General features: G+C 46.9%; 1 protein-coding gene across 2 annotated transcripts; it reads left to right on the top strand.

Annotated features, from left to right (window-relative positions):
• Positions 1-13,379: 13,379 nt before the first annotated feature.
• Positions 13,380-58,292, top strand: LONRF1 (LON peptidase N-terminal domain and ring finger 1). Of its 2 annotated transcripts, none has more exons than XM_063920870.1 (12): positions 13,380-13,952; positions 16,544-16,662; positions 19,534-19,656; positions 33,774-33,929; positions 39,998-40,238; positions 46,005-46,098; positions 46,383-46,497; positions 52,375-52,496; positions 54,460-54,618; positions 55,189-55,351; positions 55,686-55,835; positions 57,847-58,292. In XM_063920870.1, the coding sequence occupies exons 1-12, from the start codon at positions 13,517-13,519 to the stop codon at positions 58,003-58,005; spliced, it is 2,037 nt and encodes a 678-aa protein (XP_063776940.1). In that variant the 5' UTR covers positions 13,380-13,516; the 3' UTR covers positions 58,006-58,292. The 2 variants fall into 2 exon arrangements, with proteins under 2 accessions (XP_063776940.1, XP_063776941.1); XM_063920871.1 differs by having other exon boundaries at positions 46,008-46,098.
• Positions 58,293-72,089: the final 13,797 nt, after the last annotated feature.

Here is a 72,089-nt window from a genome sequence, read left to right on the forward strand (position 1 = left end):
AGACAGGGCACAAAAATAAAGCTTTAGGATCAGGTGGTGTGCACTGGCTCCTCCCCCTATGACCCTCCTCCAAGCCTCAGTTAGGATACTGTGCCCGGACGAGCGTACACAATAAGGAAGGATTTTGAATCCCGGGTAAGACTCATACCAGCCACACCAATCACACCGTACAACTTGTGATCTGAACCCAGTTAACAGTATGACAAAAGTAGGAGCCTCTGAACAGACGGCTCACAATAATAACAACCCGATTTTTTTGTAACAATAACTATGTACAAGTATTGCAGACAATCCGCACTTGGGATGGGCGCCCAGCATCCACTACGGACTACGAGAAATAGATTTATCGGTAAGTAAAATCTTATTTTCTCTGACGTCCTAGTGGATGCTGGGGACTCCGTCAAGACCATGGGGATTATACCAAAGCTCCCAAACGGGCGGGAGAGTGCGGATGACTCTGCAGCACCGAATGAGAGAACTCCAGGTCCTCTTTAGCCAGGGTATCAAATTTGTAGAATTTTACAAACGTGTTCTCCCCCGACCACGTAGCTGCTCGGCAGAGTTGTAATGCCGAGACCCCTCGGGCAGCCGCCCAGGATGAGCCCACCTTCCTTGTGGAATGGGCCTTGACAGATTTAGGCTGTGGCAGGCCTGCCACAGAATGTGCAAGTTGAATTGTGCTACAAATCCAACGAGCAATTGTCTGCTTAGAAGCAGGAGCACCCAGCTTGTTGGGTGCATACAGTATAAACAGCGAGTCAGATTTTCTGACTCCAGCCGTCCTTGAAATATATATTTTCAATGCCCTGACAACGTCCAGCAACTTGGAATCCTCCAAATCGCTAGTAGCCGCAGGCACCACAATAGGCTGGTTCAGGTGAAACGCTGACACCACCTTAGGCAGAAACTGAGGACGCGTCCGCAGTTCTGCCCTGTCCGAATGGAAAATCAGATATGGGCTTTTATACGATAAAGCCGCCAATTCTGACACTCTCCTGGCTGAAGCCAGGGCCAGTAGCATGGTTACTTTCCATGTAAGATATTTCAAATCCACCGATTTGAGTGGCTCAAACCAATGGGATTTGAGAAAATCCAAAACTACATTAAGGTCCCACGGAGCCACTGGGGGCACAACCGGGGGCTGTATATGTAGTACTCCTTTTACAAAAGTCTGGACTTCAGGAACTGAAGCCAATTCTTTCTGGAAGAAAATCGACAGGGCCGAAATTTGAACCTTAATGGACCCCAATTTGAGGCCCATAGACAATCCTGTTTGCAGGAAATGTAGGAATCGACCCAATTGAAATTCCTCCGTGGGGGCCTTCCTGGCCTCACACCACGCAACATATTTTCTCCAAATGCGGTGATAATGTTGTGCAGTCACCTCCTTCCTGGCTTTTACCAGTGTAGGAATGACCTCTTCCGGAATGCCTTTTTCCCTTAGAATTCGGCGTTCAACCGCCATGCCGTCAAACGCAGCCGCGGTAAGTCTTGGAATAGACACGGTCCCTGCTGAAGCAGGTCCCGTCTTAGAGGTAGAGGCCACGGATCTTCCGTGAGCATCTCCTGAAGTTCCGGGTACCAAGTTCTTCTTGGCCAATCCGGAGCCACGAGTATCGTTCTTACTCCCCTTTGCCGTATAATTCTCAGTACTTTTGGTATGAGAGGCAGAGGAGGAAACACATACACTGACTGGAACACCCACGGTGTTACCAGAGCGTCCACAGCTATTGCCTGAGGGTCTCTTGACCTGGCGCAATACCTGTCCAGTTTTTTGTTGAGGCGAGACGCCATCATATCCACCTTTGGTTTTTCCCAACGGTTCACAATCATGTGGAAGACTTCTGGATGAAGTCCCCACTCTCCCGGGTGTAGATCGTGTCTGCTGAGGAAGTCTGCTTCCCAGTTGTCCACTCCCGGAATGAACACTGCTGACAGTGCTATCACATGATCTTCCGCCCAGCGAAGAATCCTTGCAGCTTCTGCCATTGCTCTCCTGCTTCTTGTGCCGCCCTGTCTGTTTACGTGGGCGACTGCCGTGATGTTGTCCGACTGGATCAACACCGGCTGACCCTGAAGCAGGGGTTTTGCCAGGCTTAGAGCATTGTAAATCGCTCTTAGCTCCAGTATATTTATGTGAAGAGACATCTCCAGGCTTGACCATACTCCCTGGAAGTTTCTTCCCTGTGTGACCGCTCCCCAGCCTCTCAGACTGGCATCCGTGGTCACCAGGACCCAGTCCTGTATGCCGAATCTGCGGCCCTCTAACAGATGAGCACTCTGCAACCACCACAGAAGAGACACCCTTGTCCGTGGCGATAAGGTTATCCGCTGATGCATCTGCAGATGCGATCCGGACCATTTGTCCAGCAGATCCCACTGAAAAGTTCGTGCGTGGAATCTGCCGAATGGAATCGCTTCGTAAGAAGCCACCATCTTTCCCAGGACTCTTGTGCATTGATGCACAGACACTTTCCCTGGTTTTAGGAGGTTCCTGACAAGTTCGGATAACTCCCTGGCTTTCTCCTCCGGAAGAAACACCTTTTTCTGAACCGTGTCCAGAATCTTTCCCAGGAACAGCAGACGTGTCGTCGGGGTCAATTGAGATTTTGGAAAATTCAGAATCCACCCGTGCTGTTGCAGCACTACTTGGGTTAGTGCTACTACGTCCCCCAGCTGTTCCCTGGACCTTGCCCTTATCAGGAGATCGTCCAAGTAAGGGATAATTAATACGCCTTTTCTTCGCAGAAGAAACATCATTTCGGCCATTACCTTGGTAAAGACCCGAGGTGCCGTGGACAATCCAAACGGCAGCGTCTGAAACTGATGACAGTTTTGCACCACGAACCTGAGGTACCCTTGATGTGAAGGGCAAATTGGGACGTGCAGGTAAGCATCCTTGATGTCCAGGGACACCATAAAGTCCCCTTCTTCCAGATTCGCTATCACTGCTCTGAGTGACTCCATCTTGAACTTGAATTTTTGTATGTACAGGTTCAAAGATTTCAGATTTAGAATAGGTCTTACCGAGCCGTCCGGCTTCGGTACCACAAATAGTGTGGAATAATACCCCTTTCCCTGTTGTAGGAGGGGTACCTTGACTATCACCTGCTGAGAATACAGCTTGTGAATGGCTTCCAATACCGTCGCCCTGTCTGAGGGAGACGTTGGCAGAGCAGACTTTAGGAACCGGCGAGGGGGAGACTTCTCGAATTCCAACCTGTAACCCTGAGATACTATCTGCAGGATCCAGGGGTCCACCTGTGAGTGAGCCCACTGTGCGCTGAAACTCTTGAGTCGACCCCCCACCGCCCCTGAGTCCGCTTGTAAAGCCCCAACGTCATGCTGAGGGCTTTGCAGAAGCCGGGGAGGGCTTCTGCTCCTGGGAAGAAGCTGCTTGGTGCACTTTCTTACCCTTTCCTTTGCCTCGGGGCAAATATGACTGTTTGACGCTTGTTCCTATAGGAACGAAAGGACTGCGGCTGAAAAGACGGTGTCTTTTTCTGTTGGGAGGGGACCTGAGGTAAAAAGGTGGATTTCCCGGCTGTTGCCGTGGCCACCAAATCCGATAGACCGACCCCAAATAATTCCTCCCCCTTGTACGGCAATACTTCCATATGCCGTTTGGAATCCGCATCACCTGACCATTGTCGCGTCCATAAACTTCTTCTGGCAGATATGGACATCGCACTTACTCTCGATGCCAGAGTGCAAATATCCCTCTGAGCATCTCGCATATAAAGAAAAGCATCCTTTAATTGCTCTAAAGTCAATAAAATACTGTCCCTATCTAGGGTATCAATATTTTCAGTCAGGGAATCCGACCAAAACACCCCAGCACTGCACATCCATGCAGAGGCGATGGCTGGTCGCAGTATAACACCAGTATGAGTGTATATACTTTTCAGGGTAGTTTCCAGCCTCCTATCCGCTGGATCCTTGAGGGCGGCCGTTTCAGGAGACGGTAACGCCACTTGTTTTGATAAGCGTGTGAGCGCCTTATCCACCCTAGGGGGTGTTTCCCAGCGCGCCCTAACCTCTGGCGGGAAAGGATATAATGCCAATAACTTCTTTGAAATTAGCAGTTTTCTATCGGGGTTAACCCACGCTTCATCACACACTTCATTCAATTCGTCTGATTCAGGAAAAACTACAGGTAGTTTTTTCAGACCCCACATAATACCCCTTTTTGTGGTACTTGCAGTATCAGAGATATGCAAAGCCTCCTTCATTGCCGTGATCATATAACGTGTGGCCCTACTGGAAAATACGTTTGTTTCTTCACCGTCGACACTAGATTCGGTGTCCGTGTCTGGGTCTGTGTCGACCGACTGAGGTAAAGGGCGTTTTACAGCCCCTGACGGTGTCTGAGACGCCTGTACAGGTACTAACTGGTTTGCCGGCCGTCTCATGTCGTCAACTGATTTTTGTAATGTGCTGACATTATCACGTAATTCCATAAACAAAGCCATCCATTCCGGTGTCGACTCCCTAGGGGGTGACATCACCATTACCGGCAATTGCTCCGCCTCCACACCAACATCGTCCTCATACATGTCGACACACACGTACCGACACACAGCAGACACACAGGGAATGCTCTTATCGAAGACAGGACCCCACTAGCCCTTTGGGGAGACAGAGGGAGAGTTTGCCAGCACACACCCAAGCGCTATAAATATATAGGAACAACCCTATAGAAGTGTTGTCTCCCTTATAGCAGCTTAATATATCAAAAAACGCCAAAAAAGTGCCCCCCCCTCTCTGTTTTACCCTGTTTCTGTAGTGCAGTGCAGGGGAGAGTCCTGGGAGCCTTCCTCGCAGCGGAGCTGAGCAGGAAAATGGCGCTGTGTGCTGAGGAGATAGGCCCCGCCCCCTATTTCGGCGGGCTCTTCTCCGGTGTTTGTGAGACCTGGCAGGGGTGAAATACATCCATATAGCCCCAGGGGCTATATGTGATGTATTTTTTTAGCCAGAACAAGGTATTCTCATTGCTGCCCAGGGCGCCCCCCGCAGCGCCCTGCACCCTCCGTGACCGCTGGTGTGAAGTGTGTGACAACAATGGCGCACAGCTGCAGTGCTGTGCGCTACCTCATGAAGACTGAAAAGTCTTCTGCCGCCGGTTTCTGGACCTCTTCACTTTTCGGCATCTGCAAGGGGGTCGGCGGCGCGGCTCCGGGACCGGACTCCATGGCTGGGCCTGTGTTCGATCCCTCTGGAGCTAATGGTGTCCAGTAGCCTAAGAAGCCAATCCATCCTGCACGCAGGTGAGTTCACTTCTTCTCCCCTAAGTCCCTCGTTGCAGTGAGCCTGTTGCCAGCAGGACTCACTGTAAAATAAAAAACCTAAAAACTTTTTCTAAGCAGCTCTTTAGGAGAGCCACCTAGATTGCACCCTGCTCGGACGGGCACAAAAACCTAACTGAGGCTTGGAGGAGGGTCATAGGGGGAGGAGCCAGTGCACACCACCTGATCCTAAAGCTTTATTTTTGTGCCCTGTCTCCTGCGGAGCCGCTAATCCCCATGGTCCTGACGGAGTCCCCAGCATCCACTAGGACGTCAGAGAAATATGGGGAAAAAATTGACAGGGGTTCCCCCATATTTAAGCAACCAGCACCGGGCTCTGCGCCTGGTCCTGGTTCCAAAAATACGGGGGACAAAAAGCGTAGGGGTCCCCCGTATTTTTGAAACCAGCACCGGGCTCCACTAGCTGGACAGATAATGCCACAGCCGGGGGTCACTTTTATACAGTGCCTTGCGGCCGTGGCATCAAATATCCAACTAGTCACCCCTGGCCGGGGTACCCTGGGGGAGTGGGGACCCCTTCAATCAAGGGGTCCCCCCCCCCAGCCACCCAAGGGCCAGGGGTGAAGCCCGAGGCTGTCCCCCCCATCCAATGGGCTGCGGATGGGGGGCTGATAGCCTTTGTTGAAAGTAATGAATATTGTTTTTTCCCATATTTTTGCAACCAGGGCCGGCTCAAAGAGCCCGAGGCTGGTTTGGCTTAGGAGGGGGGACCCCACGCAAAAATTTTTTTAAGTTTAAACATTTTTTTTTTTTTTTACAAGGTGCACAATGAAGCCCTGCACGGATCTCTCAGATCCGTCCGAGATTCATTGTATTAAAGTCGGCAGTGTTTTACAAGTCACTCACGTAAAACACTGCCTAAAAAAACGAATGACATCGACATCGGAAAAACCGAAAATGCAGAATACAGCAGCTTAGTAAATTAGTCGTAATCAATTCAAAAAGTTGCATATTTACACTTTCGATGTCATTCGTGATTGAACTTTGACCTCAAACGGGAAAATACGATTCTTAGTAAATTTACCCCACTGTGTGAAGTAAACTGCATTGCAGATGACATACTATGTGAGGTAAAGTGCATGGCACACTGTGTGAAGTATAGTGCATTGCAGATAGCACACTGGGGGTCATTCCGAGTTGTTCGCTTGTTGCCGATTTTCGCAAACGGAGCGATTAAGGCAAAAATGCGCATGCGCATGGTACGCAGTGCGCATGCGCTAAGTAATTTAGCACAAAACTTAGTAGATTTACTCACGTCCGAACGAAGAATTTTCATAGTTGAAGTGATCGGAGTGTGATTGACAGGAAGTGGGTGTTTCTGGGCGGAAAAATAAGATTTTACTTACCGATAAATCTATTTCTCGTAGTCCGTAGTGGATGCTGGGGACTCCGTCAGGACCATGGGGATTAGCGGCTCCGCAGGAGACAGGGCACAAAAATAAAGCTTTAGGATCAGGTGGTGTGCACTGGCTCCTCCCCCTATGACCCTCCTCCAAGCCTCAGTTAGGATACTGTGCCCGGACGAGCGTACACAATAAGGAAGGATTTTGAATCCCGGGTAAGACTCATACCAGCCACACCAATCACACCGTACAACTTGTGATCTGAACCCAGTTAACAGTATGACAAACGTAGGAGCCTCTGAACAGACGGCTCACAACAATAACAACCCGATTTTTTTGTAACAATAACTATGTACAAGTATTGCAGACAATCCGCACTTGGGATGGGCGCCCAGCATCCACTACGGACTACGAGAAATAGATTTATCGGTAAGTAAAATCTTATTTTCTCTGACGTCCTAGTGGATGCTGGGGACTCCGTCAGGACCATGGGGATTATACCAAAGCTCCCAAACGGGCGGGAGAGTGCGGATGACTCTGCAGCACCGAATGAGAGAACTCCAGGTCCTCTTTAGCCAGGGTATCAAATTTGTAGAATTTTACAAACGTGTTCTCCCCCGACCACGTAGCTGCTCGGCAGAGTTGTAATGCCGAGACCCCTCGGGCAGCCGCCCAGGATGAGCCCACCTTCCTTGTGGAATGGGCCTTGACAGATTTAGGCTGTGGCAGGCCTGCCACAGAATGTGCAAGTTGAATTGTGCTACAAATCCAACGAGCAATCGTCTGCTTAGAAGCAGGAGCACCCAGCTTGTTGGGTGCATACAGTATAAACAGCGAGTCAGATTTTCTGACTCCAGCCGTCCTTGAAATATATATTTTCAATGCCCTGACAACGTCCAGCAACTTGGAATCCTCCAAATCGCTAGTAGCCGCAGGCACCACAATAGGCTGGTTCAGGTGAAACGCTGACACCACCTTAGGCAGAAACTGAGGACGCGTCCGCAGTTCTGCCCTGTCCGAATGGAAAATCAGATATGGGCTTTTATACGATAAAGCCGCCAATTCTGACACTCTCCTGGCTGAAGCCAGGGCCAGTAGCATGGTTACTTTCCATGTAAGATATTTCAAATCCACCGATTTGAGTGGCTCAAACCAATGGGATTTGAGAAAATCCAAAACTACATTAAGGTCCCACGGAGCCACTGGGGGCACAACCGGGGGCTGTATATGTAGTACTCCTTTTACAAAAGTCTGGACTTCAGGAACTGAAGCCAATTCTTTCTGGAAGAAAATTGACAGGGCCGAAATTTGAACCTTAATGGACCCCAATTTGAGGCCCATAGACTCTCCTGTTTGCAGGAAATGCAGGAATCGACCGAGTTGAAATTTCTTCGTGGGGCCTTCCTGGCCTCACACCACGCAACATATTTTCGCCACATGTGGTGATAATGTTGTGCGGTCACCTCCTTCCTGGCTTTGACCAGGGTAGGAATGACCTCTTCCGGAATGCCTTTTTCCCTTAGGATCCGGCGTTCCACCGCCATGCCGTCAAACGCAGCCGCGGTAAGTCTTGGAACAGACCTGGTACTTGCTGAAGCAAGTCCCTTCTTAGCGGCAGAGGCCATGAGTCCTCTGTGAGCATCTCTTGAAGTTCCGGGTACCAAGTCCTTCTTGGCCAATCCGGAGCCACGAGTATAGTTCTTACTCCTCTACACGTCTTATAATTCTCAGTACCTTAGGTATGAGAAGCAGAGGAGGGAACACATACACCGACTGGTACACCCACGGTGTTACCAGAACGTCCACAGCTATTGCCTGAGGGTCTCTTGACCTGGCGCAATACCTGTCCAGTTTTTTGTTCAGGCGGGATGCCATCATGTCCACCTTTGGTCTTTCCCAACGGTTCACAATCATGTGGAAGACTTCCCGATGAAGTCCCCACTCTCCCGGGTGGAGGTCGTGCTGAGGAAGTCTGCTTCCCAGTTGTCCACTCCCGGAATGAACACTGCTGACAGTGCTATCACATGATTTTCCGCCCAGCGAAGAATCCTTGCAGTTTCTGCCATTGCCCTCCTGCTTCTTGTGCCGCCCTGTCTGTTTACGTGGGCGACTGCCGTGATGTTGTCCCACTGGATCAATACCGGCTGACCTTGAAGCAGAGGTCTTGCTAAGCTTAGAGCATTGTAAATTGCTCTTAGCTCCAGTATATTTATGTGGAGAGAAGTCTCCAGACTTGATCACACTCCCTGGAATTTTTTTCCTTGTGTGACTGCTCCCCAGCCTTTCAGGCTGGCATCCGTGGTCACCAGGACCCAGTCCTGAATGCCGAATCTGTGGCGCTTTAGTAGATGAGCACTCTGCAGCCACCACAGAAGAGACACCCTTGTCCTTGGAGACAGGGTTATCCGCTGATGCATCTGAAGATGCGATCCGGACCATTTTTCCAGCAGATCCCACTGAAAAGTTCTTGCGTGAAATCTGCCGAATGGAATCGCTTCGTAAGAAGCCACCAATTTTCCCAGAACCCTTGTGCAATGATGCACTGACACTTTTCCTGGTTTTAGGAGGTTCCTGACTAGCTCGGATAACTCCCTGGCTTTCTCCTCCGGGAGAAACACCTTTTTCTGGACTGTGTCCAGAATCATCCCTAGGAACAGCAGACGTGTCGTCGGAGACAGCTGCGATTTTGGAATATTTAGAATCCACCCGTGCTGTCGTAGAACTACTTGAGATAGTGCTACTCCGACCTTCAACTGTTCTCTGGACCTTGCCCTTATCAGGAGATCGTCCAAGTAAGGGATAATTAAGACGCCTTTTCTTTGAAGAAGAATCATCATTTCGGCCATTACCTTGGTAAAGACCCGGGGTGCCGTGGACAATCCAAACGGCAGCGTCTGAAACTGATAGTGACAGTTTTGTACCACGAACCTGAAGTACCCTTGGTGAGAAGGGCAAATTGGGACATGGAGGTAAGCATCCTTGATGTTCCGGGACACCATATAGTCCCCTTCTTCCTGGTTCGCTATCACTGCTCTGAGTGACTCCATCTTGATTTGAACCTTTGTATGTAAGTGTTCAAATATTTCAGATTTAGAATAGGTCTCACCGAGCCGTCTGGCTTCAGTACCACAATATAGTGTGGAATAATACCCCTTTCCTTGTTGTAGGAGGGGTACTTTGATTATCACCTGCTGGGAATACAGCTTGTGAATTGTTTCCAATACTGCCTCCCTGTCGGAGGAAGACGTTGGTAAAGCAGACTTCAGGAACCTGCGAGGGGGAGACGTCTCGAATTTCCAATCTGTACCCCTGGGATACTACTTGTAGGATCCAGGGGTCCACTTGCGAGTGAGCCCACTGCGCGCTGAAACTCTTGAGATGACCCCCCACCGCACCTGAGTCCACTTGTACGGCCCCAGCGTCATGCTGAGGACTTGGCAAAAGCGGTGGAGGGCTTTTGTTCCTGGGAATGGGCTGCCTGTTGCAGTCTTCTTCCCTTTCCTCTATCCCTGGGCAGATATGACTGGCCTTTTGCCTGCTTGCCATTATGGGGACGAAAGGACTGAGGCTGAAAAGACGGTGTCTTTTTCTGCTGAGATGTGACTTGGGGTAAAAAAGGTGGATTTTCCAGCTGTTGCCGTGGCCACCAGGTCCGATGGACCGACCCCAAATAACTTTATACGGCAATACTTCCATGTGCCGATTGGAATCTGCATCACCTGACCACTGTCGTGTCCATAAACAACTTCTGGCAGATATGGACATCGCACTTACTCTTGATGCCAGAGTGCAAATATCCCTCTGTGCATCTCGCATATATAGAAATGCATCCTTTAAATGCTCTATAGTCAATAAAATACTGTCCCTGTCAAGGGTATCAATATTTTCAGTCAGGGAATCCGACCAAGCCACCCCAGCGCTGCACATCCAGGCTGAGGCGATCGCTGGTCGCAGTATAACACCAGTATGTGTGTATATACTTTTTAGGATATTTTTCAGCCTCCTATCAGCTGGCTCCTTGAGGGCGGCCCTATCTGGAGACGGTACCGCCACTTGTTTTGATAAGCGTGTGAGCGCCTTATCCACCCTAAGGGGTGTTTCCCAACGCGCTCTAACTTCTGGCGGGAAAGGGTATACCGCCAATAATTTTCTATCGGGGGAAACCCACGCATAATCACACACTTCATTTAATTTATCTGATTCAGGAAAAACTACAGGTAGTTTTTTCACACTCCACATAATACCCTTTTTTGTGGTACTTGTAGTATCAGAAATATGTAACACCTCCTTCATTGCCCTTAACAAGTAACGTGTGGCCCTAAAGGAAAATACGTTTGTTTCTTCACCGTCGACACTGGAGTCAGTGTCCGTGTCTGTGTCGACCGACTGAGGTAAAAGGACGTTTTAACGCCCCTGACGGTGTTTGAGACGCCTGGACAGGTACTAATTGGTTTGCCGGCCGTCTCATGTCGTCAACCGACCTTGCAGCGTGTTGACATTATCACGTAATTCCTTAAATAAGCCATCCATTCCGGTGTCGACTCCCTAGAGAGTGACATCAAAATTACAGGCAATTGCTCCGCCTCCTCACCAACATCGTCCTCATACATGTCGACACACACGTACCGACACACAGCACACACACAGGGAATGCTCTGATAGAGGACAGGACCCCACCAGCCCTTTGGAGAGACAGAGGGAGAGTTTGCCAGCACACACCAAAACGCTATAATTATACAGGGACAACCTTTATATAAGTGTTTTTCCCTTATAGCATCTTAATATATATAATCATATCGCCAAATAAGTGCCCCCCCTCTCTGTTTTAACCCTGTTTCTGTAGTGCAGTGCAGGGGAGAGCCTGGGAGCCTTCCCACCAGCATTTCTGTGAGGGAAAATGGCGCTGTGTGCTGAGGAGAATAGGCCCCGCCCCCTTTTCGGCGGGCTTCTTCTCCCGTTTTTCTGAGACCTGGCAGGGGTTAAATACATCCATATAGCCCCAGGGGCTATATGTGATGTATTTTTTAGCCATAACAAGGTATTCTCATTGCTGCCCAGGGCGCCCCCCGCAGCGCCCTGCACCCTCCGTGACCGCTGGTGTGAAGTGTGTGACAACAATGGCGCACAGCTGCAGTGCTGTGCGCTACCTCATGAAGACTGAAAAGTCTTCTGCCGCCGGTTTCTGGACCTCTTCACTTTTCGGCATCTGCAAGGGGGTCGGCGGCGCGGCTCCGGGACCGGACTCCATGGCTGGGCCTGTGTTCGATCCCTCTGGAGCTAATGGTGTCCAGTAGCCTAAGAAGCCAATCCATCCTGCACGCAGGTGAGTTCACTTCTTCTCCCCTAAGTCCCTCGTTGCAGTGAGCCTGTTGCCAACAGGACTCACTGTAAAATAAAAAACCTAAAAACTTTTTCTAAGCAGCTCTTTAGGAGAGCCACCTAGATTGCACCCTGCTCGGACGGGCACAAAAACCTAACTGGGGCTTGGAGGAGGGTCATAGGGGGAGGAGCCAGTGCACACCACCTGATCCTAAAGCTTTATTTTTGTGCCCTGTCTTCTGCGGAGCCACTAATCCCCATGGTCCTGACGGAGTCCCCAGCATCCACTAGGACGTCAGAGAAATTACCGTTTTCTGGGAGTGTGCGGAAAAACGCAGGCGTGCCAGGATAAAACGCAGGAGTGGCTGGAGAAACGGGGGAGTGTCTTGGCGAACCCAGGGCGTGTTTGTGACGTCAAACCAGGAACGAAACGGGCTGAGCTGATCGCAGTCTAGGAGTAGGTCTGGAGCTACTCAGAAACTGCTAAGAAATTTCTATTAGCAATTGTGCTAATCTTTCGTTTGCAATTCTGCTAAGCGAAGATACACTCCCAGAGGGCGGCGGCCTAGCGTGTGCAATGCTGCTAAAATCTGCTAGCGAGCGAACAACTCTGAATGACCCCCACTGTGTGAGGTAAAGTGCATGGCACACTGTGTGAAGTAAAGTGCATTGCAGATGGCATACTGTGAGGTAAAGTACATAGCACACTGAATTACAAAGGTTTTATGTAAAATGGATATAAGCAAATTCATCTGAGCTGTCTCCGTCGTCTATAGAAGCTTCCATGTTATACATTCCTGAGTTAAAGCGCTGAAGCATATTGGTAGTTGGTTTAAAATCCTTGAAACAAATACCCAAGCGTCTTAAACCATATCTGACAAAGAATACCACATAAAGTGGTCCTGAATTGCTTCACTGTTGTGTGTCTGGTCAGTGTCTTTGTTGTTGTCATTGTTAAAAACAAATTAGCCCTACTGAATACACACAACCAGCAGTCTGCAACAATAGACATAATGAATGACTCATCATCATTTCTTTAAGACTATTCATCCACAACGTCTCACCTACAGTATGTCTGTGTGAGGATCTGTGTTGAATGGATGAATGACTAATTATCTCTGAAAGTCGGTGTCAGTGATACCTAAAAACAAAAGAAGCCCAAAAACAAGCAGCAAAAAAAATTATAAGCCCAAAAACAAGCAACAAGCAACCACCCAAAAAAATAAGCAACCAGAAGAAAAAACAAGCCCAATTCCGCTTGTTATAAGCTGAATTGGCAACTATGGCTGTGATCAGAGCACATGTACGATGACGAGCGCACCGACCTCGTCTGCTCCCTCCCTCCCCGGCCCGGCCTCCCTCTGCTGTTACAAAACTGGGCAGAGGCCGCGGCGTGTTTTATAACCTGCCCTAGGGCGGCAGCCAATGGGAAGTGTCCGCGGCGGTCACATGATCAGTCCTTATGTAAGAGGAGGCGGGGCAGCGGCCCCGGGAGGCTCTGGCTACTGAATGTTGCCGAGTTCCCGGTGACACCGTTCACAGTCAGATATGTCCGGACCCCGCTGCGGGATGGCGGCGCTAAAGGAAGCCTTGGAATCCGCTCGGCCGCTGCAGCTGGAGGGGCTGGTGGAGTGCCTGCTGCGGCAGTACAGGAGCTTGGACCGAGGGGGCGCTGCAGAGGGACCCACCACCAGAGAAAAGCTGCTGTGCCCGGGCTGTGGGGGCTTCCTCCGTGACCCGGTGACCGCCCACTGCGGGCACACGTACTGCTGGCCCTGCTTGAGGGGGGAGCCAAGAAAGCGCTGCCGGGTGTGCCAGGGGGACATGGGCTGCCCTCCCCGCCGGACTTGCGTGCTGCTCCGACAGCTGGTGGATCGGTGTGTGCCCGGGATCCGGGGCTGGCAGCACCGGGACATCGCTGAGCTGCTGAGCGCCGGGCAGCACCAAGAGGCCCTGCACACTATCCGCCTGGCCATGGACACAGGTAACTCACAGCCCGGGCACCATACTCTGCCTGTTACTTCCCGGGGCATCACAGTGACAGTGGGGATCTGCAATGGGGATGGCACCACTGCCCGGGGGGTATCAGTGACAGTAGGAGTTTGGGGATCTGCCTTGGGGTTGCCACTACTGCCCCTTGTGTCATAGTGACAGAAGGGATGTGGGATCTGCACTAGGGCTGGCCCCACTGCCCGGGACATCACGGTGATAGTAGGGGTGTGGGGATCTGCGCTGGGATTGGCACCATTGCCTGAGGCATCATAGTAACAGGGATGTAGCTATCTGTACTGGGCTGGCAGCACTTTCCGGGGCATCAGTGACAGTAGTGGTGGCGGGATCTGCCCTGGGAGTGGCAGCACTGCCCGTGACATCACAATGACAGTAGGGGTGTGGGGATCTGCCCTGGGGTTGGCACCACTGCCCGAGGTAAAATAGTGACAGTGATGTGGCCATCTGTACTGGGCTGGTGGCACATCCTGTGGCATCAGAGACATTAGTAGTGCTGGCGGGATCTGCCCATAACATCACAATGATGGTAGGTGTGTGGGGATCTGCAGTGGGGTTGGCACCACTGCTCTGTTTACCACCCTCCGTTCATTTTACTCTACAGTGTGTGCACTGTGCATGCTGTTTTTGTCTGGCAATCTTCCTTTGCAGGGCACTATGCTTTATCTGTAGGTTTGATGAAGGTATTACTGCCTGGTTGCTTAGAAATGCCAATCTATACCCTTCAGGGTTAGGCCATACTGTATGTGAGCAGTGCACAACAGCACTGAGGAGAGATGCACACTGGGTAGGTTTCTGGGACCCTTCTTAGTGACCAGGTATATTTTGACCAGTATATCTGGCTTGATAATAACCGGCCTGTTGGGGATCTTTGGTGCAGATTTGAAAATTGTATATTTATTATACATTGCCTGGTCTGTGGCATGACTTTATAGTGTAACGTGAAGATGAAAGTCTTTAGTTGTTCCAAAGTGTACAAGTATAGTGTTTTGTATCCGTCCATGAGCAATGCCATACGATCCATCCTGACTCCCAGGACTGACTGTCCAACTGTTGCCTGTCCGCTTCCTTGTGTTTTTTAATGCAAGTTACATGCATTGAGATCAGATGTGGGGCACATTTCTATTGGGTGAGGTTTCACTGACCTGTGGCCTACTCTGCACTGACTGGACTCTGAAGACCATGTTCTAAGCATGCAACAAATGTGTTCTCGCCTACCTGTTAATGTATTTTCATAAGACTAAAATCAGTATTGAACATAAGCTACATGGTTTTTAATATTTTTTTCCCACCGTTGGATTGTAAAATCTTAGCACCGTTTGTTTTTAGAACGTGGCACAACTGCTTTCTGATGGGACAGGGCGCACCCAGTACAATTACTTAACATGCACTTGTTGTTTGATTTGCCTGAACTCTCTGTATTAATACCACATGTTCTCACAAAGAGGTAATACAAGGTCTTTTGGAGGCACTTGAGGAGAGGAACCTGAAACCTCATTGATCATGGTGTCTCCTGCTCTAAGTCTCTCCATTGTAGTTCACCACCGGGTAATCATGATCCTTCCCACACTCCACTCCCGCAGTGCAGAATGATTCTTTTTTTTTTTTTCTCTGGCTTTTAATTGTTGTTGTTGTTATTATTATTATTTGGTAAGTGATTTAGAAGACCTTTTCCTTTAGATCATGGGCAGACTGCTGCCATTGGCATGTAACCTTTCCATGCACAGAATTCTTCGTTAAAGTTTTTATCATTAACCAGGTCCCCACAGGGAGGGGTATGGGTGGGGGACTGAGCTTTTTTTGTAAAACCTATCATATCGTTCTGCAAATTAGTGAAGTTAGAGCCGGCACAATTCTTGGGAAGCAGCAGTATATTTGTTACGTAGAGCCTGTATATACAGGCTTCCTAAATGGCAGTACGAATCTGTGATGACAGTGGTGTAGTAAGTGTGGCCATACATATACAGAGGTACTAGGGATCTGATGAGGGGTGTATTGTTAGGAAACATGGTTTGGCATATCCCTAGGAAAGAAGCTCCACCTCTAGGTCACATGACGCTTGGTTATGAAAGGAGTAACTTGTGATGTCATGTCTTACACAACCAGCATTACATACCTTGCATGTTGGGAGAGCTGGAAAGGAGGGCGTTGAAGCATCGTACTTGCAAGGGGACATCTAAAACACATCTTCAATTTATTTATTTTTCTCCTGCAATCTGCAGTAATGGTTAATAATGCCGTTGATAGTTTATCTGCTAAGTGATAAGAGGATTGCTATGCCCTGGTATGGTGTAGATTCCATGTAGCTTTTGAGAAGAAAACAGTTTGACATAGACTGAATGAAATGTCAGTGCTGCCCTTTAGCTCGGCTTTTGGCTGCCAGGACTTGTGCAGTATCTAGCGTGGGCATTGCCCATTTACATTACACTGGTTTCACATTCAGAAACTGTCTTTTTAGCTGCTGTCCCTGATCTGTGTTAGTACTTTACTTTAGCACATTTTTATTAATACTTTGCCTGGAATGTTGATAATTCAGAATATTTATGCGTGCACGTTTCACCCTTGCAGATCCTAATGATTTGATACTACGTGTTTACAGAGCGGAATCCTATGCTGCACTGTTTGAATTTGGAGAAGCTCACAAGGAACTGGACTTTGTTCTCTCCAAACAACGCAACTGGCCAGAGGTGATTATTGTAATGTAGCAATATTGTGCCATACTTACGTCATTAATTTTTCCTAGTGAGGCCATTGTTTATTAGTCACCCTTAATTCAAGATTTCACCTTTCATAATGGGTGCACACACGCACAGTGGCTAACTTTGTTAGGTTCATTTACTGGTTAATGCAAAGAACTAAATTGCAGTCATGTTGCCTGGAAACACTCCTGTGTTCCAGAAGACTTCAAAGATGACATAATTCCCATTCACAAAAAAGGTGACCCTACAAACTGTAAAAAGTACTTAGGCATAAGTTTACTAACAACGTCCAGCAAAATACTAACATCAGTTATACACTCAAGGCTACTAAAAACACAAGGAAGCAAATGCAAAGAGCAACAAGCTGGCTTTAGGCCTAGTAGAGGCTGCAGTGATCGTATTTTAGCTGCCAAGCAAAGTGAGTAGAATCACGCCTACAATCAAAGAACTTTTTCTTTTTCTTTTTTTTTTTTTTCTTTATGTTTTTGTTAACTTTATTTATTATCAGTTATTTATATAGGGCACACGTGTAAATGTGCCCTCTTACATCTTTGCTTTGTGCGCTACAAGTCATGTTACACCTAATGCATGAGTGCCGTGTTACTGTGTAGCGTAGTGCCTCTTATTTTGGCATTTTTTTCCACGGAAATGCGTCTTAGATGCAAAGTAATGTAAAAGAATGCACAAGCAACTTCTGCTGATTAGAATATGTAGCATGCCTATATTCTGTGTGTCACTGCGACTGTATTTGTATACAAAATGTTATGCTACAGTGTTTTAATGGAAAACACTGTAAGGTGACATTTGGGATGCAGATAGAGCATTGTGATGCGCCAAAGAAAACTTTGCTAAAGCAGTTTGCCCAATACCTTCAACCATTGCACTTCCATATTGATGATGCCAAGCAAGCCGCCCTAAACCAATCCCAGTGGTGTGCAATTATTAGCGATTCCTGCCTTTGGCTGTCACAGTGCCGGTAAGCTTATCCTACTGGCGCTAACAACAATTAAGTCTAAGGGCCTTATTCAGGTTTGTTAGCGAACCAAAAAAAGCAAGCATTTGGGCAAAACTATGGTGCACTGCAGGTGGGGCAGATGTAACACATACAGAGAGTTAGATTTGGGTGGGGTGTGTTCAAACTGAAATCTAAATTGCAGTGTAGAAATTAAGCAGCCAGTATTTATCCTGCATAGAACCAATGTAACCCACCAAAATGTAATGGTGCATACACACTTGCAGAGAAAGTAAACAATGTCGCTCATTTTCACCCTTCTTGAATGATGTAGTTTACTTTCTCAGCTAGAGTGTATGCCGCCGCCGAGCGATGCGCGGGTCGTTAACAACCCTCGCTGTTGGCTGTGCATGCAGCTCAATTTGGACTGTCGTCCAAGAGCGTGGACGTCCCTGAGTGATATGGTCATCATATCGCTCAGTGTGTATGCCCGGCCCAGGAGGGGAAACACTAGGTGATGTCGCTCATAGAGCAGGTCGCCCTGCACGTTACATATGCCCCACCTGCAGTGCAACATGGTTTTGCCTTGTTGCTATCTTTTTCTCTATCATCCGTCTGGGGGTCGCTGCTTACTTACAATTGGGTTAGAGAGTGTGAGTATGGAGTTTGGCACAAGCTATGAAAAGAACTAACTCCTCCCCCTCTAACCCCTCCCATCAACGCTAAAAAACCTGAATAATCCCCTAAGTCGTGTTTTACTTCATGAAATAAAGCGTGCAGATGTGGGCAGTTGGCTCAGCTGTTCTACAGACCAAACACGAGAATGGGGTAGAAATGTGAATTTGAGCGTGCATCACTGTTTGTGCCAACTAAGGTGGTTTGGGCAAAATATTGGCAAGTTAGTGGTTATTTGAGCGGGTGTATATTGCCGTATTGCTTTTTCCCTTTTATATAATATGTTTGCATAATTATAGATTCGGTTTCCTAGATCTAACTTTGTATTGATCTTAAATTGCTACATTACATATCATAGGGTGTCAGCCCCTATATGCTATAACTTAGATGTAATATCTTCATCCAACCTCGCTACTTGTCTATTAAACTTGTCATCCTGACTTCTGACTATTGAAATCCAGTTATCTAACCTGTGTTCTCCCCCTCCATTCCAGAGTGAGCTAAGTTATCATCATACCTAATGTTAATTTAAAAATAATGCAGACCTATTCTTCCAAAGGTCCCCTCCAGTCATTACTTGAATTTCTTAGTTTTCTTGTATTTTTGTTATTTATGTGAATACTTCTGTATCTGCATATATGTAAAGCAAACTATTAGTAGCTTTCTCCATTCCCATCTCCCCAATGCTGACTTGATGTCTAGAGATTCTATAGTAATTACGGTAGTACTGTTACCAAGCCCTCTTCATTGTCCTTATGGAGCTGTTGCTAGACCCACCGCCGTTATCTGTGCATTTTGCTGCTCTCCTGTTAATTGACAGGGTAACTCTAAAAACACAAATATATGAACCAACATAGACACTCACTGTTCTGCTAGGGGTGTGCGTTACTGCCGCTGGGGATCCTGGCGGGGGCGCAACAAGCCCCTTGCGTGCTGGGTGGCGAGCTGCGCTCGCCACAGGTTCTACTCCCACTCTATGGGTGTCGTGGACACCCACGAGTGGGAATATTCCCAGCTAGTTGGCATTTATAGGGGGCGGGATGTAGCTGTCAGAAATGTGACCGGCTGTCTCTGACCGCTTGTCACATAACTACATCCCGTTCTGCTAATATGGTGGCCTTAATGCTGAAACGGTGGGGGCGTATCTGTTTTGTTTACCTGTTAAGAACATCGTGCTGTGGGATTCCTTGTGTATGGATGTCATTGCAACCGTTGTGTTCACTTTATTCAAGGTCTACTTCAGAAAAGCTAAAATTCTTCAGGACACAGGACATCTGTATGAATCACTGACAACTTATCTGCAGTGCTTGGCTGTTGATGAAGAGTTTACATCTGCCATTACAGAGATAGAAAAGGTAATGGATGATTCTCTTCCATTTGTTCTATAGGTTCTGTAAGTCTTTTCCCTACCATGAACCTCTAAACCTTTGCTTTAGTCAGACATAATTAATGGCGCTATGTTCTCTGTGTTTGTTGGCTCCAAAAGGTGGTGTTTTTTTGGGGGGTTTTGTTGTTGTTGTTTTTTTTTTGTCATTTAAAATCGTTTACAGACAAATGGCTAACATTTTATAATATAATTTAAAAAAAAAAAAAACATGTTTATTCCAGCATATATAGACTGCAGGCTATCTGTAATGAAAGGGTGGCGATCTATGTAATAATTATTAGTGAGTTTTTGAGTGTGCATATGAAATACCACAATAAAGACCAAAAAGTCCTACATAACATTATAATGGAATAAATAATCTATATAATGTTCCAGATGATGTGTGGTAAAACATACTCAATAATGGGTATCGCCTTTAATATATATATATATATATATATATAACAACAGAAAATGCTCCGGCACTCCAGCAATCCCGTAGGACCGGCTTGCTCAGGTGCCCTCCCCTGGGGGGTCACCCCAAGATGCATACAATGAAAGAAGAGGCGGCACTCAGAGTCTTGGTAGCGGTGTCAAACTTGTATTACGTGCGATCTACGTTTCGGGGACCAACTCCCCTTCGTCAGGATAACTGCACAAGTGAATCAAACAGGTTTATATAACAGTGAACTTACCCCCACATCAGATTCCCCACGCCCGTTCTCCGCTGGCCCCGCCGTTCAGGTTTCCGGCAAGCGTCACTGCTCACTCCGGCGGAACCGGAAGTGACGTCGCGGCTCCCTCCTGCGTGACCATGGAGACACTGAAACAATAACAAACACAAGTGTATGAACATCGTGTTAAGCAATAAGACTGTAGCATAAAACAGCAATACAGATAAAGTGCATTCACATGTCATGGTGAAACATTAGTCATTATTAGACAATTTAAAAATATACCTAAACAAGATAGATGTATTTTGTTAAAAACGAACTGTGTCACTAATTCCAAGTGGACACCAGCAGATACATGGTGAATTAAAAAACTCAGTGGATCTCGGTAACAACATTGCGGTGCTTCTAGATCATAGGGTATAGCTATTATGTGCCACTAAAGAGCTTCCATATAGTTACTTGCTACTGGAATAACATCCTATGCTGTCACTACTATATGTTTCTTGGTGTGTCAGACCCCCAGGGGACAAAAGAATTCATGCTGTCTTCTAGGGCTCCTAGTAGGTCTGTGCCGTACTGTCAGGGTGTATAGGTTTCGGCAATTATGCACCCAACTTGTGGTAGCTTATGGTAAAGAGATTAATGTCAGACCTTAAAAAAGAAATTATTGTGAGACATTAAAGGAAATTAATGAGGCCCAAGCTCTCGTTAAGCCCACCTGGTTTCAGTGTGTTGAGCCTATGTATCCACATAGACTCAAGCTGGAGCAGTTTTTTGCCCCTATTGCCACCACGAGGAGCCTCGGGGACATGGTCGATGATACGGTGTTTAAATGTGGCCATGCTATGCCTGTGTTCTAAAAAATGCTTGGCCACTGGCTGCTCACCCTCCCCAGATGACAGCGCATTTCTAATTGCGAGCCTATGTTGCGCCATCCTCACCTTAAATTGGCATTCCGTTTTACCAATATAATAACGCCCACATGGGCAAATGATGGCATAGACCACAAATTTTGATGTGCACGTGAGTGGCCAGCTGATGTTAAATTTCTTGCCCGAAAAGGGATGTGAAATGCTGTCTCCAGGAGACATATGTGTGCACGTCGTGCAGCCTGAGCACTTAAAACAGCCATTTTTACGGGATAGAAAATGCTTAGGTGGAAGTGGTTTGAGCCTGGTCATATCAGTTTTAACTAGCCAGTCCCTGATGTTTCTACCACGTGTGTAGCTGGGCATCACTCTCTTATCTCGAAAGGTTTTTAGGTCTGGGTCAGTGGCCACCAAAGGCCAGAATTGACGCAGCTTCTTGGCACTATGCTCGCTCTGGGTGCTAAATTCGGTGATCCATGGAATGACTTTAGTCATGTCCTGTGCCGGTTTGGATGATAATAGCTCCTCCCTACTTTTAGCTGCAGCTTTTAGTTTAGCGGTTTGGAGGAGGTCACGTGGATACCCTCTCTCAGCGAACCTCTGCTCCATTTCCTCCAGTTGTGCCTCTTTCACTTTGGTGTTACTATTGACCCTGCAGACCCTGAGGAACTGGGAGTATGGTAAACCCTGTAACGTGGATTTAGGATGGAAACTGTCATATCTTAACAGTGTGTCCCGATCGGACGGTTTTTTATACAGGCTAGTTTCCAAACTTCCATTTCCCAGGGTCAGCTGGACGTCCAAGAAGCATATCTCGGTTTTGCTGTGACTTAAGGTCAGCTTTACGGGACTGTCTGTGGAATTATGTGCTGTTACAAGATCACAAAGATCTTGTGCCTCATCTCTCCAAAACACTAATAAGTCATCTATATATCTATAGTAGATGAACAATCTATGGGAAATGGCAGGGTTGGTGAAGAACAGTGCCCGCTCTACTTCCCACATGTAGGCATTAGCGAACGAGGGTGCCACGGCTGACCCCATGGGGTCAGCCGTGGCACCCTCGTTCGCTAATGCCTACATGTGGGAAGTAGAGCGGGCACTGTTCTTCACCAACCCTGCCATTTCCCATAGATTGTTCATCTACTATAGATATATAGATGACTTATTAGTGTTTTGGAGAGATGAGGCACAAGATCTTTGTGATCTTGTAACAGCACATAATTCCACAGACAGTCCCGTAAAGCTGACCTTAAGTCACAGCAAAACCGAGATATGCTTCTTGGACGTCCAGCTGACCCTGGGAAATGGAAGTTTGGAAACTAGCCTGTATAAAAAACCGTCCGATCGGAACACACTGTTAAGATATGACAGTTTCCATCCTAAATCCACGTTACAGGGTTTACCATACTCCCAGTTCCTCAGGGTCTGCAGGGTCAATAGTAACACCAAAGTGAAAGAGGCACAACTGGAGGAAATGGAGCAGAGGTTCGCTGAGAGAGGGTATCCACGTGACCTCCTCCAAACCGCTAAACTAAAAGCTGCAGCTAAAAGTAGGGAGGAGCTATTATCATCCAAACCGGCACAGGACATGACTAAAGTCATTCCATGGATCACCGAATTTAGCACCCAGAGCGAGCATAGTGCCAAGAAGCTGCGTCAATTCTGGCCTTTGGTGGCCACTGACCCAGACCTAAAAACCTTTCGAGATAAGAGAGTGATGCCCAGCTACACACGTGGTAGAAACATCAGGGACTGGCTAGTTAAAACTGACATGACCAGGCTCAAACCACTTCCACCTAAGCATTTTCTATCCCGTAAAAATGGCTGTTTTAAGTGCTCAGGCTGCACGACGTGCACACATATGTCTCCTGGAGACAGCATTTCACATCCCTTTTCGGGCAAGAAATTTAACATCAGCTGGCCACTCACGTGCACATCAAAATTTGTGGTCTATGCCATCATTTGCCCATGTGGGCGTTATTATAGTGGTAAAACGGAATGCCAATTTAAGGTGAGGATGGCGCAACATAGGCTCGCAATTAGAAATGCGCTGTCATCTGGGGAGGGTGAGCAGCCAGTGGCCAAGCATTTTTTAGAACACAGGCATAGCATGGCCACATTTAAACACCGTATCATCGACCATGTCCCCGAGGCTCCTCGTGGTGGCAATAGGGGCAAAAAACTGCTCCAGCTTGAGTCTATGTGGATACATAGGCTCAACACACTGAAACCAGGTGGGCTTAACGAGAGCTTGGGCCTCATTAATTTCCTTTAATGTCTCACAATAATTTCTTTTTTAAGGTCTGACATTAATCTCTTTACCATAAGCTACCACAAGTTGGGTGCATAATTGCCGAAACCTATACACCCTGACAGTACGGCACAGACCTACTAGGAGCCCTAGAAGACAGCATGAATTCTTTGGTCCCCTGGGGGTCTGACACACCAAGAAACATATAGTAGTGACAGCATAGGATGTTATTCCAGTAGCAAGTAACTATATGGAAGCTCTTTAGTGGCACATAATAGCTATACCCTATGATCTAGAAGCACCGCAATGTTGTTACCGAGATCCACTGAGTTTTTTAATTCACCATGTATCTGCTGGTGTCCACTTGGAATTAGTGACACAGTTCGTTTTTAACAAAATACATCTATCTTGTTTAGGTATATTTTTAAATTGTCTAATAATGACTAATGTTTCACCATGACATGTGAATGCACTTTATCTGTATTGCTGTTTTATGCTACAGTCTTATTGCTTAACACGATGTTCATACACTTGTGTTTGTTATTGTTTCAGTGTCTCCATGGTCACGCAGGAGGGAGCCGCGACGTCACTTCCGGTTCCGCCGGAGTGAGCAGTGACGCTTGCCGGAAACCTGAACGGCGGGGCCAGCGGAGAACGGGCGTGGGGAATCTGATGTGGGGGTAAGTTCACTGTTATATAAACCTGTTTGATTCACTTGTGCAGTTATCCTGACGAAGGGGAGTTGGTCCCCGAAACGTAGATCGCACGTAATACAAGTTTGACACCGCTACCAAGACTCTGAGTGCCGCCTCTTCTTTCATTGTATGTATATATATATATATATATATATATATATATATATATATATATATATATATATATATATATATATATATATATATATATATATATATATATATATATATATATATACACACACACACACACACACACACACACACACACACACACACACACCTATATATATATATATATATATATATATATATACACACACATATATATACACACACACATACACTAAGCGATTACACTTAAAGATATGAACGATCTCGTTCATTAATGAAAGATATTGTTTATATCTTTCAGTGTGTAGGCACCAGCGACGAACGACGCGCAGCACCGCGCTCGTTCATCGTTTGTGCCGACTCTTTTAAACATGCAAGCCAATATGGACAATTTCGTCCATATTAGCATGCACTGCTATTGTGACGGAGGGAGTAAAGAAATTTCACCCCCCCCCCCCCCCCCCCCCGTCAACTCCCCCTCACTTCCTCTTCAGTTCTGATGTTTCAGTATAAAATGAGTGCACAATGTATCCAGTTGTTGGCATGTATCAACATTAGTATCCAAAAGTAAATATTTACAAATGAATAACATGCAAAGTATAGAATACAGTAAAACGTTTTTAATATTTGAATTAAAAATAATATTGCGGGACTTCCGGTGGGCGGGCCATCCAGCATGGCTGCTTTTTAGAGGAGCTCCGGCCTGCGGGATGGAAATCCACAGGCATCCCCCTGCTATCTAACCTCTAATCTCCTGAGAAACCCTCTCTGTTTCTCCCTACATCACGGGGAGCCTGGGGATACCCTGCAGAGGTGGGAGCGTGAACGTATGCCCCTGAAGTTCGGCCTTCAAAGAGACGGCCTGCATGAACGCCGGCGTGTGGTCTGGCGCGAAAAGTGGAGGCCTGGTGCTACCCGACCCCTGCCGCCCACGCTGGGACTCTCCCTTACCTGCGGCTCCTTGGTGGTGACCCCTCCGTCCTGGGACAGTGTGGAAGCGAGGAGCTCCTGCTGGCGGATCTGCAGCCCCTACTCCGCTGAGCGCTCGTTTTCGCCGCTGGCTGTGGTGTGGCGCCAGGCCGGCGGAGGTCGCTGGAGCGGTGGACTTCGACCCGGCTCCCCCCGCTTCTGCTTCCGCGGCAGTGTCCGGAGGTGAGACCAAGCGGCGAGGAGATGCTTGACTGGCTGCGGCATGACGCCGAATTGGAGAGGTGGACTCTGACCCGGCTCCCCCCTGCTTCCACGGCTGCGCTGCAGGGTCCGGAGGCGAAGCTGGGTGACGCGGCGGTGATCGGCTCCGGAGACGGGTACCGGAGGAGTGACGGCGGAAGAGACCGGGAGTCATATACCAACAAAGGGCGAGGCGAGAGCCTGCTGAATTGGTGCCGGCTGCTAACTGAGGGGGTGGCCGCTGTTGCCCTCGGCTCCCTGAGTGTTGGGATCTTTACCCAGCCCTTTGAACCTGCTGCCAGTGACTGAACGCCCTGAGTACTGGGACCTTGTAGCGATCAGCAATGGGGATTACTGGGGTGAGCTTCGTGCCTGCTCGGCCACTCTGGGGAGACTCTTTGATATTGGCCGTGCTTTGGAGTTGGGGGCCGTGTAGTGACCGCTGCATTGGAAGATATAGTGGCCGTTTAAGAACTTGCCTGCCACTGATTACTGACTGCTTGGTCCTGCAGCCTGGGACTGCATCATTACCTGCGGGACTTGTGGGACCTCCTTTTAAACTTGTTGCCACCTGCCTGCTAAGTGCCTCTCCCCAACTTCTTTTGCACTACCTCACACCTCTCTTCTCTGTCTTGCTAAATTCTCTCTTTTTTCTTCTCCCTGTCTGTCCACCATTAATATTGTACTTACCACTATTGTTTGAATTTAAATTATACAGCACTGGTACATGAGTTCATAGAGGCTTGAGTAACCCCTGTGCAGAAATCTCTGAGGTCGCGGTGCCACCTGCTGGCTGCTTGGTGCTGTGACGCTCGGATTCTTTTCACTGGCTATATGAATCCTCCGTTACCCTATATAAAGCCCTTTCATTTGGGCAACTTATAATACCCCTCATAGTATCTGTAACATCTTGGTTCTGCCCGGACCTCAGCCTCAACCAGATGGTTTATGGGTTAAACTTGGAGCTATTTTGGAGTTGAGGTATATCTTCGCCTCCGCTGCCACCTGGTGCCTGCTTGCAGTTGTGCAATATAACTTTACCGGCGCAATCCCTCTGCTGTTGAATGCACGCTGCAGAGCTCCTTATCCTGAGCAACCTCTGTTATTGCTAACGTAGTCATAGTCGCTTCTAATTGTTCCATTGATTTATGGTACTGCTTTGAGTTTAATTTCCATCAGATGGATCTGCAACGTCATGATTATGGCGTGCCTTCTTATGCTTAGTATGTAACTTGGTGTTTTTATTTTTTGCTGAGTAGCTCTGACATATCTTCCAACTTGAGCTCTTACGTGAGGTGTTTTATTTTCATATACCACCGTGTGTTCACATCAGGGCCTGCTACCCTTTCTGTTTAGCGGTCTGACGACCGGGTGATGGACAAATTCGTCCATAAAACTCCAGCGGTTAGACCTTCTCAATCCTCAGTGAATACAAGAATGAGTAAAAACAAAAACACTGCGGGGAAACTTAACCCCCCCTCTCCTCCGGATGTAGGCAATCCTCAGGCTCGGCCTCAAGAAACAGAGGCTCTGCCTGACCAGCCCTCTTTACTACATATGGCACAGGAGATCTCGCGACTCCTCATGCCTCAAATTGACAAACTTGAAAATATACCGTTAATTGATAAAAGATTGGAACAGATACAAACACTTCTAGATTCCACACTTACAAAGATTGATCAGAACACCTCACGGATAAACTCCTTAGAGCAAAGGGTTAGTGACGGGGAAGATCAGATGCATACACTCCAACGGTCCACTGCCACCCAAGATTCATCTATTGCTACTCTGCAGGCAAAGATAGATGATCTTGAGAACAGAGATAGGAGATCGAATTTGCGCTTCGTGGGCATCCCCGAATCAATCATGGACTGGCAGTTGGCTGATTTTATATTGCATGACCTGTTCTCAGCTCTAGATATCTCCGACCCCCCCATTTCTAACGCATATTGAAAGAGCGCATAGAATCGGTCCCACTCGCCCTGATGTTGATGTGAGGCCACGGCCGGTCATTGTGCGATTTCTGGATTTCCGCATGAAGGAAAATCCTGCAATTGCTAGTGAATGGTAAACGTATTTTACTCTTTCAGGACTTCTCTGCCTCTGTTGCACAAAAGAGGAGAGAGTTTTCTGACGTTTGCAGGATGCTTCACGAGAGCAATACTAAATTTGCGTTGATGTATCCAGCTAAGTTGAGGGTACATGACATTGGCTGCACGCTAATATTTGCTGATCCTGTTACTGCCAAATCCCATGTCACAAGTATGTTGTCTCCTGAGAACCCGTAACATAAGTATTAGTTATTACTCCACAACATGTTTACTGCCTTGGGTGGGCTTATGTCTAACAACTAGGAGTCCTTGAGTCCCGTACCACACCAACCAGCTTACCACTCAATGCAGTATCTATTATTTGCTGTGGTCCTCATCTGCGCTGCTGAATTCTAGTTGTTTTGGTATTCCCTGCCTTATATACTGAGTTGGTTTAATGTACACATGAATGAGGCCTTTGGTCTCATTATCTGCTGCTCAGCTTAATTTAATTTTACTTTACGTCAATTACTACAGTTATTATTGATGTGTTCCTCGCCAGTGCTACCGGACGGTTTAGCACTTGCGCTGTTACTAGTTTGGTTTGGAAAATGTGAAGCAATGTGTGTGGGTTTTTTTTTTTTTTGTTTTGTTCTGCCCGTGCCGTGCCTCCCTCACCAGATCCGTTGCTGAGCTCTGTGGTTCAGATTGTCCCTCTCCGCTCGCTGGGATGGGGAGGGGCGACTGTGTGATGTAGTGTTCCCTCTGGATTGCCACCCTCGGGTGGGTGTAGGTTAACAGACTCATGACTGCCTTCGATACAGGAGCCTCCTCCTCGGATGATTTTTTTTTAAGATTCTGTCCTGGAATGTGGGCGGCCTCAACTCCCCGATTAAACGTAAACGGGTTCTTACACATTTAAAACTGTTCAAACCCCAGATTATATTTCTTCAAGAGACACACTGGATGTCGGGAGCCTCCTCTGCTCTTCGGGCACCTTGGTTAGATGACTGTATTTCTGCTGACAATACACGAAAGACCAGGGGGGTTGCGATCCTATTTAGTAAGAATTTACAGTACACTATTCTGAACTCCATTATTGATCCACAGGGGCGCTATTTAATTTTGGATGTAGAAGTTTGGGGTACTAAGTATACATTAGTGAATGTCTACGCACCCAATGTCGAAACTGCTGCCTTCCTCCTGGAATTGAGTTCTCAGTTGCTGCAGCGCGACAATTTTCAGCTTGTCCTGGGGGGTGACTGGAATACTGTAGATGACCCTACTGTTGATAAATCTCCCGTCCCACGCTCTTCCCAATCTTCTTTTTGGTCACACCTTCAAACTTTAATGGTCTCCCTCCAGCTTACTGATGTTTGGCGTCTCCTAAACCCCTCCGACAAATCATTTCACTTTTTTTCTCTGGGGTTCATCGATCCTGGTCCAGGATTGATTCGGTTTTAACTGCGGATTCTCTTGTCACGCGGGTCGCGCATGCTGATATCCATAACATTTTGATTTCGGATCACGCTCCGGTGACATTGATGCTAAAGAGAACTCTTCAGTCAGGGGGCTACAGACACTGGAGGTTTCCGAGTTATCTTTATAATTGCGATGACTTAAGGAAATTCTTGATAACTAATTGGGCTAACTTCTTGGACGATAACCTTGAACACTGGGATCGCCCGAATATTCTCTGGGGAGCAGCGAAAGCTGTTCTTCGAGGTCAAATTATTGAATATGTCCATATATTGAAAAAGAGAAAAATCTGGCGACTTGTACTGCACTACATTCAGAGTTAGATGCTGCGCTGCAGAATCACCATGCCCTGCACACTGAGGAATCTCTGCGGCTCTATTTGCAGGCAAAACAACTACTGAATGACCACTTGCTGGCGCAAGCAAAGCGGGACATGGTGTTTTCTTCTCACAAGTATTACCAGTGGGGTAACAAGTCTGGTCGACTTTTGGCTAATATGGCTAGGAAGAAAACTGCTCGAAAATTCATAACGGCTGTTAAACATCGGGATACGGGGCATCTCCTTACCTCTTCCCCTGCTATAGTGAAACATTTTGAATCTTATTTTGCCAACTTATATTCGGATCTCCCTTTTAATGAATGTGCTCATGCCACACTTTTTACCTGATTCGGCTTTGCCTCCTATAACGAGTGCGCAGTCGGATTTACTGGTGAGTGCAATTACTGAGGAGGAGCTTGTCTCGGCTATGTCCAAACTCCACCTGCACAAATCCCCGGGCCCGGATGACCTCTCCAATTAATTTTATAAAATCCTTCAGTCTCATATAATTCCAACTCTGCTAGAACTGTTTAACGGCCTGCTGCATCACCGTGCCCCTTTTCATCATTTCACAACGGCCCATACCATTATAATCCCCAAGCCTGCTCAGGACCCTCAATTGGTGACTTCATACAGGCCTATTACGTTGTTAAATACCGACATAAAATTATTCACCAAGATTTTGGCAGATCGACTACAAACGATTCTCCCCCACGCTCTAACTACTCATCAACTTGGCTTTGTTCGTAATACACATTCGGTAAAAGGAATTCGGGCTGCTGTTGCTGAAGTCATAGCCTCTGCTCATTCGCCCCATTCCAGGAATATACTCCTCAGCCTGGACACTACTAAGGCCTTCGATATGGTACTTTGGACCCATCTATTCAGGGTCTTGGAACGTAGACTCTTCCACCAAGATTTTGTTAACATTATTCGTTACCTATATGACTCTCCTTCCACTACCCTCTTACTGAATGGCTATACCAGTGATCCGGTGGTTATGCATCGTGGCACACGACAGGGCTGCCCCTTGTCACCCTTATTATTCAATTTGGCCATAGATCCCCCTCCATCGTTTGCTAATGACTGACACTCCGTTTCAAGGCATTCAGATAGGTCGCAGGGAGCTAAAGCTTACTGCATTTGCTGATCTACTGCTGTATGTTTCAGATCCGGAGACTTCCTTGACTCATATATTTAATCTACTGCAGGCGTATGGACATATTTCTGGCTTCAATGTTAACTGATCGAAGTCAGTGGCACTAAGACTGGGGAGTGGTGCGTTCTTGAGGAACGGGGTGGGGGGTTTACCACTGACATGGAGCTCAGATCAACTCGCCTATCTGGGGATTCAAATATCGAGACAACCGGAGCGACTTTACACCTTAAATTTTACCTCGGCTATCAGAAAAATTGAGGCAGAACTTGACACCTGGAAATCTCTGCCTTTATCGTACATGGGGAGAGCGAATTTGATAAAGATGAGATCATCCCCCCGTCTGATGTACTTTATACAGGCCATGCCACATGTGCTCCTACCTAAAGATGTTCAACGCATCAATTTTCTTTTTAGACTCTTTATTTGGCAGGGAAGAAAACCTTGTATAGCGTTGATTAAATTACAGCAAACCACGGAGAATGGGGGAATTAATTTTCCTAACGTTTTTTGGTATTCCCGGGCCGCTCAACTACGGTATTTGCATGACTGGGTGCACAATGACAACTACACAAACACTGACTTAGATAGAGTATTTTTACAAGGAGGGGACCTGGTCGCCTTTTTACACCTGCATGCTCGAGAGGTGTCTGGGGAGTGGAGGAGGAATCCACTATTGTGTAACATTAAAAAACTATGGACTGATATGCGTAATACACTAGGTCTGAACTCCCACAAATCGCTGTACCTTCCGTTCATGGCTATTCCAGACTATCAGGAGGGTAGGGCGCATTATCCATTCAACATCTGGCGGATGGGGGGTGTCTCCAAGATAGCTCATTTGGTGGATTTGCAAAGCTTGCAGCCGCTCACGTTCCAGGAAGCCACTGCTAGACATTCAGTTCTACCGTCTTGAGGAAGTCTCCGTTGCTAGGAGACGAAACGCGTTGACGCCCACTCTCGATACACTTCTCACTTGGTGATACCCGCCGAAAGGACCCAGTCCGCAGCTCAGCATAACCGTGACAGCTTCGGTCACAGCTTTTTGCCGCACGCTGGATTCATCATTGCCGCACGGCTGTACAAACACTGGTCGGGTGAGTTCTGTGTGACCCCCGCTGTGGGGCCTAACACCTGTTCCCAGTAGTTTGTTCACGGCGGCTAAATCCATCTAAATTGAACATTGCTGCTATATTTATAATTAACAAAACCTTACCGGGAAAGACAGCAACTACCAGCTGTAATTATAACAGGAAATAAAGCACACATTATTACTCCTCGTGTATTTCATCTAATGAGGACCCTGTTTCTACACTAACGCAGGAACCAGCACGGGAGCATTAATTACAGATTGCACCTTTCCTTTAAAGAACTATACTAATATCTGAGACTGTGAGACTGTCAATTATCCCTGCGGGAATTACAAACCCAAAATAATACACTGGGACGCCAGTGTTGTGATTTTTTTATTATCACCATTTGAATATAATCATTTAACTGTTTTATTTTTATTCTTATGTTTATTTTTATTTTCAGTTTAGTTTATCTAACAAATTGTAAAACTGTCAATATTTTAATTCATTCTATATGTGGCATATTCTGCTTTAATTGATACCATAAAAGTGTTTTTTTATTATCATTTTGAAGTTGTACTGAGTCTATCTTCTTTGTCCGACTGCACATATAATTTTTGATATATTGTTTCAAGCGCAAAGCATACTCCCCTCCTTTTTTTATTCAGTTCTACTGGCCTATCCTGTGGCCTTTCTATTAGCCCAACACTATGTTTCTGCTACTATTAGCTGTTTCTCACCTATGGATTGGAGCAATCCGATAGATAAACTACTGCAACAAGCCCCTAGAGTTAGTAAGGCAATATCAATGGCATATGGATACTTTCGGACTGTTCTAGACTACTCTACGGGACAGGGAGGTATCCGGTCCTGGACGGAATGTCTCCCGGAGATCGAGACATCTGACTTGCTTACTGCACATGCAAAAGCTTGTAAACTGTTTCCCTCTTCTAGGTATAAAGAAATGTTTCTTAATATTTTGCACAGGACTTATTTATCGCCTCATAGAAGATGTCTCATAGGGCTAGCTGACACACATGCTTGTTGGAAGTGTGGTTCTCCCCAGGCAGACCTATATCACTGCTTGTGGACGTGCCCTCTGATTAGACAGTTCTGGATAAGGAATTACTTAACGACTAACCTAGTGAATTATTGGAGTTTGTGCCCAAAATGGGCGCTTTTCGGTATATTCTCCCCGGACATACGTCTCTCTCAGGGAAGTAGAAAGCTACTGCTGGCAGTTAGTATAGCAGCCAGAAAGGCTATTCTGCAAGTATGGATTGCTAGGGATCCACCTACACTTTCGTTGTTTAAGGCCAAATTATTTTATCTGTTTCGGATGGAATGGATAGGAATTTTGCTAGACAAAGATACTAAGATACAGAGATTCTTTGAAGTATGGGAAAGCTATATAACGACCTTGTCGACAGCAGTCAAGACACGGCTCCATAACTCTTTTACTAATACAGAATGGTTTTTGACTAGAACGATTGCGGGGGATCCGCCGATTGTGCTATAGGACTGAATGCCATTCTTAGCTCGGTAAACGACTGGGGGGAAGTTGGCAAATGATCACAGGGTTTTTTTTTTGTTGTTGTTTGTTTTTGTTTGTTTTGTTATCCTTACCTGTACGCGTCTGGGTCGGCTGACTAGACCAGCTTTTACACCAATGGTTACTGAAGCCCCGAGAGGCATGTTCTATATCAGGGTAATAATATTGTTTGTACTGTGTTTACAATGTCTCTTGAATGGGGACTCTGTTGTATTATTATTTACTCTCCTTTCGCGTTTTCCTATTTGATATAGGTTTGACCTAATGTGAATATTTATGTATATATGACATATATTGCTTCAATAAAAATGTTTTTTTTTAAAAATGCGTTTTTTTTTTTTTGTTTTTTTTTATACTCCACATAACCTGCAGTACATATATAGAGGAAAAAACAGATTTCGTTTTTATTTTATTTTGTAATATAAAATGTTACAAGTTTGTCTGTAACCTACGGTTTTAAATGACTTAACAAAAGTAAATTTTGAATTCTATAATTATTCCTTATGAGCGTTCTCCACACTTCCTCTGTATAACATTGACTGTGGAGCGCCACCAACAGCTTTATGGCGTACACATTGTGTAATATTGTTTTATATGTTGGTTTAATAGTACCTGTTCCAAAATACAAACACAGTAGTCCAGTGCAGAAATCTTTAACCTACTGTATATGCTCTTCTGACAGTGCTCAGAGAATTGTACTGATCTGTCTTTTACTCTGCAGATCCTGCGTGACTTTCTATCTCCTGCCCCAGGGACCGTAGACGGTATACTGAAGGCTCTTGAAATTACACCTTTGCCAAATTTGCCAATGAAACCTTTTGTGCTAGGATCTGATAATAAAGAAACATCTTATCATTTGCAAACAAATCTGGAGCAGGTAATTTTAATTGAGCTTCTTATTTTTTTCTGTCACTTGACATGCATCACCTCCAGTTGACATCCATGGCTACGCCTGTCTTCCTCAGCTGTTTTCCTTCCTGTAGAAGTGATGTAGTTGACATTTTGTACTCTGTAAATGTTGCTCTCTTCTATTAGGTATGTTAGAAGCCACTAAACCACACTTTACTGTAGAACAACACTTGCATGATTTCTCTAACGTCCTAGTGGATACTGGGGAATAGTAGATTACCGTAGGGTATAGATCGGGTCCATTGGAGCCTGGCATGTTAAGAAATCTTTAGTGTGTGCTGGCTCCTCCCCTCTATGCCCCACCTAGCAGACTCAGTTTAGAAAAATGTGCCCAAGGAGCTGGGTGCATTCTGTTGCTCTCCAGAGTTTTTCTTCAGAAATTTATTTTAGTTTGTTATTTTCAGGCACACTGGTTGGCAACCAGTCTGCCTGCGTTGTGGGACTTGGTAGGGGGACCGAATCAACTCCCTAAAGAGTTACTGGTTTGTATCCCCGCTGACAGGACACTGAGCTCCTGAGGTGATGTTTCTCACACTCCCAGAGTGTGAGCCCACACCGGCAGCATGCCACCACCCCTAACAGATGTTGAAGTAGACGCGGTGCGGTGAGTACTACACCGTGGTCCCAGTTAGTGAGTCCCCTGTGCAAATGGCGGCATGAAGGGACAGTGATCACCCGGCTATGGGCTGCGGTGCCTACTGTGTACCCACACTGGCATTATACTTGTAAAAGGAGGTTGTGCACTATTTCTACACACACATGGAGAAGCCAGTATAAATAACAGAGGGACAGTGCGCCATTAAGGGGACTAGGGCTTCCCGGAGAGCGGGAACAGAGGCTAAAAGGCGCCATTTCCTGCTGCCGCTCTGAATAGGCTGCATGCGGAGACTGCTCCTCCACAGGACCCACTGAATCGCCAATTGTATGGTACCAGGGGCTTATAGTTGAAGGGCTGAGCACGTAGTCAGTGGTTTTACTGCTGTGAGGTAATTTACACATAAGCGACACCCAGCGGGCGCTACTCTGTCTGTGGTGTTGTTTGGTCCCATTCCTCTGTGTCACTCCATTCAGGGTTGTCTGGAGTATATGTGCTGCCTCACTACAACTGCACTGTGTTTCCTACTTAACTTTGTGTTTTCTGCTAAGGCATGTCTGCAAGTAAATATGTTTGTACTCCGTGCAAGGCTAGGTTTTCACCTTCGTCACAGGGGTCCCTAATGTGTTCCCAATGCTCACTACCTTCACAGGGTAGTGATATGATGGAACCTGAGTTGATAGAATCATTTAAATCTATGATTACAAGTATAAATTCAGAGTTGGCTAAGCTAAGCAAGAGAGGCAAACCCTGAAACAGTCTGTGGACACTTTCAAGTTAGCTGCTGCCGACTACAGGCTGGCTCCTCAGCCCCCCCTGGTGGTCTCCTAAACACACTCTCCCACAGATATTGCAGTCTGACACGGATTCTGAATTACCAGAGTTGGATGCAGAGGTGGACGAGGATTATTCCCTGTCCCCAGGAGGCCCTCATTTATGCTATTAGAGAGGTGCTCAATATCCCAGATAAGGAAGCAGAGCCAGCAAAGGAATTGTTTTTTAACATGAAACCAAAGTCCTCTGCAACCTTCCCGGTTTCTAAGGAATTAAATTCCCTGGCTAAGGCAGCATGGATAAATCCTGACAAAAAATGTATTTCCCCTAAACGGGTACTAAATTGCTTTCCCTACAGAGGATAGAAAAATCTGGGAAAACCTGCCGACAGTGGATACCTGTGTGTCCAGGCTGTCACGTAAAATTGTACTACCTGTACCTGGGGCCATTTCTCTCAAAGACCCAGCTGGTAGCAAAATTGAGACCACTCTTAAATCAATTTATACTACAGCCCTACCATAGTATGCGGCTGGATTTCTAGAGCCATAGTAAAATGGTCTGATGATAATCTTAAAGGGTTGTTTACACTACCTCAGGATGAGATAGTTACATTACTACAACATATCCAAGATGCTGCAAACTTTGAGTGAGGCTGGTAAGCCTGACCTGAAGAATCTGAGAGGAGGGAGTTCCTGGAATTCCAGTCGGTATCCTTGGGATATGAGGTCCCTCACCCAAGGATCCCGGCAGGACTCTGCACATATGTGGGCGAAGTGTGGAAGGCGAGCACCTACCTTAAAGTCGCCCTGCTGCTGGGGGCAACCGTCACGCGGAGGGCTTTGTGGAAGAGGATCCTGAGGCCTGGTCCGAAGTTCCAGCAGCAGCAGGTTTACGGGACTTACCGCGAGTTCCTCTAGTAGCATTGGAGGCACCTCTGGCTTTGCCTCTGAATCTGGCCACCCGAAAGGACTGCAGAGAGGGCCCAGGATAGGGACGTCTAGCAGGTGCCGTAGCAGACGGCAGATATGTAGATTTACCTGCAGTCGCCTGAAATATACACTTGTTCAGTTCTTCCCCAAGCAAGGCATCACATGTAAAAGGAAGGGTTTCAACCCCTGTTTTAGAATCCACATCTGCTGACCATCTATGAGCCGATACTGCCATAGCAGTGGTACTGCCGTTAATGATACTGAGGGGCAGATGTATTAACCTGGAGATGGCATAAGGAAGTGATTAAACCAGTGATATGTGTAAGGTGATAAACACCAGCCAATCAGCTCGTAACTGTTAATTTACATATTGGAACTGATTGGTGCCTTTATCACCTTGCACATATCACTGGTTTATCACTTCCTTATGCCTACTCCAGGTAAATACATCTACCCCTCAGTTGCTACAGGTGAAGCTGTTAAGGAAGAGTTTCCTTGCAGGAGGCAGTGCAAAAACTGCTTTCTACAGGAGTTACTGTTCCAGTACCTCCTCCGCTGCACACAATGGTGTTTTACTCAAGTCTCTTTGTAGTCCCGAAGCCGTACGGCCGATCTTGAACCTCAAATCCCTGAACCCTTATATTTAAGTGTTCAAATTCAATATGGAATAACTAAGAGCAGTGATATCAAGTTTGGAGTAGGGGTAGTTTCTAGTGTCCCTGGATATCAAGGATGCATACCTGCATATCCCAATATGGTCCCCTCACCAAGCGTTCCTTCGGTTCGCTGTACTGGACCAACATTTCCAGTTTCAGGCCTTACCCTTTGGTCTCTCCACAGCCCCAAGGGTATTCCCGAAAGTCATGGTGGAGATGATGCTACAATTGCGCATGATGGGTGTCAACATAATCCCATACCTGGACGATCTCCTGATAAGGATGTGTCCCGGGAACAGCTGCTGCACAGCATCGACTTGAATACTCGTCTGCTTACGGACCACGGCTGGATCCTAAATTTCCAGAAATCTCACCCGGAAAGATCCTGGATACAGTATCTTAGAAGGTTTATCTTCCAATGGACAAGGCTTTGACTATTCAGTCTATGGTCCATTCGGTACTGAAACCACTCAGGATCTCAATTCATCTTTGCATTCGCTTGCTGGGCAAGATGTTGGCCTCCTACGAGGCAATATAGTAAGGCAGGTTCCATGCATGGCCATTTCAGCTGGATCTGTTCGACAAATGGTCGGGATCTCACCTGCACATGCATCAGCATATAACCCGGTCGCCGAAAGCAACGATATCCTTTTATGGTGGCTACAAGTCTCCCACCTTGGGAAGGGTTGGAGTTTCAATACCCAGTCTTGGACTCTGTTAACGACTGTTGCCAGCCTCCGGGTTTGGGGGGCCGTGACCCAAGGGGCGCAGTTCCAGGGGACATGGTCGTGTCAGGAATCTGCTCTTCCAATCAACATCCTGGAACTCTGTGATTTACAATGCTCCCCTACAGGCCTCATACCTCCTTAGGAATCGGGCCTTCCAGGCGCAGTCAGACAACGCCACGGCAGTAGCGTACGTCAACCGACAGGGAGGAACAAGAAGCAGGGCTGCAATGCGAGAGGTGTCAAGAATACTCCTCTGGGCGGAAGCCAATGCAAGGGTCATCTCAGCCATTTACATTCCAGGAGTGGACAACTGGGAAGCGGACATCCTAAGCAGGCACGGCCTCCATCCGGGGGCATGGGGCCTTCACCCTCACAACTTATTCACCAGTGGGGTTGTCCACAAATAGACCTAATGGCTTCTCGTCTCAACACGAAACTCCATTATTACTCTTCCAGAACGAGGGACCCACAGGTGATAGCAGTAGACACTCTGACGACACAGTGGACTTACCAGTTTGTTTACCTGTTTCCTCCAATTCCTCTCATTCCAAGAGTTCTAAAAAAAACTCAAAAAGGAAAGAGTTCAGGCAGTTGTAATTGCCCCGGATTGGCCTAGAAGGGCCTGGTATGCGGACCTCCTGACCTTGTCTCTGGAGGAACCCTGGCCTCTGCCGCTTCTCAAGGACCTTCTTCAACAAGGACCGTTTGTCTATCCAGACTTACAACGGCTACATTTGACGGCTTGGAAGTTGAGAGGGAGATTTTAACCAGAAAGGGTCTTCCATCCAAGGTTGTTTCAACTATGATCCAGGCCCGTAAGGTGGTTACTTCCAAACATTACCACCGTATTTGGAAAAAACGTTTCTTGGTGCAAAGGTAGAAAATATTCCCCTGTGGAATTTCATCTGCGCCGTTTTCTACTGTTCCTGCAAGCAGGCGTGGATAAGGTCCTACGATTAGGCTCTATCAAAGTTTAGATTTCGGCTCTATCTCTTCCAGACACAACTGGCGGTACTTCCTGAAGTACAGACCTTTCTAAAGGGGGTTATGCATATTCAACTTTCCTTTGTCCCTCCCATGGCTCTGTGGGATCTCAATGTGGTCTTGACTTTTCTCCAGTCAGACTGGTTTGAACCCTTGCATAGGGTAGACTTGAAATATCTAACGTGGAAGATAGTCATGTTGCTGGTCTTAGCCTCTCCAAGACGTGTGTCGGAACTGGGGCCTTATCATATAAGAGCCCGTACTTGATATTTCATGAGGATAGGGCGGAGCTCAAAACTCGCCCACAATTTTTGCCAAAAGTAGTGTCTGCCTTTGATGTAAATCAGCCAGTTGTGGTTCCAATGTTGTCTGATACTTCCGTTGCTCCAAAGTCCCTGGATGTGGTGAGGGCTATGAGGATTTACATCTGAAGGACTGCTCGTTACAGGAAGTCTGACTCGCTTTTTGTCCTTTATGATGCTACTAAAATTGGTCGCCCTGCCTCCAAGCAATCCATTGCTCTTTGGCTCAAATTGACTATTTAACAAGCCTATACTTCGGCAGCTCTGCCGCTGCCGAGTTCTATTCAGGCCCACTCCACGAGGTCGGTGGGCTCTTCCTGGGCGGCTGCCCAGGGTGTCTCGGCCTTACAGTTGTGCCGGGCATCTACTTGGTCTGGCTCGAACACGTTTGTAAAGTGTTATAGGTTCGACACATTGACCAAGGATGACCTTCAGTTTGGTCAGACGGTTTTGCAGGGGTCTCGAAAATCTCCCACCCGTTCTGGAAACTTTGGGACGTCCCCATGGTAATCTACTATTCTCCAGTATCCACTAGGACGTTTGAGAAAATAGGAATTTAATAGCTACCGGTAATTCCTTTTCTCGTAGTCTGTAGTGGATACTGGGTGCCTGCCTCAGTGCTTTGTTTCCTGCTTACTTGGTTGTAAGTGTTCTTGGTTGGGTTTGCTGTTGCTTTCCCTGTTCCATGTTTGGTTAGCGTTGCTATCATTCTTATAGTTAGCGTGGCTTTCCTCTGTTCTGGTTAGCTCTGCTATCTTTTTGTTATTGTTGTGTGTTGTTTCGTTACCTCTCCGCTTTTTTGTGTTTTATATCCTTCTCTCGAAGTATGTCCGTCTCCTCGGGCACAGTTTTCGTAGACTGAGTCTGCTAGGAGGGGCATAGAGGGGAGGAGCCAGCACACACTAATGATTTCTTAAAGTGCCAGGCTCCAATGGCACCGATCTATACCCCATGGTAATCTACTATTCCCCAGTGTCCACTACGGACTACGAGAAAACGAATTACCGGTAGGTAATAAATTCCAATTTATTCTTTTTTATTTTTTATTTTTTTTTCTTGAATATACAGGATGAAGTCTTGCCCAAACCATTGATGAGCCTGTCCAGCAGTGGCTTGCACCGCACACAGTCTGCGCATGCTCTGCACTGTGATGAGGGGGCGAAAAGAGTGGACAGTTTGAAAAGGGTATCCTCAGAACCTCTCTTATCCAGCCAGGAATCTGGTGCCCTACTCAAAAGAAAACTCTCTCTCACCGAACAAGATGCAAATCTATGGGAAGATGGCAGAAAGAAGCATATAAGGCACGAAGGTAAGAACTGTACCTACTGTTATTTTACAGCACAATGCATTGCTTCAAATATTTTGTGTGTTGGGTAGAAAGAATTAATGAGGAAATAACGATTTCTCTAGCATCCATAAGGGATATTGGGGAGACTTGGTAGGATGGGGTATGGACGAGGTCAAAAGGATCCGGTGCCTTTAAATTTCTTCAACTGGGTGTGCTGGCTCCTCCCCTCTATGCCCTCTCCCATAGGCAGTTTAGAAAAAAAGTGCCCTCCGGAGAGGATGCACACTATGGGAGCTCCAGAGAGTTTTCTTAAGTTTGTTTTCAAACTTTCATTATTTTCGGTATGCTGTTTGGGCAACAGCACACCTGCACCGTGGGAGTTGGGGATGGGGGAGGTCACCGGCCCACCGGCCTTGCAAGGTGTCAGAGCCGCTTCCCCACTGCAGGACCACTGTCCTGAGAGGTTGTTGCACCGCGGGGCACTGCACCTTTGCGGTCATTCTCAGCACGCCGCACACACCTGAAGGTGATGACAGTGGTGAGTACAAACCGGGGGCCCCGCTAGGTGGGTCCCCTGGTTCAAGGTGTGGCTGACATGCAGGAGAGGCATATGGGACCCTCCTGGGGGGGGGACCTGCTATAGCCCCCTGGGTACACTGGCTAGCAGTGGCTTAAACTAGCACTTGTGTGATGGTTTTTTAAGCTTTTTGGGAGACATTGCCAGTATATAAAAAACACACTATCCCTGGCGCCATTACAGGAGGTGGAGCTTCCTCGGAGCGGGAACAGCGTCATTTTGGCGCCTTCCACTACTGCAGCAGCAGGCACACACAGCTCCTCCAGACAGGCAGAATATCGCTGGAAACTGGTACCGGGGTGAGGCAAAGGGGAAGAGCCGCTATTTTACACTATCTGTGTCCTAAACAAGACAGAATACCGGTGTTATACTGTGATATATCGGCTTACAGCCTCACTGGGGCTGTTTAGCTTGGGTGTGCTGGTCTCCTTTCTCTCTCTGTCTCCCTCACATACAGCAAGGGCAGGCTTGCTATCATATTATTTGTATGTATGTATGTGTGTGTGTGTGTTACTGTGATCATGGTAAAACACCAGTTATGCAGTGTATGTCACACCAGATTCTCTCCTGCTATGTCTGGTTCATTATCCTGTGAACAATGTAGTCTGTCCTCACAGCTCAGTGAGGGTATTTAACACACTTTCCCATTTGCTCCTGAAGGCAGGAAAGTCTGGGAAGAACCCCTGGTTGTGTACATATCCGTCTCGCGCCTATCCAGAAAAGCTGTACTGCTGGCCCTGGGCTCCTTCCCTATGATGGACCCTGGGAATAGGAAGATAGAGACTACACTACAGTCTGTCTCAAAGGCAGGTCATAGTAGGTTGCTGGATGACTCATGCCATTCATTCCTGGGCTACTCAGATTCAGGAGGGCCTCTCAGGGGATATGCCTCTGGTCACTACAGTGACTCTCCTGCAGCACATTCAGTACACTGCACGTATCCTCTGTGACTCTCTCAAGGAGATAGGCAATATTAATGCTAGGACTTGTGCTATGGCAGTGTCAGCGCGCAGGGCTTTGTGGTTGTGTCAGTGGATAGCAGACGCAGAATCCAAGCGCAGTGTAGAGTGTCTCCGCTTTTCCAGTGAATGGCTCTTTGGTGTAGCATTGGATATGTGGATTTCTAAAGTTACTGTGTGGAGTTTCTCCCCTCCGGTGCCCCGCCGGCTAGGCATCCCTACCCGGGGCCCTCGACCCAGTCCTTTTGGTCTAACAGGTTTAGATCTAGGGCCAGAGGTGCTTCCAACACGACTAGTGGCCAGAGGTGCTTCCAACACGACTAGTGGCACCAGAGGTAAGACAAGAAAACCAGTGATCGCCAGTTCTCAGGAGAGCACCACTACAGTTTCCACTAAGGCCTCAGCATGATGGTGCCCACCCACCCCGAGGGGATCTCGAGGTGGGAGCTTGGCTGCGTTACTTCAGCCGCATCTAGGAAAGCTCCTGCCAAGATACCTGGGTCAAGGACCTCATTTCTCAGGGCTACAAGCTGGAGTTCGACAGTGCTCCTCCCCAACGATTTTTCAAATCAAGCTTACCAGCTTTGGAGGATATGCGTGTTACACTGCAACGGGCCATCCTAAAATTGGTCCAATCCCACGTCATTCTTCCAGTGCTGCTGCAACAGGGAAAGGGTTACTACTCCAACCTGTTCGTGGTACTGAAACCGGACAGGTCGGTAAGGCCATTTTGAATCTACAATCCTTGAACCATTACCTAAAGTTTTTCAGGTTCAATATGGAATCTTTGCGAGCAGTGATTGCAGGCCTGGAAGAACGGGAGTTAGGCGTCTTTTATATTCAGGGAGACCATTATCTCCATATCCCAATTGGCCGCCTCATCAGGCCTACCTACGGTTTGCCCTGCTGAACGATCACTACCAGTTTCAGGCGCTACCCTTTGGCCTGTCAACTGCTCCGAAGGTGATGGCGGAGATGATGTTCCAGCTCCATGTCCAGGGGGTCAATGTAATCCCTTACCTGGACAATCTTCTGATGAAGCGAGATCCAGGGAGCTTTTATTGCTTCATATAGACCGCACTATCCAGTTTTTGTCCCACCATGGGTGGATCCTCAATTTACAGAAGTCCCTCCTGTAGCCAACTCAGAGGCTCCTGTTCCTGGAATATTGCTGGATACTGTGGCCCAGTGGGTGTTTCTCCCAGAGGACAAGGTGAGAACACTTCAGGAGATGGTGCGCATGGTTCTCCGGCCTACATGGGTATCCATCTATCTTTGAATAAGATTGTTGGAGAAAATGGTTGCCTCATACGAGGCGATCCAGTATGGAAGGTTCCATGCCAGGACTTTTCAGCTGGACCAAGTGGTCCGGATCACATCTTCAGATGCATCGGGTAATTCAACTGTCACCTCAGGCAAGGATTTCTCTCCTGTGGTGGCTGCAGTCCTCCAACCTACTAGTAGGCCGAAGTTTCGGGATCCAGGATTGGATACTCCTCACGAGGATGGGGAGCTGTATCCTAGGGGGCTCCGTTCCAGGGCAGGTGGTCAGCCCACGAAGCCTTCCTTCCGATCAACATTCTGGAACTTCGGGCGGTCTACAATGCTCTGCTTCAGGCCTTTCCTCTGCTCAGGGATCACGCGATCCAGGTACAGTTGGACAATGCCACGGCAGTGGCTAACATCAATTGACAAGGAGGGACAAAAAGCAGGGCCTGCATGCAAGAAGTGTCAAGGATACTCCTCTGGGCAGAAAGAAATGCAAGAGCAATGTCCGCAATCTTCATTCCGGGAGTGGACAACTGGGAAGCGGAGTCCCTGAGTCATCACGATCTTCACCCAGGAGAGTGGAGGCTTCACCGACAGGTGTTTCAGAAGATCATCGACCGGTGGGGCTGCCCACAGATAGACATGAATCAACAATAAGCTTCCTTGGTATTGCTCACGAACCAGGGACCCTCAGGCGAGGGCAGTAGATGCACTGACATTGCCTTAGCCTTACCGGTTGGTCTACCGGTTTCCTCCGATTCCGTTGCTCCCAAGGGTGCTCAAGCGAATCAGGAATCTGAGTCCAGGCAATTCTGATTGCCCAGGATTAGCCTTGGAGGGCATGGTACACGGATCTTCTGGACATGTCCGTAGAAGACCCTTGGCCTCTGCCACTGAGAAGAGATCTTCAGCAAGGACCGTTCATCTGCCCGGACTTACGGCGGCTTCGTTTGACGGCATGGAGGTTGAGCGGAACATCCTAGCTCACAAGTGCCTTTCTAAAAAGGTTATTGCTACCATGGTTCAGGCCAGGAAACTTGTGACGTCAAAACACTATCATCATATCTGGAGGAGATATGTCTCTTGGTGCGAGGAACGCACGTATCAGTCTGCGGAGTTCCACTTGGGACGTTTCCTCCATTTCCTGCAGGCTGGTGTGGATGAGGGCTTACGTCTGGGTTCCATTAAGCTCCAGATTTCAGCCCTTTCAATTTTCTTCCGGAAGAAATTGGCAGTATTCTTGCAAGGGGTGCTTCACATTCAACCTCCTTTTGTGCCGCCCACAGCACCCTGGGATTTGAATATAGTGTTCCTGGTTTGAACCTCTGATGACTGTAGAAGACAAGTACCTCACATGGAAGACTGTGATGTTATTGGCCCTGGCTTCTGCTAGGCGTGTCTCAGAATTGGGGGGCTTATCGTGTCTTTTACGAGGACAGTGCGGAACTCAGGACTAGATGTCAGTTCCTGCTGAAGATAGTCTCTGCGTTCCACTTGAATCAACCTATTATTCTGTCAAGTTCTGGCATTTCTGCTCCTCCGGAAGCATTGGATGCCGTGCGAGCCTTGGAGATTTATGTCAAGAGAATGGCTCAGGTCAGGAAGATGGATTCCTTGTTCATGTTATATGATGCCCAGAAAAAGGGTTGCCCTGCTTCAAAACAGTCCATTGCTCGTTGGCTTAGGCTTACTATCCAACAGGCCTATGTGTCGGCAGCCTTACCTGTTCCAGAGTCTTTGAAGGCCCACTCTACAAGATTGTTGAAGTCTTCCTGGGTGGCTGCCCGAGGAGTCTCGGCCTTGCAACTGTGCCAAGCTGTTACCTGGTCGGGGAAGAACACCTTTTGTGAAGTTCTACAGGTTTGATACCCTGGCCAAAGAGGATACCCAGTTTGGGCAGGCAGTGCTGCAGAAGTCTCCGCACGTTCTGGAAGCTTTGGGATGTCGTACTAAGTCTCCCCAATATCCCTTATGGATGCTAGAGAAATTAGGATTTTAATTACCTACTGGTAAATCCTTTTCTCGTAGTCCATAAGGGATATTGGGTGCCCGCCTCAGTGTGTGGACTTTTCTGCAGGTTCTCTTTCTATGGTTACCTGTTCAGCTGTTGTTGTTGCCAGCAATTGCTGGTCATTGTATGTTTAGTGGTGTGCTGGTGTGTAAATCTCACCACTCATTGTTATATTCCTTCTCTCAGTATGTCCTTTCTCCTTCGGGCACTGTTTTACCTATAACTGCCTGTGGGAGGGGGCATAGAGGGGAGGAGCCAGCACACCCACTTGAAGAAATTTAAAGTGTATCGACTCCTTTGGACCCCGTCTATACCCCAATGTACTAAGTCTCCCCAATATCCCTTATGGGCTACGAGAATAGTATTGACCGTTGGGTAATTAAAATCCTATTTTAATAGCCTTTGGGAGCTGATGCAGAGTTGAATGCAGGTCTGCTGTATTTGCTTCTAACCAAATGAGTCTGTTCACTGATATGCATAGTCAAATACATCTCCGACCCGTTCGACCCTGTTTGTACGCTTGGTTTCATGGCGATCAAAGTCATCTGGGCAAAAGACCTGTCAGAAAAAGGGTTCTGCCGACATGCCCCCATACCTTCCCCAATTGACAGAATGTCCCAGCACAGCCCAGTAACACGTTTTCAATGGAAAGTTGAGCTCAACCTGAGATGCATACAATTTACCATGACCTGTCGCCTACACTTTCGTTCTGGAGCATGCACAGATTTAAAACTGGTTTTATGTTTGCATTAGCCCCTTAGTGCTTTAGAAACTATTTAGTGTTTTCATGCAGAAGCACTGTTCAGGCCTTGTTATACTATATATATTCTAATATAGAAGAAAACACATGGAGCTGTCTTACTTGGAATTACTTGATTATGAAATATCTAGGGTCGCGAAGCATTTTGTATGTCTGCATTAATGAAGTGTGTAAAATGCAACAAACAAGCATTATTTCTGTTGTGTTCTAGAAGGCTCAGAAGACCTCTCCATGTTACTGGCAGACCCATCCGTCCTGCAGTCTCTGATTGATGGAAGTGATTTTGAGTGCTCCCTTTGTATGAGGTCAGTATCTGATCTGTTGGCTTGAGAAAACACTTTCCGAACGCTATACTTTTTTTGAATCATGTTTGTTGTCTGTTTTTTTTTTTTTTTATAAAGTAATCTGGAAAATGTTTTTCTGTTTTCATCCAATTTGAGACCCTTTTCTAGTAGTTATGTCTGATTACAGCTATCACTGTCAATGGTTTATACAGTTCTGTAATGATTAACAGCAGGACAGTGTTTGTTTTATTTATTGATTTGCGTGTTAAAACATATAGTTAATGTGTTAAAACGGATGATTTCAGGTTATTCTATGAGCCAGTAACCACGCCTTGTGGCCATACATTCTGCAAGAAGTGCTTGGAACGCTGCCTGGATCACACGCCTCAGTGTCCCTTATGTAAACAAAGTTTAACAGAGGTGAGTTTTATTTATATAAAATATATTTCTCTATCGTCCTAGTGGATGCTGGGGTTCCTGAAAGGACCATGGGGAATAGCGGCTCCGCAGGAGACAGGGCACAAAAAGTAAAGCTTTCCGATCAGGTGGTGTGCACTGGCTCCTCCCCCTATGACCCTCCTCCAAGCCTCAGTTAGATTTTTGTGCCCGGCCGAGAAGGGTGCAATCTAGGTGGCTCTCCTAAAGAGCTGCTTAGAGAAAGTTTAGCTTAGGTTTTTTATTTTACAGTGAGTCCTGCTGGCAACAGGATCACTGCAACGAGGGACTTAGGGGAGAAGAAGTGAACTCACCTGCGTGCAGGATGGATTGGCTTCTTGGCTACTGGACATCAGCTCCAGAGGGACGATCACAGGTACAGCCTGGATGGTCACCGGAGCCTCGCCGCCGGCCCCCTTGCAGATGCTGAAACATGAAGAGGTCCAGAATCGGCGGCAGAAGACTCCTCAGTCTTCTTAAGGTAGCGCACAGCACTGCAGCTGTGCGCCATTTTCCTCTCAGCACACTTCACACGGCAGTCACTGAGGGTGCAGGGCGCTGGGAGGGGAGCGCCCTGGGAGGCAAATGAAAACCTATTTGGCTAAAAAATACCTCACATATAGCCTCCGGGGGCTATATGGAGATATTTAACCCCTGCCAGAATACACTAAAGAGCGGGAGACGAGCCCGCCGAAAAAGGGGCGGGGCCTATCTCCTCAGCACACAGCGCCATTTTCCTTACACAGCTCCGCTGGTCAGGACGGCTCCCAGGTCTCTCCCCTGCACTGCACTACAGAAACAGGGTAAAACAAGAGAGGGGGGGCAAAATAGTGGCAAAAATTATATTATAAAAGCAGCTATACAGGGAGCACTTATTATAAGGCTATCCCTGTCATATATAGCGCTTTTGGTGTGTGCTGGCAAACTCTCCCTCTGTCTCCCCAAAGGGCTAGTGGGGTCCTGTCTTCGTTAAGAGCATTCCCTGTGTGTCTGCTGTGTGTCGGTACGTGTGTGTCGACATGTATGAGGACGATATTGGTGTGGAGGCGGAGCAATTGCCAAATATGGGGATGTCACCTCCTAGGGGGTCGACACCAGAATGGATGCCTTTATTTATGGAATTACGGGATAGTGTCAACACGCTAAAGCAGTCGTTTGACGACATGAGACGGCCGGACAATCAGTTAGTGCCTGTCCAGGCGCCTCAAACACAGTCAGGGGCTGTAAAACGCCCTTTGCCTCAGTCGGTCGACACAGACCCAGACACAGGCACTGATTCCAGTGGCGACGGTGACGAATCAACCGTATTTTCCAGTAGGGCCACACGTTATATGATTTTGGCAATGAAGGAGGCGTTACATTTAGCTGATACTACAGGTACCACTAAACAGGGTATTATGTGGGGTGTGAAAAAACTACCTATAGTTTTTCCTGAATCAGAAGAACTAAATGATGTATGTGATGAAGCGTGGGTTGCCCCCGATAAAAAGATGCTAATTTCAAAGAAGTTATTGGCTTTATACCCTTTCCCGCCAGAGGTTAGGGCGCGCTGGGAAACACCTCCTAGGGTGGACAAGGCGCTCACACGCTTATCTAAACAAGTGGCGTTACCCTCTCCTGAGACGGCCGCACTTAAAGATCCAGCAGATAGGAGGATGGAAAATATCCAAAAAAGTATATACACACATACAGGTGTTATACTACGACCAGCTATAGCGACAGCCTGGATGTGCAGTGCTGGAGTAGCTTGGTCAGAGTCCCTGATTGAAAATATTGATACCCTGGATAGGGACAATGTTTTACTGTCTTTAGAGCAAATAAAGGATGCATTTCTTTATATGCGTGATGCACAGAGGGATATCTGCACACTGGCATCACGGGTAAGTGCTATGTCCATTTCGGCCAGAAGAAGTTTATGGACGCGACAGTGGTCAGGCGATGCGGACTCAAAACGGCATATGGAAGTTTTGCCGTATAAAGGGGAGGAGTTATTTGGAGTCGGTCTATCAGATTTGGTGGCCACGGCTACAGCCGGGAAATCCACCTTTTTACCTCAAGCTACTCCCCAACAGAAAAAGACACCGACTTTTCAACCGCAGCCCTTTCGTTCCTTTAAAAACAAGAGAGCAAAGGGATATTCATATCTGCCACGAGGCAGAGGAAGGGGGAAGAGACACCAACAGGCAGCTCCTTCCCAGGAACAGAAGCCCTCCCCCGCTTCTACAAAAGCCTCAGCATGACGCTGGGGCTTCTCAAGCGGACTCGGGGGCGGTGGGCGGTCGTCTCAAGAATTTCAGCGCGCAGTGGGCTCACTCGCAGGTAGATCCCTGGATCCTGCAGATAATATCTCAGGGGTACAGGTTGGAACTAGAGACAGATCCGCCTCGCCGTTTCCTGAAGTCTGCTTTACCAACGTCCCCCTCCGAAAGGGAGACGGTTTTGGAAGCCATTCACAAGCTGTACTCTCAGCAGGTGATAGTCAAGGTACCTCTTCTACAACAGGGAAAGGGGTATTATTCCACTCTATTTGTGGTACCGAAGCCGGACGGCTCGGTAAGACCTATTCTAAATCTGAAGTCCTTGAACCTGTACATAAAGAAGTTCAAGTTCAAAATGGAGTCACTCAGAGCAGTGATAGCGAACCTGGAAGAAGGGGACTTTATGGTGTCCTTGGACATCAAGGATGCGTACCTCCACGTTCCAATTTACCCCTCACACCAGGGGTACCTCAGGTTCGTTGTACAAAACTGTCACTATCAGTTTCAGACGCTGCCGTTCGGATTGTCCACGGCACCTCGGATCTTTACAAAGGTAATGGCCGAGATGATGATTCTTCTTCGAAGAAAAGGCGTATTAATTATCCCATACTTGGACGATCTCCTAATAAGGGCAAGGTCCAGAGAACAGCTAGAGATGGGATTAGCACTGTCTCAAGAAGTGCTAAAACAGCACGGCTGGATTCTGAATATTCCAAAATCCCAGTTAATGCCGACAACTCGTCTGCTGTTCCTAGGGATGATTCTGGACACGGTTCAGAAAAAGGTTTTTCTCCCGGAGGAAAAAGCCAAGGAGTTATCCGAGCTTGTCAGGAACCTCCTAAAAACAGGAAAGGTGTCTGTACATCAATGCACAAGAGTCCTGGGAAAAATGGTGGCTTCTTACGAAGCAATTCCATTCGGCAGATTCCATGCACGAATTTTCCAGAGGGATCTGTTGGACAAATGGTCAGGGTCGCATCTTCAGATGCACCAGCGGATAACCCTGTCTCCAAGGACAAGGGTATCTCTTCTGTGGTGGTTGCAGAGTGCTCATCTATTGGAGGGCCGCAGATTCGGCATACAGGATTGGATCCTGGTGACCACGGACGCCAGCCTGAGAGGCTGGGGAGCAGTCACACAAGGAAGAAACTTCCAGGGAGTGTGGACGAGCCTGGAAACGTCTCTTCACATAAACATTCTGGAACTAAGAGCAATCTACAATGCTCTAAGCCAGGCAGAACCTCTGCTTCAAGGAAAACCGGTGTTGATCCAGTCGGACAACATCACGGCAGTCGCCCATGTAAACAGACAGGGCGGCACAAGAAGCAGGAGTGCAATGGCAGAAGCTGCAAGGATTCTTCGCTGGGCAGAGAATCATGTGATAGCACTGTCAGCAGTGTTCATCCCGGGAGTGGACAACTGGGAAGCAGACTTCCTCAGCAGACACGACCTTCACCCGGGAGAGTGGGGACTTCATCCGGAAGTCTTCCACATGCTGGTAACCCGTTGGGAAAGACCAATGGTGGACATGATGGCGTCTCGCCTCAACAAAAAACTGGACAGGTATTGCGCCAGGTCAAGAGATCCGCAGGCAATAGCTGTGGACGCGCTGGTAACGCCTTGGGTGTACCAGTCGGTGTATGTGTTTCCTCCTCTGCCTCTCATACCAAAAGTATTGAGAATTATACGGCAAAGAGGCGTAAGAACGATACTAGTGGTTCCGGATTGGCCAAGAAGGACTTGGTACCCGGAACTTCAAGAGATGATCACGGAAGATCCGTGGCCTCTACCTCTAAGGAGGGACTTGCTTCAGCAGGGTCCCTGTCTGTTTCAAGACTTACCGCGGCTGCGTTTGACGGCATGGCGGTTGAACGCCGGATCCTAAAGGAAAAAGGCATGCCGGAAGAAGTCATTCCTACTTTGATTAAAGCAAGGAAGGAAGTAACCGTGCAACACTATCACCGCATTTGGCGAAGATATGTTGCGAGGATCGGAGTGCTCCGACGGAGGAATTTCAACTGGGTCGATTCCTACATTTCCTGCAATCAGGATTGTCTATGGGTCTCAAATTGGGATCTATTAAGGTTCAAATTTCGGCCCTGTCGATTTTCTTTCAAAAAGAATTGGCTTCAGTTCCTGAAGTCCAGACTTTTGTTAAGGGAGTGCTGCATATACAGCCTCCTGTGGTGCCTCCAGTGGCACCGTGGGATCTCAATGTGGTTTTGGAATTTCTAAAATCTCATTGGTTTGAACCACTAAAAAAGGTGGATTTAAAATATCTCACATGGAAAGTGACCATGTTACTAGCCCTGGCTTCGGCCAGGAGAGTGTCAGAACTGGCAGCTTTATCTTACAAAAGCCCATATCTGATTTTCCATTCGGACAGGGCAGAACTGCGGACTCGTCCGCATTTTCTCCCTAAGGTGGTGTCCGCATTTCATCTGAACCAGCCTATTGTAGTGCCTGCGGCTACAAGTGACTTGGAGGACTCCAAGTTACTGGACGTTGTCAGAGCATTAAAAATATATATTGCAAGGACAGCTGGAGTCAGAAAATCTGACTCGTTGTTTATATTGTATGCACCCAACAAGATGGGTGCTCCTGCGTCTAAGCAGACGATTGCTCGTTGGATCTGTAGCACAATCCAACTTGCACATTCTGTGGCAGGCCTGCCACAGCCTAAATCTGTAAAGGCCCACTCCACAAGGAAGGTGGGCTCATCTTGGGCGGCTGCCCGAGGGGTCTCGGCATTACAACTTTGCCGAGCAGCTACGTGGTCAGGGGAGAACACGTTTGTAAAATTTTACAAATTTGATACTCTGGCTAAGGAGGACCTGGAGTTCTCTCATTCGGTGCTGCAGAGTCATCCGCACTCTCCCGCCCGTTTGGGAGCTTTGGTATAATCCCCATGGTCCATTCAGGAACCCCAGCATCCACTAGGACGATAGAGAAAATAAGAATTTACTTACCGATAATTCTATTTCTCGGAGTCTGTAGTGGATGCTGGGCGCCCATCCCAAGTGCGGATTATCTGCAATAATTGTACATAGTTATTGTTAACTAATTCGGGTTATTGTTTAGGAAGCCATCTTTCAGAGGCTCCTCTGTTATCATACTGTTAACTGGGTTTGATCACAAGTTGTACGGTGTGATTGGTGTGGCTGGTATGAGTCTTACCCGGGATTCAAAATTCCTCCCTTATTGTGTACGCTCGTCCGGGCACAGTACCTAACTGAGGCTTGGAGGAGGGTCATAGGGGGAGGAGCCAGTGCACACCACCTGATCGGAAAGCTTTACTTTTTGTGCCCTGTCTCCTGCGGAGCCGCTATTCCCCATGGTCCTTTCAGGAACCCCAGCATCCACTACGGACTCCGAGAAATAGAATTATCGGTAAGTAAATTCTTATTATTATTAGTATTAGTGTTTTTTTTTTTTTTTTTTTTTTTTTTTGCTGTTAATTTAAATCTTGCTGTGTTGGGTACAGGTACTATCAATTGTAGCTGTTCATGAATTCCAGCAGGTTTCCTAGATGCCTAATAACTGCAGTGCACCGTCCTACAATGCTCTGTTAATCTGTAATATCTGTATTTTTGTCTTGTTTTAGTACCTAGCGCACAGAATCTACAATGTAACCTACTTGTTGGAAGAGTTAATTAATCAGTATCTCCCTGAAGAGCTCTCGGAGAGGAAAAGGCTTCATGAAGAGGAAACATTTGAGCTATCCAAGTAATTATCTTTATATCTAAGATAAGCATTAAGGACTAGAGCAGTGGTTCTCAAACTTTTTTGAATCACGGCACCCCAGAGTATCAGATATTTTTTGCGGCACCCCTAGGCCAAAAGTTTCTTAAGAAATTTAGAAATAAATATTAAATGCAGTATATTGTGTTTATATGGCATCCATAGGTTTAATTGTGCAGTGAGGGACAAAATTTGCTTCTGTTTGTCCACATATTATGATTTGCAGCCACCAGCACTGGTTTTGCCGATTTTACATTGTCCATAAATAATTAGAATTTGTCCTGGACCACCAATCCAAGGCACCCCTGCAAGTGTCCCGAGGCACCCCAGTTTGAGAACCACTGGAATAGAGATGATGTGTTCTTGTTAAACTAAGAGTATTTCCGGTACAATAACCTTTGTAAATTGCATTACCAGCTAAAGAACATAGATTTTGTTACCTAATCCAACTGCATTTCTTTATGCCGCACTCGCCACTGGGGAGTTGATTTACTAAAGCTGGTGTTGTTGCCCCTAGCAACCAATCAGATTGTAGCTGTGATTTCTCTTACATCCTAGAAATAGAATGATTGGCTGCTATGGGCAACCCCACCACTTGTCATTTTTTGGAGCTTTAGTAAACCTACCCTAGGTGCTTCTCTGCACAAATATGCTTTATTATGTAGTTATTCCGTTGCTACCCTTGCTAGTTGTCTGTCTTGTTCTGGTTCTAAAGCAGAACTGTTTTTCAGAATGGTTACTTGATTATATTACTTTTTTTTTCTTTTTCTCATAGTTACTTTTGGTTACTATTTGCATTCATAAAATGACCCCTTGTGTTAACTGGGAGGAATCCATTTTTGTTAGAGCTTGTTTATTCTGGTCTTCTGGTGGTTCAGCAGTCTCTATCCCAAAATCTACACACACACACTATGGGGTTAATCTTTGACCTACAAGTATGTTTTTTGGATTGTGGGAGGAAACCAGAATACCCAGAGGAAACCCACGCAGCCAGGGGAGCATATACAAACTCAATACAGTTTAGGGCCATGGTGGGAATCAAACCCAAGACCTCCGTTCTGTGAGGCAGTAATCCTCACCATTACACCATTCATGATTATTACAGCTGTTTTGGGTGTAGTGTACAGTAGTCCACCTATTTTGGGCATGAACCTCACATAACTTAATGATTCATTATTGATTTTACCACAAAGTGCCTACATTAGTGATTGGAATCTGTCCTAAATACTGTATTTTATTTATTTATTTATTAACAGTTTTTATAGCGCACACATATTCCACAGCACTTTACAGGGAATATTTGGCCATTCCGATCAATCCCAGCCCCAGTGGACCTTACAATCCTATATTCCCTACTACATATACACGCATGCGCACACATTCATACTAAGGTTGATTTTGTAAGGAGCCAATTAACCTACCAGCATATATTTTGTATTGTGGGAGGAAACTGGAGTACTTGGTGGAAACCCATGCAAGCACAGGGAAAATATACAAGCTCCACACAGTTAGCGCCATGCTGGGAATCAAACCCATGACGTCAGTGCTGTGAGGCAGTAATGCAGTGCTGTGAGGCAGTAATGCTGGGCATTACACCGTCTGTGCTGCCCAAACTACTATATAAATGTATTTAATATTTTTAAACTGCGTTTGCCAAGTATGTGAGCATTTTTGCACTACATACTATAGCTATGTCATCAGTGATGACAGGAGGAGCTTAGGAGTGTGTGTGACAGTAATGTGTGATTGTTAGGACACAGCTGTGTGTGTGTGATAGGGTGCTGTCATGATGTGACTGAAATGGTAAAAGGAAAATGTTCTTCCTGCAGTCTAATCATATTAATGCAGGAAGGTTATGGTATTAAATGCATCTTGTTGGACTGTATTTTAAAGCAAGTGGCTTACTAGGATCTAAAACATTTTTCCCTTGTTTTTTTTCTTTAATTAGCTTAACAAAAAATGTGCCTATATTTGTATGCACAATGGCATATCCAACTGTGCCTTGTCCTCTTCACGTCTTTGAGCCACGATATCGACTGATGATTCGAAGATGCATGGAAACTGGAACAAAGCAATTCGGGATGTGTATTAGTGACCCAGAAAACAGGTACAGTTCTGTAACATAAATAACTGCTTTTCATGAAGTACTAAACTATATAGGGGAGATGTATCAAACATAGAATTTGACGGCAGATGAGAACCACTTGGCCCATCTAGTCTGCCCATGTACAGTACATGCACACACTTGCACACTAGGGTTCATTTTTGTTGGGAGCCAATTAACCTACCAGTATATATATTTTTTTTTTTGTTGGAGGAAACTGGAGTACCCGGAGGAAGCACCAACCAATCTGCTCCTGTCACTTTACAGGCTGTGTTTGAGAGAGGACAGGAAGCTGATTGGTTGGTACTTTAGCTCTATCCAAGGTAAAATACATCTCCCCAATGTGTGATGATGCATAACCGAATAATGATCCATTTATCCAAGATCTTCTGCTTGCATAATTATACCAATCTTGTGTAATAAATCTGTTCTTGTTGGGTAATTTATCACTTCAGCATAACTGCTTTCAAGCTACTTAATGATTTACTAGTAGAGAACCGTAAAACACATGTCTTGGATATCTCCGAAGTCCTTGGTGCAGATTATGTAACACTGTGGGTTTCCCTTTTTTAGCTTTGCAGATTATGGCTGCATGCTCGAAATCCGAAACGTTCATTTCCTGCCTGATGGCCGCTCTGTGGTTGATACAATTGGAGGGAAGAGGTTTTTCGTCTTAAAGCGTGGAATGCATGATGGCTATTGCACTGCAGATATTGAATACTTAACTGATACTCAGGTATGCAACGTTTTACTCTTACAGCCAACTGTGTAGCAGTATAAGAAAACCATTAGGCATTATACCATATCGTGCAGGCAGCTGTTTTAAGTAAAGCATTAGAGAGAATATCAGGTGCTTGTTTAAAACCCTTCCTTGTTCTCTACAAGATATGGGGACTCCATTTTTGCCTTGGGCAGCCAAAAGTTTCCTAGATAACTTGGCTTATACTAATATGGATTTGTGTCCAGAGCTAGCGAATAAATTTTAGCCCATTATTTTATGTAAAGAACATATTTCAATTGTCAAAATACAATATTAAAGAGTTGATCCCAGCTTGTAACTCCATGCATAGGTTGAGGAGGAAGAACTCCAGCAGCTCAGAGGTCTCCATGACGCGGTTTACGCCCAGGCCTGCCGCTGGTTCCAGAACCTGAGATACAAATTCCGCAGCCAAATTCTCTACCACTTTGGCTCCATGCCAGAGAGAGAGGACAACATACAGGTGGGTTTATAACCAGTCTTGCCCTCCAGGGGTGCACCAATGTTCAGGCCCTCTCATTGTGAATGTTATTGCAGTGGAGTCTGGTAAAATAAATGTTGGTTCCAATTTTTATTAGGCTTAAAGCACTTCAGTGGAAATAGATGCTGATGTAGCATTCTAAAGAAATGTTATGTTCTGTGTTCTTTCATTGTGTTCATAACTTGGGCTGTGAATGGCTTATGTGTACAATGCCGACACACACAAATTCCCCAATGGCATGACATGGGCCCTCATTCCGAGTTGTTCGCTCGCTAGCTGCTTTTAGCAGCATTGCGCACGCTAGGCCGCCGCCCTCTGGGAGTGTATCTTAGCTTAGCAGAATAGCGAACGAAAGATTAGCAGAACTGCTAATAAATATTTTCTTGCAGTTTCTGAGTAGCTCCAGACCTACTCCTAGATTGCGATCAGCTCAGTCCGTTTAATTCCTGGTTTGACGTCACAAACACGCCCTGCATTCGGCCAGCCACTCCCCCGTTTCTCCAGACACTCCACGTTTTTCCCTGACACGCCTGCGTTTTTTAGCACACTCCCGGAAAACGCTCAGTTACCACCCAGAAACGCCCCTTTCCTGTCAATCATTCACCGATCAGCAGTGCGACTGAAAAGCGCTGCAGGATCCACAGCAAATCTACTAAGTTTTTAGTTAAATAACTAAGCGCATGTGCCCTGCGTGCTTTGCGCATGCGCATTTAGCAACAAATCGCAGCATAGCGAAAATCGGCAACGAGCGAACAACTCTGAATGACCACCTTGGTGTTACGACCAGTGTTCCCCCTGTGATTTTTGCCTCATTTAAATCTATAATTACTGGGAAGACTGTTAGCCCTTTCTAGCATTGACTACAATTATGTATTCTGCATAAATGAGTCTAGAAAAGGGAGAGACAGGAAGTCTATAGCTTGCTGTCCTGCGTCCTCACAATTTCATATACCCCTTTTAGAAGGACACTGTGTGTGCAGTGATGGGTTGCAAAATAAATGGCATTACCCGGAAGTCTGTTCTGAGTGTGTTGCAGTCTTAAATATGAGCAGCTCTTAGGTGGCAACTCCTAGTCCATGCTGCTAAATGTAGTGTTGGAACCTGTAAATGAGCATCTTGAAAAGGGTTGGTACTGTTACTTTAAAAATAACGGTGGATGCTTTATTTTTGGCATCTGGGCTTTAGTACGTGATAATGCAATTTGCATAAGGCCAAAACCCCATTTGGTTATATGATCTTCGATGTAAAAGCCAGTACCAATAACTTGCACTGTACACACAGGATGGCAAAAAGGTGTGAGGCATGCATAGTGGGTGGAAAGTATGCAGATGGGAAGAGATCTGGAGAGTACAAGGAGACATAGAATACATTTAGTCTTATCTACTATGTATGTTTGAAGTAGGTGATGCTCTCCAATGTTGGTCTTCTGCCTGGTTTAATATGCAATGTTGGCCAATAAGTCTGTAAATCAGAGGTTCTCAAACTCGGTCCTCGGGAGCCCACACAGTGCATGTTTTGCAGGTAACCCAGCAGGTGCACAGGTGTATTAATTACTCACTGACACATTTTAAAAGGTCCACAGGTGGAGCTAATTATTTCACTTGCGATTCTGTGAGGAGACCTGCAAAACATGCACTGTGTGGGCCCCCGAGGACCGAGTTTGAGAACCTCTGCTGTAAATGGTTCTTTTGTGAAGTTTATCCACTAGATGGCACTGCAGATAATGGTCTTGATACTCTGTAACTAATATTTGTGCATGCAGACGTTGGCTCATGAAGCTCCCCACAGATACTTGCAATGGGGAATAACACTGTCTGTTTATAGACCTTTTATACACATGACCTTTCAGAGGGCTCTTTATTTATCTATGTACATATTTATTTTTTTATATACTACTCATAAGTGGAAACTACAGCCAGAGAATATCTGTTTCTAAGAAAAAATTTAAAGTTTTGTACATGTTCCTAAAACAAATCAAATCTCTTAATTTCAGGTTTCCCCAAGTGGGCCAGCATGGTGCTGGTGGCTTCTGGCTGTGTTACCTGTGGATCCCAGGTATCAGCTGTCTGTCCTTTCTATGAGATCTCTAAAAGAACGTCTCCTGAAAATCCAGCACATACTGACCTGTTTTTCTAGAGACCAATCCAAATGACTAACCGCCTGGAGCTTCCTCACAAGTCATCCACTACTGACTCTAATCACTGCTGGAGTCTTTGCCGTCTTTGCACATATGACATTAGCTTGAATTCATGCTCGGCATAATGTGTATTTCCACAAGGTGGAACTGCTTCCAATTGTACGAAAGAAGAGGGAAATAATATATCTTGCTTTCCTTTTTTAGATTACAGAATATGTATTGCACTATGTATAAAGTTGTTTGTTTGTATTATAAATAATGTAAATTATTTTAGTCTATTTTGAATAAAAGACTTAAGTGTGGGTGGTTGTATGGGGTCTTTTGTTCATCAGTGGACATAAGTGACTGGATCATAAGAACTCAATGCTCTGGGGATTCTCCTCTACCTGGTTCTGTTTGACTTAGCTATGCAGTATTTTGTATTAATGTCCATGATGTAACTGCTACAAAAGACCCTCCCCCAAACTCTGTATATCTAGGAGAGGATTAGCATCTTCCGCGATTTGCTGCCATTCCATGTTGGTGCTATTTATGTGTATATAGTTGTTTCCTACAGTAAATCCTTTGGAAGTTTGACAGCAAGTCTGTGTCCTAGAGACCATTTATGCTGAAGATCCATTATTTATGGTATAAAATACTTAAAAGATAATGATAAACTTAAGTGTATTCCACATTGTGAAAATGTGTCTGAATCATAATCTTTATGGCAACGTTTTCAATATTCCAGTGTGGAACAGGTACAGCCTGAACTGAGAGTATCTAATAAAAGCACAAGGGATTGGTCATGTGGCATATTTTCGTTAGATATAATTGGTGGGTCAATTTCATGCGTAATAGAAACATGGCTTTTCTGATTGCTGCATCAATATGGACCGTTTCAGCACTCCTAAGTGCAGACCACTTCTGATAGTTTTAGATATAATAGCAATGAACACAATAAAATCTTAAAATCTGCTTGAAAGAAGCTAGAGCTTTCCTGGAGTCTTCATAGCCCACTGGAGATGGACAAGACTCTCTGTTTCCATTGGTCCAACTTTATTCAGGAACTTCTTGTGACGGGTTAATGGCTTAAAAACCAATGTCAGACAGCAGCCATGGAAAATGACTCCCCATAGGAGTCCACCACATACCATAAAGTTAGAAACTGCCTCTGGAAGTAATGATGGCATGAGTTGTACAGAGGAAGCTATGGATTGGGTTTCCATGACAGAGCAGCAACAGTCATGTATATGATCACAATGTGCAATGACAAATGTTTGCTGAAGTGGTGGTGTAAAGCGTGCCAACATTGGCCTTACGGTGCTATGGCAATGTGAGCATTGAATCTAGAAACAGTAAATCTGCGTTTGCAGATGTGTACTGCCAACTGTGATGTTTGTAGAGCAGAAATAATGGATTTTGGTTATTTTACATGGTCTGTCCTGGGTCATAGTTATAGTGTAGGAAACCTTAATTCTGCAGTATACAATGACTAGAGAATCGTATGCTTCCAAATTTGACCAACCCTTTTGGGAATCTGCACGAGCATGCACAAAACAAAGGGGCAGATGTATTAAGCCTGGAGACCGCATAAGGAAGTGATAAACCAGTGATAAATGCACCAGCCAATCGGCTCCTATCTGTTATTTTACATATTGGAGCTGATTGGCTGGCTGGTACTGATTGGCACTTATCACTGGTTTATCACTTCCTTATGCCTTCTCCAGGTTAATACATCTGCCTCAAAGTCCACAAAAAAATTGTGCTTTGTGTGGAAATATGACTGACTGTGGAGTTGAGGTCTGGGCTCTGTGTTGGCCAAACCCCTTTGGGATAAAGTGGAATGTTAAGGGGGGTACTCACGGAGCGATCGCTGCTTAAAATCTAAGCAATCTGACTAGATTGCTTAGATTTTAAGCACGATCGCTCCGTGTGTAGCCCCCTCAGCGATAGCTATGCGCAGCCCCGCGCATCGCTATCGCTGCTGCTAGATTGGCCTGCATGCAGGCGAATCTAGCGGGTCGCTCACTTCACCCGCTGGGTGAAGTGAGCGGCCCCCCGTCTCCCCCCGCACGCTCAGCACAGATCGCGCTGTGCTGAGCGCCGGGAGAGATGTGTGCTGAGCGGTTCGCTCAGCACACATCTCTCTGCCATCGGCCAGTGAGTACTGGCCTTTACCTATGTGCCAGATCTTTTCACCCAGCATCAGATACGTATGCATTGCTAATTTTCTTGTGGCTGAATGAATGCAAAGTCCTGCAGCCCCATATTCCAGAATCTAGTAGAAAGCTTTCCGGAAGAGGTTTATTTGTTGTTTTTGTGTATTGTATGTATATTTTACGAATTGTCTTTTTTTTGTTTTCATGACCTTGAGGATTTTTGTGTGGTGTGAAAAACATTTGTTGCAGATTATGTATTTTATGATTTAAAGCATACTTGAATGTAAACAAATTCAGTGGGGGTTTTTTTTATATTACTTTACAAGAATTTTTCAATTTTATTAACTTATGTTTTGTGTGTAACTAATGCTGTTGCAGTAATAGAAAATAAAACTAAAAAAAATCAATTGCAGATAACTTTCTGCTAAATATAGTATTTGTTATGGAAATGCAAGTGTATATGTAAGCTTCGTGCAGAAGCAACAAAGTTCCATTTCTATAGGGCAGAGAAAATGTCTCGTTGCTCTGGTTGGTACAATGGTTCTTCATTCCCTTTTTTGGGATTTCATGGCCATACACTATTTTTCTGCAGCCCAAATATTGAGGTGTATTATAGGAGTGCATTTCAAATCCAAAAATCATGAGAACAAAAAAAAAAATCCAGTAAATCCAATTATCCACGAGAGGTGTGAGCTGCTGCGGCGTCGAAACGCTGGCAACAGCAAAACATCTCGCACCCTGTTCCCAGCCCAAATTTGCGCACTGTCCTATGGAGCTGCAAGCAGTTTTGTGTAAGTTCGGACTGCCATTAAGTGCAGCTATTGCCACATTAACTCGCACCAAAGAAGACATTGAAACGTAATTTGATTGATCTGCAACTTACTTAGAAACATGGGTGGTCATTCCGAGTTAATCGCAGCCAGCAACTTTTAGCTGCTGCTGCTGCGATCAACAGTCCACGCCTATGGGGGAGTGTATTTTAGCTTAGCAGGGCTGCGATCGCTTGTGCAGCCCTGCTAAGCTAAAAAGAGGATTTTGGTACTTACCGATAAATCCATTTCTCTGACGTCCTAAGTGGATGCTGGGGACTCCGTCAGGACCATGGGGAATAGCGGCTCCGCAGGAGACAAGGCACAAAAGTAAAGCTTTAGGATCAGGTGGTGTGCACTGGCTCCTCCCCCTATGACCCTCCTCCAAGCCTCAGTTAGGTTTTTGTGCCCGTCCGAGCAGGGTGCAATCTAGGTGGCTCTCTAAAGGAGCTGCTTAGAAAAAGTTTTTAGGTTTTTTATGTTCAGTGAGTCCTGCTGGCAACAGGCTCACTGCATCGAGGGACTTAGGGGAGAGAAGTTCAACTCACTTGCGTGCAGGATGGATTGGCTTCTTAGGCTACTGGACACCATTAGCTCCAGAGGGAGTCGGAACACAGGTCTCACCCTGGGGTTCGTCCCGGAGCCGCGCCGCCGACCCCCCTTGCAGATGCTGAAGATTGAAGGTCCAGAAACCGGCGGCAGAAGGCTTTTCAGTCTTCATGAAGGTAGCGCACAGCACTGCAGCTGTGCGCCATTGTTGTCACACACTTCACACCATAGGTCACGGAGGGTGCAGGGCGCTGCTGGGGGCGCCCTGGGCAGCAATGTATAATACCTTTTATGGCTAAAAAATACATCACATATAGCCCTTGAGGCTATATGGATGTATTAAACCCATGCCAGATATCTCAAACTCCGGGAGAAAAGCCCGCCGGAATAGGGGGCGGGGCTTATTCTCCTCAGCACACAGCGCCATTTTCCTGCTCAGCTCCGCTGTGAGGAAGGCTCCCAGGACTCTCCCCTGCACTGCACTACAGAAACAGGGTAAAACAGAGAGGGGGGGCACCTTTTTTGGCGATATTTTATATATTTAAGCTGCTATAAGGATACAACACTTATATAAGGTTGTTCCCATATATATTATAGCGCTTGGGTGTGTGCTGGCAAACTCTCCCTCCCCAAAGGGCTAGTGGGGTCCTGTCTTCTATCAGAGCATTCCCTGTGTGTCTGCTGTGTGTCGGTACGTGTGTCGACATGTATGAGGACGATGTTGGTGTGGAGGCAGAGCAATTGCCGATAATGGTGATGTCACCCCCCAGGGAGTCGACACCGGAATGGATGGCTTTGTTTATGGAATTACGTGATAATGTCAGCACATTACAGAAATCAGTTGACGACATGAGACGGCCGGAAAACCAGTTGGTACCTGCCCAGGCGTCTCAGACACCGTCAGGGGCTGTAAAACGCCCTTTACCTCAGTCGGTCGACACAGACCCAGACACGGACACTGAATCTAGTGTCGACGGTGAAGAAACAAACGTATTTTCAAGTAGGGCCACACGTTATATGATCACGGCAATGAAGGAGGCTTTGCATATCTCTGATACTGCAAGTACCACAAAAAATAAGAATTTACTTACCGATAATTCTATTTCTCGGAGTCCGTAGTGGATGCTGGGGTTCCTGAAAGGACCATGGGGAATAGCGGCTCCGCAGGAGACAGGGCACAAAAAGTAAAGCTTTAGGATCAGGTGGTGTGCACTGGCTCCTCCCCCTATGACCCTCCTCCAAGCCTCAGTTAGGATACTGTGCCCGGACGAGCGTACACAATAAGGAAGGATTTTGAATCCCGGGTAAGACTCATACCAGCCACACCAATCGCACTGTACAACCTGTGATCTGAACCCAGTTAACAGTATGATAACAGCGGAGCCTCTGAAAAGATGGCTCACAACAATAATAACCCGATTTTTGTAACTATGTACAAGTATTGCAGATAATCCGCACTTGGGATGGGCGCCCAGCATCCACTACGGACTCCGAGAAATAGAATTATCGGTAAGTAAATTCTTATTTTCTCTATCGTCCTAGTGGATGCTGGGGTTCCTGAAAGGACCATGGGGATAATACCAAAGCTCCCAAACGGGCGGGAGAGTGCGGATGACTCTGCAGCACCGAATGAGAGAACTCCAGGTCCTCCTTAGCCAGGGTATCAAATTTGTAGGATTTTACCAACGTGTTTGCCCCTGACTAAATAGCCGCTCGGCAAAGTTGTAAAGCCGAGACCCCTCGGGCAGCCGCCCAAGATAAGCCCACCTTCCTTGTGGAATGGGCATTTACATATTTTGGCTGTGGCAGGCCTGCCACAGAATGTGCAAGCTGAATTGTATGACACATCCAACTAGCAATAGTCTGCTTAGAAGCAAGAGCACCCAGTTTGTTGGGTGCATACAGGATAACAGCAAGTCAGTTTTCCTGACTCCAGCCGTCCTGGAACCTATATTTACAGGGCCCTGACAACATCTAGCAACCTGGAGTCCTCCAAGTCCCTAGTAGGCGCAAGGCACCAAAATAAGCTGGTTCAGGTGAAACACTGACACCACCTTAGGGAGAGAACTGGGGACGAGTCCGCAGCTCTGCCCTGTCCAAATGGACAACCAGATATGGGCTTTTTTGAGAAAAAAACCACCAATTTGACACTCGCCTGGTCCAGGCCAGGGCCAAGAGCATGGTCACTTTTCATGTGAGATGCTTCAAATCCACAGATTTGACTGGTTTTAAACCAATGTGATTTGAGGAATCCCAGAACTACGTTGAGATCCCACAGTGCCACTGGAGGCACAAAAGGGGGTTGTATATGCAATACTCCCTTGACAAACTTCTGGACTTCAGGAACTGAAGCCACTTCTTTCTGGAAGAAAATCGACAGGGCCGAAATTTGAACCTTAATGGACCCCAATTTGAGGCCCATAGACACTCCTGTTTGCAGGAAATGCAGGAATCGACCGAGTTGAAATTTCTTCGTGGGGCCTTTCTGGCCTCACACCACGCAACATATTTTTGCCACATGTGGTGATAATGTTGTGCGGTCACCTCCTTTCTGGCTTTGACCAGGGTAGGAATGACCTCTTCCGGAATGCCTTTTTCCCTTAGGATCCGGCGTTCCACCGCCATGCCGTCAAACGCAGCTGCGGTAAGTCTTGGAACAGACATGGTACTTGCTGAAACAAGTCCCTTCTTAGCGGCAGAGGCCATAAGTCCTCTGTGAGCATCTCTTGAAGTTCCGGGTACCAAGTCCTTCTTGGCCAATCCGGAGCCATGAGTATAGTTCTTACTCCTCTACGTCTTATAAGTCTCAGTACCTTAGGTATGAGAAGCAGAGGATGGAACACATACACCGACTGGTACATCCATGGTGTTACCAGAACGTCCACAGCTATTGCCTGAGGGTCTCTTAACCTGGCGCAATACCTGTCCCGTTTTTTGTTCAGACGGGACGCCATCATGTCCACCTTTGGTATTTCCCAACGGTTTACAATCATGTGGAAAACTTCCCGATGAAGTTTCCACTCTGCCGGGTGGAGGTCGTGCCTGCTGAGGAAGTCTGCTTCCCAGTTTCCATTCCCGGAATGAAACACTGCTGACAGTGCTATCACATGATTTTCCGCCCAGCGAAAAGTCCTTGCAGTTTTTGCCATTGCCCTCCTGCTTCTTGTGCCGCCCTGTCTATTTACGTGGGCGACTGCCGTGATGTTTTTCCCACTGGATCAATACCGGCTGACCTTGAAGCAGAGGTCTTGCTAAGCTTAGAGTATTATAAATTTACCCTTAGCTCCAGTATATTTATGTGGAGAAAAGTCTCCAGACTTGATCACACTCCCTGGAAATTTTTTCCTTGTGTGACTGCTCCCCAGCCTCTCGGGCTGGCCTCCGTGGTCACCAGCATCCAATCCTGAATGCCGAATCTGCGGCCCTCTAGAAGATGAGCACTCTGTAACCACCACAGGAGAGACACCCTTGTCCTTGGATATAGGGTTATCCGCTGATGCATCTGAAGATGCGATCCGGACCATTTGTCCAGCAGATCCCACTGAAAATTCTTGCGTGAAATCTGCCGAATGGAATTGCTTCGTAGGAAGTCACCATCTTTACCAGGACCCTTGTGCAATGATGCACTGATTTTAGGAGGTTCCTGACTAGCTCGGATAACTCCCTGGCTTTCTCTTCCGGGAGAAACACCTTTTTCTGGACTGTGTCCAGAATCATCCCTAGGCACAGCAGACTTGTCGTCGGGATCAGCTGCGATTTTGGAATATTTAGAATCCACCCGTGCTGTTGTAGCAGTATCCGAGATAGTGCTACTCCGACCTCCAACTGTTCCCTGGACTTTGCCCTTATCAGGAGATCGTCCAAGTAAGGGATAATTAAGACGCCTTTTCTTCGAAGAAGAATCATCATTTCGGCCATTACCTTGGTAAAGACCCGGGGTGCCGTGGACAATCCAAACGGCAGCGTCTGAAACTGATAGTGACAGTTCTGTACCACGAACCTGAGGTACCCTTAGTGAGAAGGGCAAATTTTGGACATGGAGGTAAGCATCCCTGATGTCTCGGGACACTATATAGTCCCCTTCTTCCTGGTTCGTTATCACTGCTCTGAGTGACTCCATCTTGATTTGAACCTTTGTAAGTGTTCAAATTTTTTTAGATTTAGAATAGGTCTCACCTAGCCTTCTGGCTTCAGTACCACAATATAATGTGGAATAATACCCCTTTTCTTGTTGTAGGAGGGGTAATTTGATTATCACCTGCTGGGAATACAGCTTGTGAATTGTTTCCCATACTGCCTCCTTGTCGGAGGGAGACCTTGGTAAACCAGACTTCAGGAGCCTGCGAAGGGGAAACGTCTCGACATTCCAATCTGTACCCCTGGGATACTACATGTAGGATCCAGGGGTCCTGTACGGTCCCAGCGTCATGCTGAGAGCTTGGCAGAAGCGGTGGAACGCTTCTGTTCCTGGGAATGGGCTGCCTGCTGCAGTCTTCTTCCCTTTCCTCTATCCCTGGGCAGATATGACTCTTATAGGGACGAAAGGACTGAGGCTGAAAAGACGGTGTCTTTTTCTGCAGAGACGTGACTTAGGGTAAAAACGGTGGATTTTCCAGCAGTTGCCGTGGCCACCAGGTCCGATGGACCGACCCCAAATAACTCCTCTTCCTTTATACGGCAATACACCTTTGTGCCGTTTGGAATCTGCATCACCTGACCACTGTCGTGTCCATAAACATCTTCTGGCAGATATGGACATCGCACTTACTCTTGATGCCAGAGTGCAAATATCCCTCTGTGCATCTCGCATATATAGAAAATGCATCCTTTAAATGCTCTATAGTCAATAAAATACTGTCCCTGTCAAGGGTATCAATATTTTTAGTCAGGGAATCCGACCAAGCCACCCCAGCTCTGCACATCCAGGCTGAGGCGATCGCTGGTCGCAGTATAACACCAGTATGTGTGTATATACTTTCCTGTCAGCTGGCTCCTTGAGGACGGCCCTATCTATAGACGGTACCGCCACTTGTTTTGATAAGCGTGTGAGCGCCTTATCCACCCTAAGGGGTGTTTCCCAACGCGCCCTAACTTCTGGCGGGAAAGGGTATACCGCCCATAATTTTCTATCGGGGGGAACCCACGCATCATCACATACTTCATTTAATTTATCTGATTCAGGAAAAACTACGGTAGTTTTTTCACATCCCACATAATACCCTCTTTTGTGGTACTTGTAGTATCAGAAATATGTAACACCTCCTTCATTGCCCTTAACGTGTGGCCCTAATAAGGAATACGTTTGTTTATTCACCGTCGACACTGGATTCAGTGTCCGTGTCTGTGTCGACCGACTAAAGTAAACGGGCGTTTTAAAACCCCTGACGGTGTTTCTGAGACGTCTGGACCGGTACTAATTGTTTGTCGGCCGTCTCATGTCGTCAACCGACCTTGCAGCGTGTTGACATTATCACGTAATTCCCTAAATAAGCCATCCATTCCGGTGTCGACTCCCTAGAGAGTGACATCACCATTACAGGCAATTGCTCCGCCTCCTCACCAACATCGTCCTCATACATGTCGACACACACGTACCGACACACAACACACACACAGGGAATGCTCTGATAGAGGACAGGACCCACTAGCCCTTTGGAGAGACAGAGGGAGAGTTTGCCAGCACACACCAAAAACGCTATAATTATATAGGGACAACCTTATATAAGTGTTTTCCCTTATAGCATCTTTTATATATTTCTAACGCCAAATTAGTGCCCCCCCTCTCTGTTTTAACCCTGTTTCTGTAGTGCAGTGCAGGGGAGAGCCTGGGAGCCTTCCCTCCAGCCTTTCTGTGAGGGAAAATGGCGCTGTGTGCTGAGGAGATAGGCCCCGCCCCTTTTTCGGCGGGCTCGTCTCCCGCTCTTTAATGGATTCTGGCAGGGGTTAAATATCTCCATATAGCCCCCGGAGGCTATATGTGAGGTATTTTTAGCCAAAAAAGGTTTTCATTTGCCTCCCAGGGCGCCCCCCTCCCAGCGCCCTGCACCCTCAGTGACTGCCGTGTGAAGTGTGCTGAGAGGAAATGGCGCACAGCTGCAGTGCTGTGCGCTACCTTAAGAAGACTGAGGAGTCTTCTGCCGCCGATTCTGGACCTCTTCTCGTTTCAGCATCTGCAAGGGGGCCGGCGGCGAGGCTCCGGTGACCATCCAGGCTGTACCTGTGATCGTCCCTCTGGAGCTAATGTCCAGTAGCCAAAGAAGCCAATCCATCCTGCACGCAGGTGAGTTCACTTCTTCTCCCCTAAGTCCCTCGTTGCAGTGATCCTGTTGCCAGCAGGACTCACTGTAAAATAAAAAACCTAAGCTAAACTTTTCTAAGCAGCTCTTTAGGAGAGCCACCTAGATTGCACCCTTCTCGGCCGGGCACAAAAATCTAACTGAGGCTTGGAGGAGGGTCATAGGGGGAGGAGCCAGTGCACACCACCTGATCCTAAAGCTTTACTTTTTGTGCCCTGTCTCCTGCGGAGCCGCTATTCCCCATGGTCCTTTCAGGAACCCCAGCATCCACTAGGACGATAGAGAAAGGGGTATTATGTGGGGGGTGAAAAAACTACCTGTAGTTTTTCCTGAATCAGAGGAATTGAATGATGTATGTGATGAAGCGTGGGTTAACCCAGATAGAAAAGTGCTAATTTCAAAAAAGTTATTGGCATTATACCCTTTCCCGCCAGAGGTTAGGGCGCGCTGGAAAACACCCCCTATAGGGTGGATAAGGCGCTCACACGCTTATCAAAACAAGTGGCGTTACCGTCTCCTGATACGGCCGCCCTCAAGGATCCAGCTGATAGGAGGCTGGAAACTACCCTAAAAAGTATATACACACATACTGGTGTTATACTGCGACCAGCCATCGCCTCAGCCTGGATGTGCAGTGCTGGGGTGGTCTGGTCGGATTCCCTGACTGAAAATATTGATACCCTGGATAGGGACAGTATTTTATTGACTATAGAGCAATTAAAGGATGCTTTTCTTTATATGCGAGATGCTCAGAGGGATATTTGCACTCTGGCATCGAGAGTAAATGCGATGTCCATATCTGCCAGAAGAAGTTTATGGACGCGACAGTGGTCAGGTGATGCGGATTCTAAACGACATATGGAAGTATTGCCGTATAAAGGGGAGGAATTATTTGGCGTCGGTCTATCGGATCTGGTGGCCACGGCAACTGCCGGAAAATCCACCTTTTTACCTCAGACCCCCTCCCAACAGAAAAAGACACCGTCTTTTCAGCCGCAGTCCTTTCGGTCCTATAAGAACAAGCGGGCAAAAGGACAGTCATATCTGCCCCGGGGCAGAGGAAGGGGTAAGAGAGGACAGCAAGCAGCCCCTGCCCAGGAACAGAAGCCCTCCCAGGGTTCTGCAAAGCCCTCAGCATGACGCTGGGGCTTTACAAGCGGACTCAGGAGCGGTGGGGGGTCGACTCAAGAATTTCAGCGCACAGTGGGCTTGCTCACAGGTGGACCCCTGGATCCTGCAGGTAGTATCTCAGGGTTACAGGTTGGAATTCGAGAAGTCTCCCCCTCGCCGGTTCCTAAAGTCTGCTTTGCCAACGTCTCCCTCAGACAGGGCGACGGTATTGGAAGCCATTCACAAGCTGTTTTCTCAGCAGGTGATAGTCAAGGTACCCCTCCTACAACAAGGAAAAGGGTATTACTCCACGCTATTTGTGGTACCGAAGCCGGACGGCTCGGTAAGACCTATTCTAAATCTGAAATCTTTGAACCTGTACATACAGAAATTCAAATTCAAGATGGAGTCACTCAGAGCAGTGATAGCGAATCTGGAAAAAGGGGACTTTATGGTGTCCCTGGACATAAAGGATGCTTACCTGCATGTCCCAATTTGCCCTTCACATCAAGGGTACCTCAGGTTCGTGGTGTAAAACTGTCATTATCAGTTTCAGACGCTGCCGTTTGGATTGTCCACGGCACCTCGGGTCTTTACCAAGGTAATGGCCGAAATGATGATTCTTCTTCGAAGAAGAGGCGTATTAATTATCCCTTACTTGGACGATCTCCTGATAAGGGCAAGGTCCAGAGAACAGCTGGAGGACGGAGTAGCACTAACCCAATTAGTGCTGCAACAACACGGGTGGATTCTGAATTTTCCAAAATCTCAGTTGACACCGACAACACGTCTGCTGTTCCTGGGAATGATTCTGGACACGGTTCAGAAAAAGGTGTTTCTTCCGGAGGAGAAAGCCAAGGAGTTATCCAAACTTGTCAGGAACCTCCTAAAACCAGGAAAAGTGTCTGTGCATCAATGCACAAGAGTCCTGGGAAAGATGGTGGCTTCTTACGAAGCGATTCCATTCGGCAGATTCCACGCACGAACTTTTCAGTGGGATCTGTTGGACAAATGGTCCGGATCGCATCTGCAGATGCACCAGCGGATAACCTTATCACCACGGACAAGGGTGTCTCTTCTGTGGTGGTTGCAGAGTGCTCATCTGTTAGAGGGCCGCAGATTCGGCATACAGGACTGGGTCCTGGTGACCACGGATGCCAGTCTGAGAGGCTGGGGAGCGGTCACACAGGGAAGAAACTTCCAGGGAGTATGGTCAAGCCTGGAGATGTCTTTTCACATAAATATACTGGAGCTAAGAGCGATTTACAATGCTCTAAGTCTGGCAAAACCCCTGCTTCAGGGTCAGCCGGTGTTGATCCAGTCGGACAACATCACGGCAGTCGCCCACGTAAACAGACAGGGCGGCACAAGAAGCAGGACAGCAATGGCAGAAGCTGCAAGGATTCTTCGCTGGGCGGAAGATCATGTGATAGCACTGTCAGCAGTGTTCATTCCGGGAGTGGACAACTGGGAAGCAGACTTCCTCAGCAGACACGATCTACACCCGGGAGAGTGGGGACTTCATCCAGAAGTCTTCCACATGATTGTGAACCGTTGGGAAAAACCAAAGGTGGATATGATGGCGTCCCGCCTCAACAAAAAACTGGACAGGTATTGCGCCAGGTCAAGAGACCCTCAGGCAATAGCTGTGGACGCTCTGGTAACACCGTGGGTGTTCCAGTCAGTGTATGTGTTCCCTCCTCTGCCTCTCATACCAAAAGTACTGAGAATTATACGGCAAAGGGGAGTAAGAACGATACTCGTGGCTCCGGATTGGCCAAGAAGAACTTGGTACCCGGAACTTCAAGAGATGCTCACGGAGGATCCGTGGCCTCTACCTCTAAGACGGGACCTGCTTCAGCAGGGACCGTGTCTATTCCAAGACTTACCGCGGCTGCGTTTGACGGCATGGCGGTTGAACGCCGAATTCTAAGGGAAAAAGACATTCCGGAAGAGGTCATTCCTACACTGGTAAAAGCCAGGAAGGAGGTGACTGCACAACATTATCACCGCATTTGGAGAAAATATGTTGCGTGGTGTGAGGCCAGGAAGGCCCCCACGGAGGAATTTCAACTGGGTCGATTCCTACATTTCCTGCAAACAGGATTGTCTATGGGCCTCAAATTGGGGTCCATTAAGGTTCAAATTCCGGCCCTGTCGATTTTCTTCCAGAAAGAATTGGCTTCAGTTCCTGAAGTCCAGACTTTTGTAAAAGGAGTACTACATATACAGCCCCCGTTTGTGCCCCCAGTGGCACCGTGGGATCTTAATGTAGTTTTGGATTTTCTCAAATCCCATTGGTTTGAGCCACTCAAATCGGTGGAGTTGAAATATCTTACATGGAAAGTAACCATGCTACTGGCCCTGGCTTCAGCCAGGAGAGTATCAGAATTAGCGGCTTTATCATATAAGAGCCCATATCTGATTTTCCATTCGGATAGGGCAGAACTGCGGACGCGTCCTCATTTTCTGCCTAAGGTGGTGTCAGCGTTTCACCTGAACCAGCCTATTGCGGTGCCTGCGGCTACTAACGATTTGGAGGATTCCAAGTTGTTGGACGTGGTCCGGGCATTGAAAATATATATTTCAAGAACGGCTGGAGTCAGAAAGTCTGACTCGCTGTTTATATTGTATGCACCCAACAAGCTGGGTGCTCCTGCTTCTAAGCAGACGATTGCTCGTTGGATTTGTAGCACAATTCAACTTGCACATTCTGTGGCAGGCTTGCCACAACCAAAATCTGTCAAGGCCCATTCCACAAGGAAAGTGGGCTCATCCTGGGCGGCTGCCCGGGGGGTCTCGGCATTACAACTCTGCCGAGCAGCTACGTGGTCGGGGGAGAACACGTTTGTAAAATTCTACAAATTTGATACCCTGGCTAAAGAGGACCTGGAGTTCTCTCATTCGGTGCTGCAGAGTCATCCGCACTCTCCCGCCCATTTGGGAGCTTTGGTATAATCCCCATGGTCCTGACGGAGTCCCCAGCATCCACTTAGGACGTCAGAGAAAATAAGATTTTACTTACCGATAAATCTATTTCTCGTAGTCCGTAGTGGATGCTGGGCGCCCATCCCAAGTGCGGATTGTCTGCAATACTTGTACATAGTTATTGTTACAAAAAAATCGGGTTGTTATTGTTGTGAGCCGTCTGTTCAGAGGCTCCTACGTTTGTCATACTGTTAACTGGGTTCAGATCA

This window comes from Pseudophryne corroboree, chromosome 1, assembly GCF_028390025.1.
Source record: "Pseudophryne corroboree isolate aPseCor3 chromosome 1, aPseCor3.hap2, whole genome shotgun sequence".
NCBI classification, from domain to species: domain Eukaryota; kingdom Metazoa; phylum Chordata; class Amphibia; order Anura; family Myobatrachidae; genus Pseudophryne; species Pseudophryne corroboree.

What these genes read in the sequence shown, in the direction of transcription:
- LONRF1 (XM_063920870.1), top strand. Translation starts at nt 13,517, where the DNA reads ATGTCCGGACCCCGCTGCGGGATGGCGGCGCTAAAGGAAGCCTTGGAA. An exon ending in CCGCCTGGCCATGGACACAG is followed by an intron (nt 13,953 to 16,543) that starts GTAACTCACAGC and finishes TCACCCTTGCAG; the next exon opens with ATCCTAATGATTTGATACTA. An exon ending in TGCAAACAAATCTGGAGCAG is followed by an intron (nt 33,930 to 39,997) that starts GTAATTTTAATT and finishes TTGAATATACAG; the next exon opens with GATGAAGTCTTGCCCAAACC.